This window comes from Vicia villosa, linkage group LG3 (assembly GCF_029867415.1).
Source record: "Vicia villosa cultivar HV-30 ecotype Madison, WI linkage group LG3, Vvil1.0, whole genome shotgun sequence".
Taxonomy (NCBI): domain Eukaryota; kingdom Viridiplantae; phylum Streptophyta; class Magnoliopsida; order Fabales; family Fabaceae; genus Vicia; species Vicia villosa.
In genome coordinates this window covers 195,795,720-195,867,808 of record NC_081182.1, presented here as the reverse complement: position 1 = coordinate 195,867,808, position 72,089 = coordinate 195,795,720, and the positions used below count along the sequence as shown (strand labels likewise).

General features: G+C 36.7%; 3 protein-coding genes and 1 pseudogene across 6 annotated transcripts; all 4 read left to right on the top strand.

The window, feature by feature from the left end:
* The first annotated feature begins 12,413 nt into the window (after positions 1–12,413).
* Positions 12,414–23,777, top strand: LOC131593210 (putative disease resistance RPP13-like protein 1). 3 transcript variants are annotated; one of them, XR_009280781.1, is made up of 3 exons: positions 12,414–16,607; positions 22,270–22,376; positions 22,813–23,777. XR_009280781.1 is itself a non-coding variant. In XM_058865485.1 (1 exon), exon 1 carries the CDS (start codon positions 12,678–12,680, stop codon positions 16,554–16,556), a length of 3,879 nt encoding a protein of 1,292 aa, XP_058721468.1. In that variant the 5' UTR covers positions 12,414–12,677; the 3' UTR covers positions 16,557–17,855. The 3 variants fall into 3 exon arrangements, 1 of the variants encoding a protein (XP_058721468.1); XR_009280780.1 differs by lacking the exons at positions 22,270–22,376; positions 22,813–23,777 and adding an exon at positions 16,713–17,855; XM_058865485.1 differs by lacking the exons at positions 22,270–22,376; positions 22,813–23,777 and having other exon boundaries at positions 12,414–17,855.
* A 4,802-nt stretch (positions 23,778–28,579) lies between these two features.
* On the top strand, positions 28,580–33,420 carry LOC131593209 (putative disease resistance RPP13-like protein 1). The gene is made up of 2 exons (XM_058865484.1): positions 28,580–32,635; positions 32,953–33,420. Exon 1 carries the CDS (start codon positions 28,700–28,702, stop codon positions 32,582–32,584), a length of 3,885 nt encoding a protein of 1,294 aa, XP_058721467.1. The 5' UTR covers positions 28,580–28,699; the 3' UTR covers positions 32,585–32,635; positions 32,953–33,420.
* Positions 33,421–35,553: 2,133 nt separating this feature from the next.
* Positions 35,554–49,927, top strand: LOC131593208 (putative disease resistance RPP13-like protein 1; annotated as a pseudogene).
* A 5,337-nt stretch (positions 49,928–55,264) lies between these two features.
* On the top strand, positions 55,265–60,635 carry LOC131593207 (putative disease resistance RPP13-like protein 1). 2 transcript variants are annotated; one of them, XM_058865483.1, is made up of 2 exons: positions 55,265–59,400; positions 59,615–60,635. In XM_058865483.1, the coding sequence occupies exon 1, from the start codon at positions 55,528–55,530 to the stop codon at positions 59,353–59,355; it is 3,828 nt and encodes a 1,275-aa protein (XP_058721466.1). In that variant the 5' UTR covers positions 55,265–55,527; the 3' UTR covers positions 59,356–59,400; positions 59,615–60,635. The 2 variants fall into 2 exon arrangements, with proteins under 2 accessions (XP_058721466.1, XP_058721465.1); XM_058865482.1 differs by having other exon boundaries at positions 55,267–59,400; positions 59,620–60,634.
* The last annotated feature ends 11,454 nt before the right edge of the window (positions 60,636–72,089 follow it).

The window sequence follows — 72,089 nt, the reverse complement described above, 5'->3', positions numbered from 1 at the left end:
GCTCTAAAATTTTAACTTAGAGAGTCGCCACCTATTCTGAAGGGCGAATAGGAAACCCTACGTAGATACGAGATTTAGGGTAAGATACTATATTCAGGTCGAGGGAAGGTGTTAGGCACCCTCGACCCTTTCCTAAAGGCTAATCTTCAAAGATAAAGGTTTATGGCTAACTGTCAAGGTTTTATAGCTAAAGATTTGAACAGGAGGAAAATTGAGATTTTGAGGAAGGGGACTCGCCTTGTTGCCAAGTGCCTACGTACCTCCTTATGGAGGATCAGAGTCTACGTAGTTCGGGCGCAAGGTTGTACGCCTTAGAATTGAATTTGATTGTGTTTGAAGTTGTTTTGAAATTGTTTTGAAATGCGAATGTTCGAAGGTATTTTGAATTACCTTATCGTAGTTGTGAACATCGCAGAATTGAAGAGATGAATTGCTGTAGTAACGTGGTTTAGTGTGTTTTAAATGTTTTAGGCGTACAACCTGATTTGGCACTATTAACCGCAATGATCAATAGGTTTGATCACCATAGTTAAAAGATTAGGAGATTTGCATCATTACCAATTCAAATCGATTGATTCGATTATCACTAATAATGAATTAATATGTTTTATTGTTTTTTATGAATTTTATTTTGTATTGTTACCCCTCATAATCGATTAATACGATTACAAATAATAACAAATTAAACTTAGAGAAAGGGAGGATTAATCACCACAATTAATAAGATAATTGCAACCGTTTAATCGAATACAATTTGATTTATATTTTAATTATTAACTTATTAATTTATTGTTACCCCTCGTAACCGATAGTTTCGATTACAAATAATAACGAGTTGATAAGGAAAATATGCTAATCATCATAACCAATAAGATGGTTAAAACCATTTAGCAAAATAAAGTGTATTTCAATTTATAGGATTTGATTAATTAAATTAATCGATTATTAACCATCGCGACCAATAGATTTAGTCGGAACGAATAATAAATTAAATCCTAAAACCTTAGCTCAGTGTTCAATGGGATTGGGCAAACCCTAATATGTGGGTAACTTTCATAGGATTTGTTGTGATTAAAAATAATGTTGGTTAAATTAATTAAATCGATTAATCAGAAAAAATAGTCGGGAGAATAATCCTAAATAAATATAGTCCTAATCCTAATTTTATTATATTAATTGATTTAACTTAGCAATCAAATTGTATTTTAGAAATACATTGATACTATTAAATAAATTAATAAAAGCAATTAAAACCTGGCCTTGATCCTGTAGGGTCTTCTGCTGAGGGTATACCATGGGCAATGTTCTTAGAGTCCTTGGATTTCAGGATCGCTGGTGATCTCATGGCTGATGTTGCGCGCATACCATACACATACATGGCTTCACCGCACAGGATTGGCAAGTATGCAAGTGTATTAATCTGGAAAAACAAAACTACACCTGCGGGTATCGAACCTAGGTGACTTGCCTCCGCAACACGCTCACTTTGCCAACCGTGCTATCGGCGCTTGTTGTTCCTGAAACGAAACCAAGATAATATATAAAATAAAAATTATATCTCCCTTTTTTAAAAACAAGAAGCGCGCCCTGTACGGTCTTCTTCTTCGTGAACCTTTGGAAAACAACACAGGCTTTTGGCAACGGTTTCTATCCGTTGCTATAGACCTGCAAGTGTCAATTTCATCACACGATGAAGATAAATCCCAATTAATCATCCGGTTTCACTAAATCCTACTCCCCGAACATGGAAACGACGTCGATTTAAACCAATTTCGTCTCTATCTACGCGACCCCAAATTATGAACCAGAAACCCTAATCATGGTAGCTCTTTCAAACAAACACCAAAATCGAATTAACTCTCCAGAAAGCTTACCAACATCAATATAAGCGCAATTATATGAGCAAATTCAATTTGCAAGATGCATATGGATAGAATCGACGATAAGAAGGATGATGCAAACCGAGGCCAATAATGGCGTGATTCTGAGCGTATTGGCTTAGGAGAACGAACAAGAATTCTTCTATTATGCACCAGAGATGTATTTGGATTGCTAAGGCTCCTTGAATCGACTCCAAATCTCCAATTCGATTTTCTTTTTTCCTTGAGTTTATGAACTCGGTTTTGATCCCCTTTTTGCTCAGATTTTCGGCCAAAAACCTCCTCCTCCATGGCCTGCAGTTGTTCTGTCCTTATATGTGATTCAATTAGGTCAAGAAACCTTGATCCAAATCCTTTGAAGAATCAAAAATTTCCTTTCATGGATTCCCCTTGCCATTTTCACGTTTCTTCTTAAAATTGACTTTTTTTAATTTTATTATTTATTTTTCTATTTTATAACTAGTAATTAGTAAAAGTAGTTAGTAATAATATTTAAATGGTAACTAATACTAATAGATAACAATAATGAAATTAATAATAATAATTCTAATATATACAATTACTAAAAAATAATAAACCTTAAAAAATGAAAATTAATAATGCTAAATACTTAATAGTTAGTCATGATAAATCAAAACAAATGTTATTAAAACCCAAAAAAAATACCCAAAAATGATAAAACCTTTGTAATAATTGGGCCCCAAATGCTCGGGTCCCAAAATACCTGTTATCCACACCCCTATTCCAATTTGATAAATTATTAGACCAGAAATGATCGGGCAAATTTTGGGGTATGACAGCTGCCCCTGTTCAATCTTCTTAAACCTGAAGAGTCGGATAGGCACGTCTGCCTATCGTGATCTCAAAGGTAGAAGATGATTGAACACTGAAAATGCCCTAAAATTTGCTTTTGCCGGGAAGAAGTTCTGTGGGAGATGGGCTTACAGATGCCACCCAAGGTGAATACCATTCTTTCTCTCTCTTCTCTTTTTCTTTTTTTTACTGTGAAGCAGACGCTCTTTTTTTTTGAAGGAGCTACATATTTAGATCGTAGCGTGGCCTAAAAAGGCAACCTTGACTTTATGCAATGTTTATGATGCATGCGATGCATGATGCAGTGCGCTTCTCAAAATAAATGAGAGCCATGTATGTATATGCGTAATGTATGAATAAAGTATGTTAGTTATATGATGCATGATTGTTAGTTATGTTAGTTGAAAAATGTTAGAAATTCTGAAAAGAAAGATAAAACCTATGTGTGTTATTGCTGATGTTTTGGAGAAGATCACTGCCGAGGGACTAACGTGATAAACCCAGTTGAGGAATCATTTGAAAAACCTTGTGTGCCTGAAAAAGCTCCTAGAAAGGATGGAATACGTCTTGAAGAAGACTGCCTGGAAAGGTTCCTGAAAAGGATTGCACCAATAGGGTTATTTGCGAGGGTGATCGCAAAATTTACCTGCACCAATAGGGTTATTTGCGAGGGTTATCGCAAAATTTACCTGCACCAACAGGGTTATTTGCGAGGGTTATCGCAAAATTTACCTGCACCAATAGGGTTATTTGCGAGGGTTATCGCAAAATTTACCTGCACCGTTTAGGCTAATTTGCTATGCTCATAGCAACTTCGCCTGCACCAAAGGAATTACCTGCCATGGTTCTGACAAGTGTACCTGTTTGGAGACTCACGATTCGAGGGTCGGAGAAAATACACCTTTTACAACACGAGGGTTGGAGACTCACGACACGTGGGTCGGAGAATACCTATCACAACACGAGGGTTGGAGACTAGGCTTTTGTAGTGTGATTTGAATTTTGATGTAACAGTCAGACGGGAACTGGACTTTGTAATGGTTTGAATTGCCAATAAAAATTGGGCTTTTTGTGATATGATTTGAATGCACTAGATGATATGCATATGCTAATGCGTATGTATGTATGCTGATGCAATCCCGAGATTTTATCTCCTTAAACCCATTGAACTTGTTTACTCCATGCATGCACCTATCCCATGACTATGCTTATGTTGGCTTTGTAATGTTTATGTATGCTTATGCATATACGTATGTTTGGTTGACGTAATGAGTGGAACGAAGTAATGTCTTCTGTAACATTACCTGAAAAGGTCTTTTGAATGGATGTGAATGTTTGTCTTAAAGAAAACTATCTGCAATGATTTTTTCGAAATGGTAGCAATTTGTCTTAGAGAAGACCACCTGTAAAGGCTCTTAGAGTAGATAGAAATTCGTCTTAAAGAAAATCACCTGAAAAGGTTCTTAGCAGGGAATGAAGAACGTCTTTGAAGACGCTACCTGAAAAGGTTGAAAGATGTCTTAAAGAAGACTACCTAAAGAGGTTCCTAAGAGGGATGACGAATTGTTTTTTTGAAAGAGACTACCTGAAAAGGTACTTAGGACAAGAATGTCTCGAAGAAGACTACCTGAAAAGGTGCTTAGAAGAAGAATGTCTTGAAGAAGACTACCTCAAAAGGTACTTAGCAAAAGAATGTCTTGAAGAAGACTACCTCAAAAGGTACTTAGAAAAAGAATGTCCTAAAGAGGACTACCTAAAAAGGTTTTTGGAAATGACGAAGATTGTCTTAAAGAAGACTACCTAGAAAGGTTTTTAGAAAAGAATGTCTTGAAAAAGACTACCTAAAGAGGTTCTTGGAAATGGTGATCATTCGTCTTGAATAAGACTGTTTGAGGATGCTCCTAGAAAGGACCGTGAGATTTGTCTTAAAGAAGACCACATAAAAAGTTACGGTGTAGTGTATCAACCAATGTATGTAATGCATGACTTGTATGTATTTGTGAGATGCTCCAATGGTAGGTTATTGATAACCAAAGCGTATATAGCTTGCTTGAGTTGTAGGTTTGCTTTGATAAGATGAGGTGTGATGCTAGCGCGATTCCCCGATACCTGTTTTTTGATGATCGTAGTTAGGAGAAATATTTGTTCAAGGTTGTAAAGTGCGAGAACGCCTTTTCCTTTTGTTGTGCGTCTTGCCCCAGTTTGATTTTTTTAGAAATACTCCACGCCTTTAACCTTTGCAGGTTCTCCACACCTTTAACCTTTTGAGGTTCTCCATGTCTTTCACCTTTTGCAATTCGCACCTTTAACCCTTTCGAGGTTCTTCACACCCTTGACCTTTGCGGTTCTCCACACCTTTAACCTTTGCGGTTCTCCACACCTTATGGATTTGACATCCCATGCCACAATGTTTAGTGGAAAAAAGGTGCTTATGGTCTACGAGCTATGAAGGAAGTGCCCCGGGAAATAACCTTGTCATATGCTTTGACGTTTATATTAAAGGGTGTGCCCTTGATTTCCAGGATATGGAGGACTATCCATAGTGTTCTATCCTTTTGATTTTATCCCATGTTTGGCATGCCCCTGATTGACATTGCTTCGAGATGTAACCCAAATCGGTTGAACCTTAGGAAGAATGCCCCTAGTGAATAAGATGTTTGATCGTATGCCCCTGTGATCTTTGAAATTTTTTGTCCCTGTTTAGGAGAACCCTCTAGATGTGGTTCCCCCGAGTCCAGGGTCTTTATTAGAAATGATCACCTTTGATTAAATCAATTTCGAGATCTCCTCGATGTTAAGTGTATGCTTGTGGATGACGTTGTACCCTTTAAGAAGTAGCTCCAATGGAATGCGTATGCAAGTTTTGAAATCGAAGTCCTTTATGAATTAGGACTGGACAGTTTTGAAAAGAATGCTTGAAGAAGCATAGTGATTAGAAGTAGTTTTAACAAACATAGGAGTCAGTATAACAAATCCTGCTTAATATGCTTTCATGGTTAACCTTGCCTCAATTAGGACTTCTGAATGTTGTAACTTGGCCTGGTTCATGTTTTAAGAAACAATGGATATAAGGCTCAAAAATTTATTTATCCCACCCCTTTCTCCTTGATATTCTCCAGATCCTAGAAATTCGCCTAATCCAATGGATGTGCTTTGTTTGCAAGAGAATCGTTTAAGTCGAGCAGTAGCTTTTAGTGAAGATTCAAGCATTGATGAAAGTGTCGTGAAGATCCAAGCGTTTATGAGAAGCTTTGATGATTCACCAGTCACAAAATTATCCTTTGTATTTCTCCTTTGTTTTTATCCCTTATTTTTGCATGAACCAACTCCTTTGAGTTTGGTCCATCGGGATGCCCTAATTTTTGCCTAGGTCATTTTTGTTTTCTTTCATGAAATTTTCCATTTTGACTTAGCGGGCGCTTTCCTCCTTTTTCTTTTGAATACTCCTTTTGAGATTGATCCTTGGATTTTGAATATTGTGACTGCTATGTTGATTTGCGAGCTTCGACTTTGATACTTCCTCGATCTTGAATGATGTAATGAGGAAGAAGATTGTTGTGAATGTTATCTCCATTACTTCCTCAATCTTTGGTGAATGCGAGGAAGGAAATATGCTTGAACTTTTGCTTTGCTTGATCCTTTGCTTCATTGATTGATTCTCTTGACAACCAAAATACACCATTGAATTATTTGAAATCTACCCTGCCCCTGGTTAAAATCAAGGTTTTTTTTGAAAAGTAGAAACAAAACTCCAACTCCTGGCTCGAGGGGGTAACGAGGGATTAACATCCTTATATCTCCACTGTTTGGGAAATGAAACAATGCCTGTACATCCTCGGCTCGGTCTTACTTTGAAAGCATTTATTTAGCTGGACTTAGTTTTTGTATTCGTCATTCTCCCTCAAGTTTGTTAATAACCCTAAAAATAGAAGTGTGTGACTGGAAAGTCGTGGTAGTGAGTGAATGAAGTGAATGAATTGATTCCAAAACCTGCATGATCATCCCATTGAATTGCTAATCCGAAGGTACAGCTTTTATCCTGAGTGACACTTAGCGATTGTAGAGTTGAAATTGTGAGCACGGTAAACACCTATTGATCCTAGGGATAATCTCCTTTGTAGATCCACTAATCTTGTTTTACTCCTTAGCTCTTTAGAATTGTAGAAGTAAAAGGGTAACCTCGAATTCTTCTTGGGCACGTCAAACCTGTCGGAAGTAATTGTAAGCGATGGGTTTTCGTCGTATCGGAACTTCATCAGTTTCCTTTGACTAAACCTCTTTTGCTTTTCCTACGGATAGTACCACACCGTTTGCAACCTCCAGAGTTTGTAGATTGATAGAGAGAACCTATGACCCTTTTTCCCCTTGGTGTGGAGTTAACACACGTCGCCTTCTCTCCATCGTATTTACGCATCTTTGTTCAGGATTTTTCCCCAGTTGGACGGACCCTTGCCCCAGGTTATCGTAGAGCGTCCTTGAAAGTTTGATATGTTCTAAGATGAACCCCTTTATGACTAGATACCTCTTGAGTGTATCTATAAGGGAACCCTTTGTTGAACTGGTCCTTGCTCGATGACAACCTTTATTGTATTTATAACTCTGTTATGACAAGGCGTGGACATGCGGCTGGCATGGTGAAAGACATCCTTTTTTTTCTTAGTAAGGCTAAGGTCATTCTCAATTTATCCTCCTTTCTCCATAGTCTACGATCCTTTGATTTTTTTTGGATTTTCGGGAAACCGGCTAGCATGATAAGTGTGGGTGCGGGCGAAGATGCAAATGTAAATGTATGAATGCGTGAAAATGCAAATGTACGCGTATGCGAGAGACTCCTTGTATTATAAATCTTTGTATGCAATGCAGACGTGTGACGTGTAATCCTAGGGATAGCCTTAAAGGCGACACTTATACCCTTCTGGAATCTTCGCAGGATAAATGTTATGAAACGCTAAGGGAAATCCCTTGGATTCGAGAGTATGCAGAAGATAGCGGCTAGTGACCGTTCAAGACAGTCACTAAATCTCATGGCCATCGAGAGGCCAATCAACGTGTACCAATGAATTTGTCCCTCGTAGGAAGGTTCTCTATGCGGAACACAACCTATCTAAGGACGATATGGATGAAGAGCAATCCCTACAGGCTAGGGATGTGATGTGTAAATGGAGATCCAAACCCTACAAGTTAGAGGGTGCGCGGGAATAAGCATGGAGTGACCGTTCAGGACAGTCACTAGATTTCATAGCCATCGAGAGGCCAATCGAACGCATGCTAGTGAAGTTGTCCTTCGGGGAAGGACGCGTCGTTGTGAAAACACACGGGTGTGAAAGAAAATCCCTATAGGCTAGGGAGTGCGTAGGTGTAGGCACGAGGTGACCGTTCGAGACAGTCACTAGATCACACGGCCATCGAGAGGCCAATTGACGTGCGTTAATAGAAATGTCCTTTGTGGGAAGGACGCGTAGTTACAAGAATACAAGGATATAAAAATAAAATCCCCACAGGCTAGGGGATGCATAGATGGTGATGTCCTTCATGGGAAAGACGTGGTCTTAGAAATCACAGTCCCTACACGCTAGGGACTACGTAGGAATACCTGCAAAATTGAAACGCATAGATATTTGCAAACATATAATGAGCACAGAGGCACAAAAGTCCTAAGTTCATAGGTCCGACGTAGCGGCTCTTGGGAGCCAACCTTTTTATAGGGGTGTTCTAGAAGGTCTCATGGGGTCGTTCGTAGCCTCCGAGACTTTTTGTCTCTTCAGATTTTAGAACAACTCATTTTATCCATGAGGTTCGAATTTTTGGGGTAGGTTCCCGGAGAGATCAGCTAAGTATCCAGTCCAGCCCTCCACAAAGTCAAGCTTCGTTTCGGACCTTTCCAAATACCTAACCCACTCCGAGTGGAGTTATCAGTGAGACTCGTAAGGCGATTCATGTCCCCTTTTGGTCTCAAAGTTAACTCCCACACTTAGGTTTAACAACAATTTTATATATCCCAAAAGATGCAATAGAAATAAAAATATTCATTTAAATAAATATTTAATTAAATTGCAGTAGTGAAATTGCAGAGGAAAATAAATAAATAAAATTTAAATATTTACTAACCTCGGAATCCGGCTGCTTATGATACAAAAGAATGCAATACACATCAAATATTTAAATAAACAGATAAATATTTTAAATGATATAAATAGTTGAAATTACAGATAAATAAATAAATAAAAATTAAATTTTATTTATTTATATTTTTTTTATAAAAAAGATAAACCTTCCTTCAAACCTTAAAAAATGGCAGATTTGCCAAACCCTAAAATGCACCAAACCTAGACCCTGCCAAAACCTAAAACCTATAGGAGCATAATATTCACCGTTATGGTTGTCCCCAGCAGAGTCGCCAGCTGTAGCAACCTGCTCTAAAATTTTAACTTAGAGAGTCGCCACCTATTCTGAAGGGCGAATAGGAAACCCTACGTAGATACGAGATTTAGGGTAAGATACTATATTCAGGTCGAGGGAAGGTGTTAGGCACCCTCGACCCTTTCCTAAAGGCTAATCTTCAAAAATAAAGGTTTATGGCTAACTGTCAAGGTTTTATAGCTAAAGATTTGAACAGGAGGAAAATTGAGATTTTGAGGAAGGGGACTCGCCTTGTTGCCAAGTGCCTACGTACCTCCTTATGGAGGATCAGAGTCTACGTAGTTCGGGCGCAAGGTTGTACGCCTTAGAATTGAATTTGATTGTGTTTGAAGTTGTTTTGAAATTGTTTTGAAATGCGAATGTTCGAAGGTATTTTGAATTACCTTATCGTAGTTGTGAACATCGCAGAATTGAAGAGATGAATTGCTGTAGTAACGTGGTTTAGTGTGTTTTAAATGTTTTAGGCGTACAACCTGATTTGGCACTATTAACCGCAATGATCAATAGGTTTGATCACCATAGTTAAAAGATTAGGAGATTTGCATCATTACCAATTCAAATCGATTGATTCGATTATCACTAATAATGAATTAATATGTTTTATTGTTTTTTATGAATTTTATTTTGTATTGTTACCCCTCATAATCGATTAATACGATTACAAATAATAACAAATTAAACTTAGAGAAAGGGAGGATTAATCACCACAATTAATAAGATAATTGCAACCGTTTAATCGAATACAATTTGATTTATATTTTAATTATTAACTTATTAATTTATTGTTACCCCTCGTAACCGATAGTTTCGATTACAAATAATAACGAGTTGATAAGGAAAATATGCTAATCATCATAACCAATAAGATGGTTAAAACCATTTAGCAAAATAAAGTGTATTTCAATTTATAGGATTTGATTAATTAAATTAATCGATTATTAACCATCGCGACCAATAGATTTAGTCGGAACGAATAATAAATTAAATCCTAAAACCTTAGCTCAGTGTTCAATGGGATTGGGCAAACCCTAATATGTGGGTAACTTTCATAGGATTTGTTGTGATTTAATCAGAAAAAATAGTCGGGAGAATAATCCTAAATAAATATAGTCCTAATCCTAATTTTATTATATTAATTGATTTAACTTAGCAATCAAATTGTATTTTAGAAATACATTGATACTATTAAATAAATTAATAAAAGCAATTAAAACCTGGCCTTGATCCTGTAGGGTCTTCTGCTGAGGGTATACCATGGGCAATGTTCTTAGAGTCCTTGGATTTCAGGATCGCTGGTGATCTCATGGCTGATGTTGCGCGCATACCATACACATACATGGCTTCACCGCACAGGATTGGCAAGTATGCAAGTGTATTAATCTGGAAAAACAAAACTACACCTGCGGGTATCGAACCTAGGTGACTTGCCTCCGCAACACGCTCACTTTGCCAACCGTGCTATCGGCGCTTGTTGTTCCTGAAACGAAACCAAGATAATATATAAAATAAAAATTATATCTCCCTTTTTTAAAAACAAGAAGCGCGCCCTGTACGGTCTTCTTCTTCGTGAACCTTTGGAAAACAACACAGGCTTTTGGCAACGGTTTCTATCCGTTGCTATAGACCTGCAAGTGTCAATTTCATCACACGATGAAGATAAATCCCAATTAATCATCCGGTTTCACTAAATCCTACTCCCCGAACATGGAAACGACGTCGATTTAAACCAATTTCGTCTCTATCTACACGACCCCAAATTATGAACCAGAAACCCTAATCATGGTAGCTCTTTCAAACAAACACCAAAATCAAATTAACTCTCCAGAAAGCTTACCAACATCAATATAAGCGCAATTATATGAGCAAATTCAATTTGCAAGATGCATATGGATAGAATCGACGATAAGAAGGATGATGCAAACCGAGGCCAATAATGGCGTGATTCTGAGCGTATTGGCTTAGGAGAACGAACAAGAATTCTTCTATTATGCACCAGAGATGTATTTGGATTGCTAAGGCTCCTTGAATCGACTCCAAATCTCCAATTTGATTTTCTTTTTTCCTTGAGTTTATGAACTCGGTTTTGATCCCCTTTTTGCTCAGATTTTCGGCCAAAAACCTCCTCCTCCATGGCCTGCAGTTGTTCTGTCCTTATATGTGATTCAATTAGGTCAAGAAACCTTGATCCAAATCCTTTGAAGAATCAAAAATTTCCTTTCATGGATTCCCCTTGCCATTTTCACGTTTCTTCTTAAAATTGACTTTTTTTAATTTTATTATTTATTTTTCTATTTTATAACTAGTAATTAGTAAAAATAGTTAGTAATAATATTTAAATGGTAACTAATACTAATAGATAACAATAATGAAATTAATAATAATAATTCTAATATATACAATTACTAAAAAATAATAAACCTTAAAAAATGAAAATTAATAATGCTAAATACTTAATAGTTAGTCATGATAAATCAAAACAAATGTTATTAAAACCCAAAAAAAATACCCAAAAATGATAAAACCTTTGTAATAATTGGGCCCCAAATGCTCGGGTCCCAAAATACCTGTTATCCACACCCCTATTCCAATTTGATAAATTATTAGACCAGAAATGATCGGGCAAATTTTGGGGTATTACAGGATGCATTGATTGTTTTGTTCTTGAACATGCTTATGAGCTGATATGCACTACTGAACATGTATGCCGTTATGGATTTGCCATATGGTGCATGAAGTCATTGCATGAGATTTTGGATGTATGGCCTTAAAACCATTAAACATGATGAATTGATGAAGATCGTGGCGAAGTGCAATGCTTGAAGGCATGAGGGGAAATAGGTTTTAAAAAAAAATGAAATATATCTTTTATCAATATCAATTATTTATATTTCACACATATATATATATATATATATATATATATATATATATATATATATATATATATATATATATATATAATTATTTTATGAGTAAATAAATTAAGACATTAACTTTTCCATTTCTTTTAGAGAAAAGCTATCTTTACACTTTATTTAACACCTACACCGTATAAAGCATATATCAAATGTACAAATTTTATTTTTTAAATAATTTAATCAATTTTGGTATATGTCCCGTAGATTTTTACTTTGTTTTTATGCATGGTGTACAATGGGGTGTAAGAAAGTGGTGTACAAATAGCACCCCTCTTTCTTTTATTATACACTACAAAAAAGAAATGATTGGACCTATATAATTTGTACATTCTACACTGTCCCTACACGTTTTTTCATTATATAAACTAAAGTAGAACCATATGCTTAAGAAAGAAGCATTCTAATATTTAAAACAACATAATTATTTCATTACAGCTAGTAGTAGTCTTTGCTTTCATGCTCACTTTTCACAATCACGTCCCACCATATTGTTATATGGACCATACATTGCACTAATATCAATTATTGGATCAATATTCCATATATACATTGCTTTACTATTATTACCACTGCGAACCATTCACACATCAGTCTTTACTATCTATTCACATAGATCTTCATTTCCTTCAAACTTTTGTTAATCAACATGGCTGCAACTATGATTGGAAGTGCTTTCCTCTCAGCAACTGTTCAAACCTTAGTTGAGAAACTTGCTTCAAAAGAGTTTCTTGATTACTTTAAAAACACCAAACTCGATGACTCACTCTTGGAACAGTTAAGAGCACCACTACTCACTCTTAATGTTGTGCTAGATGCTGCAGAGGAGAAGCAGATCAACACTCCTTCTGTCAAAGACTGGCTTGACGGCTTGAAAGATGCTGTCTACGACGCTGAAGATCTGCTCAACCAAATCAGCTATGACTCCCTTCGATGCAAGATGGAGAACACGCAACCTGCAAGCAAAACTAAACAGGTCTGGAACTTCTTTTTTTCTCCTGTAAATAACTATGAAGAGATCAATTCCCAAATGAAAAAAATATGCTTAAACCTGAAACATTTTGCTGAAAATAAAGATATCATTAGTTTGCAAACTAAAAGTGTCAGAGTTTCACATAGAACACCTTCCAGTCCTATGTTCGATGAATCTGTCATGGTTGGTAGGAAAGATGACCAAGAGAAAGTAACAAACATGTTGCTATCAGAAAGCAATACTAATATAGGCATAGTTGCAATTCTAGGCATGGGAGGTGTCGGAAAAACAACACTTGCACAACTTGCTTACAATGATGAAAATGTTCAAAAGCACTTTGATCTCACAGCATGGGCTTGTGTATCTGAAGATTTTGATATCCTTAGAGTAACCAAAACTCTCCTTGAATCTGTCACTAAAACACCATGGGAAACTAATAATCTTGATTTACTTCGAGTTGAGTTAAAGAAAAATTTAAGGGATAGGAGATTTTTCATTGTGTTGGATGACTTATGGAATGACAGTTGTTCTGATTGGGAAGATCTTGTATCTCCGTTGATTTATGGAAAAAATGGAAGCAGAGTGATCATCACCACACGCCACCAAAAAGTGGCAGATGCGGCACGCACATTTCCTATTTTCGAATTAGATCCTCTTTCAGTTGAAGACAGTTGGTCTTTACTCTCCAAACGTGCATTTGGAAGTGGAGACTTTTCTGAAACTCAAAAGCGAAATGTAGAAGCAATAGGAAGGAAGATTGCAAGAAAGTGTGGTGGATTGCCAATTGCTGCGAAATCACTTGGAGGACTATTGCGTTCGAAAGTAGATCCTGAAGAGTGGATTGAAGTTCTGAACAACGACATATGGAACTTAAAGGATGATAATATTCTGCCTGCATTGGGCTTGAGTTATCAATATCTTTCCTCTCAATTGAAAAGATGTTTTTCCTATTGCTCTATTTTTCCAAAGGACTATCCACTTGATAGGAAGCAATTGGTTTTGTTGTGGATGGCAGAAGGCTTCCTTGATCATTCTCAAGACAAAAAAACCATGGAAGAAGTAGGTGACGAATGTTTTACTGAATTGTTATCCAGATCATTGATTCAACAATTGCATAATGATTCTAGTGGACAGAAATTTGTCCTGCATGACCTTGTTAATGATTTAGCTACGGTCGTATCTGAAAAATGTTGTTACAGACTTGAATTTGGTGCTAAGAGCTCTGAAAATGTTCGCCACTTGTCATATAATAAAAAAACATATGACATTTTCAAGAAGTTTAAGACTTTTGACAAATTCAAATGCTTGAGAAGCTTCCTTGGCATTGACCATCGATGGGCATCAAATAATTTATCAAGAAAGGTGGTCGAAGATTTGCTACCCACATTTGGAAGGTTGCGTGTGTTATCGTTATCAAAATATAGAAACATCACCATGCTACCCATTACAATTGGCAATTTAGTGCAGTTGCGCTATCTAGATCTCTCTTACACGAATATCGCAAGCTTGCCTGGCACCATATGCAATCTCTATTACTTGCAAACCTTGATTTTATCTTGCTGCTCAAAACTCACAGAATTGCCTGAACATGTTGGAAAATTAAGTAATTTGCGTCATCTTTATATTGATAGGACAAGCATAACAGAGATGCCGAAGCAAATTGCTGAACTAGAAAACCTTCAAACTCTAACTGTTTTTGTAGTAGGCAAGAAAAATATTGGTTTAAGTGTTAGAGAGCTTGGGAAGTTTCCTAAGCTACGGGGAAAGTTACTCATCAAGAACCTGCAAAATGTCAATGATGTCATGGAGGTAAGTGGTACCAACTTGAAGAGCAAAGAACATATTGAGGAATTAACGCTAGAGTGGGGCAAGGAAACTGATGACACACTTAATGAAAAAAATGTGCTTGATATGTTAGAACCATCTTCAAACCTAGAGAAACTGAGCATTGTATCATATGGTGGGACAAGTTTTCCAAGTTGGTTTGGAGATCCTTCGTTTTCTAACATGGTGTCCCTCCGCATTAGTAATTGTGAGAATTGCATGACACTTCCATCACTAGGGCAGCTACCTTCTCTCAAGGACTTGCAAATTGATAGAATGACAATTTTGGAGACAATTGGGCAGCAGTTCTATGGCATGGCAGCGAGAGGTTCCCATTCTTTGTTCCAACCATTTCAATCCCTTGAGAATTTGGAATTTTTGAACATGGAAAATTGGAAGGAATGGTGTCCTTTTCTAGACAACATATTTCCTTTTCCTCATCTGAAAACTCTGAAGTTATTCAAGTGTCCCAAATTGAAAGGACATTTACCTAGTCATCTTCCTTCCTTAGAAGAGATTGAAATAAATGATTGTGATCATCTCTTGGCAACACCACCTACTCCACATTGGCTCTCCTCAATAAAAAAGATTCGTATTATGGTAGATTTACATTCAATAAGCAATACTGAAAGGAACCAATACTCATTGCTCGAGAGTGATTCTCCATGTCTGCTGCAAACAATATACATATGGAGCCGTCATATGCTAAAATCTGTACCTAAAATGATTATAAACAGCACCTGTCTTCGAGAATTGGATCTCAATCATATTAGTTCTCTCACTACGATTCCAACAAATGGTTTACCCACTTCTTTGCAATCACTTTGTATTCGAAATTGTGAGAACTTAACATTCCTTCCTCCTGAAATGTGGAGCAATTACACATCCCTTGTGACTCTTAAATTAGAAAACTGCAAAGCACTTACCTCCGTCCCATTGAATTGTTTTCCTGTGCTCCAAAAACTTTCCATCTCTAATTGCAACAGTTTGGAATCTATTTTTATTTCAGAAACTTTGCCTTGTAGCTCGTCAGCCCTCCAATATTTTGATGTCAGTTGTTGCAAGAAACTTAGATCACTACCTCAACGGATGGGCATCCTCACTGCTCTTGAAAGTATACATCTTTCCCATCTTCCAAATTTGAATTTATCATTATGTAAAGGAGTTTTCCTACCTCCCAATTTACAATCAATTCAGGTAGATTTTGTGAGAGTAACAAAGCCGGTAACAGAGTGGGGTCTCCAATGTCTCACTGCTCTTTCATCATTGCATATCAGAGGTGATGATATTGTGAACATATTGCTCAAAGAGCCGTTGTTGCCCATTTCCCTTGTGTCTCTATATATCCGTAATCTCTTTGAAATGAAATCCTTAGAAGGAAATGGACTTCGACACCTCTCCTCTCTAGAAATCCTTAATTTTTATGATTGTCCGGGGCTTGTGTCATTGCCAGAAAAAGCCTTTCCCTCCTCGCTGAAAAAACTTTCTTTCATCGATTGTTCAAGACTAGAGTCATTGCCAGAAAAAGCCTTTCCCTCCTCGCTAAAAACACTTTATTTCGAAGATTGTCCAAAACTAGAGTCATTGCCAGAAGACAGCCTCCCTTCCTCTTTACAGCATATGTTTATTTACAATTGTCCATTGTTAGAAGAAAGGTATAAAAGGAAGGAACATTGGTCCAAAATTGCTCACATCCCAGTCATAAGAATAAATGACCAAGTCACAATATGAGCCATGGACATTGAGAAATCAAGGAAATGAAGAATTCCAATCCTGTTTCAGGTATGAATGTTACTTTTTGTTTGTTTTATGTCACTGGACAAAAAGTTATTATTATTTAGTTATAAGGTGTATACTTGGGTTCATTAATATTGTCAAGTTTCACAGCAATCTGTTGATGGTGACGCCATGAATCCATGGTGAAAGCAATGAAGGTAGTGAAGTGCAACAGCAACAACAAGTTGGGGAAGAAACGCATAACAGAATTCTGTTATGGATAATATTCATATTCTTCTTCTTAGATTTTCCATATGTTACAATTGGTTTATATATCTTATCTACAAAAGATGACGTGGCAAATATGTACATAAGCTACTCTACAATACAACTAATATGTACAAATACAAGGAGTGAGGTATACTATACTAACAGCCCCCCTCAAGTTGGACTTTGGAGAGTGCAAAGGCCTAACTTGAGCAAAGAGTGTCTTAGAGCTGGAGAATGCAGAGGCTTGGTTAACATGTCTGCAAGTTGGTCACGAGTGGAAATAGGTAGCAAACGAATAAGTTTGGATTGAAGACGCTCTCGAACAACATGACAGTCCAACTCAATATGTTTGCTTCTTTCGTGAAATGTTGGATTATGAGCCAGATAGACGGCTGACTTGCTATCACAAAAGACATTAGCTGGCTGATGAAATTCGACAGTTAGGTCCTTAAAGAGATACTGCAGCCATTGGATTTCACAAGTAAGGGATGCCAAAGCCCTATATTCAGCCTCAGTGGATGATCTAGAAGCTGTATGCTGTTTCTTTGATTTCCAGCATAGAAGTGAAGAACCTAAGAGCACACAATAGCCAGTAATTGACTTTCTAGTGTCAGGGCATCTTGCCCAGTCAGAGTCAGAAAATCCAAGCAACTTCAGTTCACTTGAAACAGAGAAAAGAATCCCAGTGGTGGGAACAGACTTCAAGTACCTGAGAACACGAATGGCAGCTTGAAAATGTGGTTGTCTCGGCTGTGACATGAACTGACTAAGATGTTGTACTGCATAAGAAATGTCAGGCCTAGAATTTGTCAAGTAGATAAGTCTACCAATCAGTCTCCTAAAAGAAGAAGGATCTTCCAGCAAATCACCTTCATGAACTGACAATTTCAGAGTGGGATCAAATGGAACTGCTGAAGGTTTAGCTGCCAATACTCCAGCATCTTGTAACAATTCAAGAGTGTATTTTCTTTGGTTTAAGAAAATGCCTTCAGTAGACCTGGCAATTTCCAAACCCAAAAAATACCTGAGCTGGCCAAGATCCTTTATTTGGAACTGATTGTGTAATAAAGACTTAACTTGTTTGATCTCAGTCAATGAGTTACCTGCCAGCACAACATCATCAACATATACAAGGAGTGCAGTAAAATGAGCGGAATCAGTTTTAACATATAGTGAATAGTCTGCCTGGGATTGTCTATAGCCAAGAGAGATCAAGAAATGAGATAACTTTGAATACCACTGTCTGCTGGCCTGTTTTAGGCCATATAATGACTTTTGCAATTTGCAGACTTTGGAGGAGTCATAACCAGATAATCCAGGAGGAAGATGCATATAAACTTCTTCATTTAAATCCCCATGTAGGAAAGCATTGTTGACATCTAACTGTTCTAAATACCAACCTTTGATGGCTGCAATGGATAATAACACTCTAACAGTAGTGAGCTTAGCCACAGGGGAAAATGTATCAAAGTAATCAATGCCTTCTAGCTGAGTGTAGCCTTTGGCTACTAGTCTGGCCTTATATCTCTCAATAGACCCATCAGCTTTATGTTTGACTTTGTAAACCCAACGACAGCCAATAGGTATCTTACCAGGTGGCAAATCCACAACAGTCCATGTCTGATTTTCTGCAAGAGCCTTAAGTTCCATATCCATAGCTTTAATCCAACAGTTATGTTGTATGGCTTGTTTATATGTGGTTGGTTCAGTTGTGGAAGATATAGCACAACAAAAGGTTTTATAGGGCAAGGAACATTTATCATATGAGAGAAAAGATGATAAAGGATATGGGACATTAGGGGAAGATAAATGAGATGGAGGATTGGAATGTTTGGCAAGATAACAATGATATTCTGATAAGTAACTTGGAGGGTTTGAAACTCTAGTGGAATGTCTAATGGTAGGAATAAGGCTATTTTCTTGAGATGTAATATGAGGATTAACTGGACTATTATGAATAGAATAAGGAGAGTTGATGGGACTAGTGTTATCAGAAGAGCTAGGTTCAGAGGTCTGAAAATGACCCGAGGGCACAAGAGAAGTTAAAGGACTGACTGGATGTGCAGGGGTGACTGGCTGGGAAGGCAGAATAGATGCTCTCTCTGTCACTGAGTTGTCACTATCAGAGGGAGCAGGATTATTAAAAGAAAGCTGTGGAGCTGAGTTGTCATTTTCACTAGAGTTGTCATTTTCACTAATGCTAGGACTATGGCTAGTAGGCTGTGGTTGGTGTAGGCTATGGGAGGAAGTGGTGTCATCAAAAAACTGAGACATGTCAGTAGAATTAGGATTTTGATGTGGTAAAATATGATCTTCATATGTAGGAAATCGATTGAAATTAGGGGGGGAGGGAGGTTTGGCAGAAAAAGATGTAGATGTGACAGAATTAAAGGGATAAACATTTTCATAAAATATCACATGTCTTGAAACAAATATATTGTTGGATTGTAGATCATATAAGATATAGCCTTTAGTACCATCCTTAAAGCCTAAAAACACAGTTTTTCTAGCTTTTTGATCAAATTTTGTTTTGTGAGTGAGGTTAGACACAGCATAGCTCAAGCAACCAAAGACTTTAAGATGAATAAGAGTGGGAGGTTGTTGGTGTAACATCTCATAAGGGCTTTTGAGGTTGAGTAAAGGAGAGGGAAGTCTATTTATGAGGTGGACAGCATGTTGTATGCAGAAGTTCCACATGTTAAGAGGAATTTTTGAATGGAAATACAAGGATCTAGCAACATTTAGTATGTGCTGGTGCTTCCTTTCAACCACCCCATTCTGTTGGGGTGTATATGGACAAGACTTTTGATGTACTATGCCTTTGGATAAAAAAAATGTAGATAATGAAAGAAATTCTGTTCCATTATCAGACCTAAAACATTTTAAGGTTGTGTTGAACTGATTTTCAAGGTAGGCTATGAATTGAATTATACTTTGCTTTGTTTGGTCCTTGGTTTTTAAGAAAATGACCCAAGTAAACCTACTATGGTCATCCACAAGAGTTAGAAAGTATCTATGACCTAACATTGAAATGGTGGAGAAGGGCCCCCATAAATCAGCATGTAACAACTCAAAAGGAGAATTACTTATGGTATTACTATGAGGAAATGAAAGTTTTCTTTGTCTACTAAAATGACATGGATCACATGGAAATTTATTGCTATACTTTGAAGGAATAAAAGGAAACATTTTTGATACATTTTGTAATCCTATAGAAGAAAGATGTCCTAATCTTAAATGCCAAAGTAAAGAAGGGTCTTGTATGGAAGCATTACAAGCATGGCTAAGAGGAGAAGATTCAAGCACATATAGACCTCTGTGTAGTTTAGCTGAACCAATCGTTTCCTTGGAATGGTTCTGCAGAATTGTACATGAGTTATTAGTGAAATGTACAATACAGTCATTAGTTTGAACAAGTTTGGCAATAGAGATTAGATTGACATGGAAACTAGGAATGTATAAGACATTATGTAAAACTAGGGCAGAGGATATGTGAACAGTTCCAGAGATAGATGCAATAACATGTGATCCATTAGGTAGGTTAACATGAATAGGAACAATGGTTTTGTGTGAAGTGAAATTAGCAAGATCAAAGGATATGTGATCAGTGGCACCAGTATCAAAAATCCACAGAGATTTGTTCTTACCAGTTTCATGAGTGGAATGAGTGTTTAAGGCAAAGGGTGAAGTAGATACTGAATTGGCTTTGACACTAGGATTTGACTGTTGAATTAACTCCAGGATACTTTGATACTGCTCTTGAGTAAAACCAAAGTTGGATTGAGTGGATTGCTGCCCAGAAGATGCCTGACCTGTTTCAACAGATGCTACAGACTGAGAGGAAACATGAGAATTGGGAAATTTTCCCTTACCTTTGAAGCCAGTTGGATAGCCATGTTTGAGAAAACATGTCTCAACTGTGTGGTTGGTTCTCCCACAGTGAGTGCAGACTCTATTGTGACCTTTATTTCCTCCATAACCATTGCTTTTGCCTTTGTAGGAATTGCTGCCAGCCTTGGGATGATTACTACCTGATGCTGCATTCAAGTGGAGAGCTACTGACTCATCAGTTCCAGTACTGGCAGAAATGGTGGATTGAGAGCTATTGAGTTCTCGTTCCTGTTGAATTATCAGGGCAAAGGCTTGATCAATACTAGGTAAAGGTTGCATCATCATGATCTGAGTCTTGGCCTGTGAGAATTTCTCACTCAAACCTTTCAGAAATCTGATCACATAGTCTTGATCCCTATACATTCTAACAGAACCAAGGGCACCACATGAACAAGGAATAGCACATGAACATGTAGTGATTGGTCGATATGCTTCAAGTTCGTCCCACATGACCTTCATTTGAGTGAAATAGTTGGAAACATCAAGGTTTCCTTGGCGGAATTTGTACAAGTCTTCTTGTATATCAGAAATACGAAATATGTCACCTTGTGAAAATCTAGTTTGTAGATTTCTCCACACATCAACGGCTGTCTCAATCCAAAGAACAGATTTGACTATGGACTCAGAGATAGAGCGGTGAATCCATGCCAATACCATTGTGTTGCAACGGACCCAAGGAGCATAGAGAACATCCGATACAGGGGGCTTTGGGAGTGTACCATCAATAAATCTTTCCTTGTTCTTTGAGATCAATGCAATGTGCATTGATCGAGCCCATGTATGATAGTTCTTATCATCCAGAAGAGGAGTGACCAGAACAAGAGACGGATTCTCGTTGGGATGCAAGTAGTAAGGATTGGAGGAATTGGTGGAAAAATCCGTGAAACTCTGGTATGCCATCAAAAGAAAGAAAACACAACAATGGTGGAAACAAGATATCCGATTCACAAAAGAAAGAAGATTGCAGAGAAACGCAGAGAGCGTAGACGATCGAGAAAGATCCGATTTACAAAGTAAGGAAGATTGCAGAGGAACGCAGAGAGCGTAATTGATCGAGAAGAGAATGGAATAACGATTCGATCGAAAACAGTAAAATCCAAGAATCGATTGCAAAGAAAGAAAATTAAGAATCGAAGCAAGCGAAAAGGATTAAAAGCAATCAAGAAGGAAATCGGAAGAAACCTGAGAAAACGATGGCTACCAGAGCTTGTTAGGCTCTGATACCATGTTGATGGTGACGCCATGAATCCATGGTGAAAGCAATGAAGGTAGTGAAGTGCAACAGCAACAACAAGTTGGGGAAGAAACGCATAACAGAATTCTGTTATGGATAATATTCATATTCTTCTTCTTAGATTTTCCATATGTTACAATTGGTTTATATATCTTATCTACAAAAGATGACGTGGCAAATATGTACATAAGCTACTCTACAATACAACTAATATGTACAAATACAAGGAGTGAGGTATACTATACTAACACAATCAAATGAGATTTTTAATCAAACAGATTCTTAGTCTTTAACTAAAGCAAATTGTTCACTAGATTTGTCTGCCATTTCCAGAGTCCAGGTAGTTCGGTAATTCAATCGGGCGTGTTTGTTCTTGTGGCTGACATAGATTGCTAGAAGACTAAGATGAAAAGGAGAGTTGAATTTTGCTGCTTGAGAAGGTTATTGTCTGTTCTCTTCTCCAACACTGCTACCTATTGTGTATCTCTCAGTGTTTTTTTATTCTGTTGCACTTACATTTTCTGATGAATGCAGTGCTTAGTTTTATCTTAATGTATCACATAAATATTTAAGTGTTCTCTTTCTATATTAATCATGTGCAATATTAACCATGTGAACACATTAATGTGTTAGTATTATTGAATGTATGTTTTGAACTATTACTACAGAGTGTAGCTTTTAACATGACTACAGAATTATATACAAGTACAATACTCCTTGCTTGCTGTTACAAACTAATGATATTTTGTTTCTATTTCTGGAAATTCTCTGATTCATTACATCATTAAAGGAATTATCAACTTCCTTGCTTGTATCGTCAAAATCACTTTTTTTTAACTCACACAGTTTTTTTCTGCAATTCTTTGGATGCATTAGGTCTTACTTCATCCTCGGCAATAAGGCTTCCTTGAATTGCTTTCAAATGCTTTCTAGCCAAACTCAAACTCAAACCATGAGCTAGAGAAAGTATAGCTTGGCCAAAATGAGAAAGAGAAGAAGAAATGGTATTCAGGAGCTCCAACAAACTCATGGTATTGTTGGTATTGTTGACTCATTGGAATTGGATAATCACTGTCCACTAAAAGTTTTGTTGATGAAGGGCAAGAGACCAAAACAGCTTTGAGACCCATGACAAAGACAAAGATTCAGACTCTGACTCAGGTTTCTATTCCAGTGCTAATTGATCAATGAATGACTATAGAAATATGAGAGTGAAAAGCATGAAGTGATGTTGATTTGGTTGAGACTGACACTTGCGGTGATTCTTCTTCTTGATCAAGAGTTTTGTAAATTTTTGTTCACTACCATTGATAATTTTATGTTAGAACAGAAAGATGTTAAAAAGGTTTGTTTATTGAAGGATGTGTGTATGAGTTGGTTGTAGATTAAGGTTGTTTATACTAAGAACACGGTTACTTGATATAACATCATTTTCAAAATTTCACGTTCATTAATGATTCATTGGTTAAAAAGTTCTTACTAAGACTAGTATATTGGTCGCCTCGAAGAACAAACATCTACATCTCAATAGGCGCAGACATTTGATACATAAGTGAACATCGACATTCAGCGTGGAGCAACACTGTAAATTTCCAATAACCTAACTCCATTTTCAAACAACTCACTACTACGGTATCATGAAGACCAACCTAAACCTCTTTTGGTTCTACACTTCATAAAAATTTCAACTCACAATTAGCTCAACTTCTAGAGGTAGCACGTGAGTTCCAATAGCAAAATGTGAAACAACAACAACAACAACAAAATGTCCATAATCCAGAATGGTATGACATTTTCAAAAAGTTTAAGACTTTCTACAAATTTAAATGTTTGAGAACCATTTAACACCATTATTCATTTCTTTGATCTCGCCGAAGCTCGGTTTTTTTCTTCACTAACTTGTTACTGATTTTGAAATCAAGTGTGCCAACTAGATAACTTTCAAACCCACCAGCAGTTTTTATTAGTTCCATGTATGTCTTACTATGCAGTATGTGGCCACTCTACATTTAAATATTATAATCTGTGAATGATCTATTTGCGCAAAATGAAAGAAGCTCAAACCTATTGTTCTTATCCTAAGATAGGAAAAATGAAAGAAGCTCAGACCCATTGTTCTTATCCTAAGATAGGAAAGTTGATGTTACCGAACACCATAAATATTATCATCACAGTTCCTTTCATATTTGCACCAGCTGGAAATCGAACCCGGGTCTGTACCGTGGCAGGGTACTATTCTACCACTAGACCACTGGTGCTTGATGTTCTTGTCATTTACAAAAACTGGTTACCTCCTCATTCAATAAATTGTTTGTCATTTGAGGTTTTCTTTGGGGATTCCCATTTGTTCTATTTTTGGATCATGTTTACAGTTTTCAAATTATAAGGTGTGTGGTTCGTTGTATATAAACATAAACTCATTACCTTCTTCATTTAAAACATTAAAATTTGAGTCACTTGTATATAAACATAAACTCATTACAGTGTCACAGACTACAAATATGTACTATTAGCATCTAACAATTTAGGACAAAAATTCATGACTTTTACACAAAAAAGATACTGATATCAAACATAAAAAATTCACCGATTACATACTCTTCACTCTTGAGTCGGTTGTTGATGATGTTGAAGTGAAGTAGTTTTTCAATCCCAAAGTGAAACAATCTCTGCTGCTGAAAATTTGCTAATCTGAGAAATTGGAATTGCAGATGGTTTATCAAAGGCTTCAACATGTTGTTCAACTTATACACATTCTTGGTTTGAAAACTGTAAGTTGAGTTCAATTTGGAACTAGTGGCCCAAACCTAGAAAGCAATTGGGAGGAATATTGCAAAAAATTGTCCCACATTTCCAATAGGCCTTTTTAGTTCAAATATTTACTATTTGCAAACATTGATTTTGTGCGACTGCGGGAATATCGTTGAATTACTGATACATATTGGAAAGCTAATTAATTAACATCACCTTGATAATGGAGATGCCAATGCATATTGTTGGACTATAAAACTTTCAAATTCTACCTCTTTCTGCATTAGCTTCTATGCTGGGAAAAGCTTTCCAAGTTGGTTGGGACATTGTTTGTTTTCTAACATTACTTTCTCTCGAAGACATGCATATAAATGTTAAATAACAATTTCGCTCGTCTTAGAGTTCTATGGCATAACAGGTGCAGATACTATTTGGCTCATCCTTGAGAATCTATGATTCGGGAGTATAACGAATCGGAAGGAATGGCTTTCCTTTGGTGTATTGGCGTTGCTAGGAAGTGATTCTCCATGTCATGTGCAGTAAGTGGCCACTCTACATTTAAATATTATATTCGTACTTCCATTTTTTCTGTGTTTTCAAACCTAGAAGCATGGATTTGGAACTAGTGGCCCAAACCTAGAAGCATTTATCTGTTAATGATCTAATAAATTTAATGGACAAGAACAATAAATCTTGTGTTACCAGATTTTTCATATACAGTTAGTTACCTTGTTTTGCAGAAGCATATTACGGAGATACTTAATCAAATCTGTGCATATCAATCAGCAAAAGTAGACAATGTGAGAACTATCCTTCAATGAAACATTAATAAAAAGTTACTCTTCACCATTTGTGAATAATAAATACGGTGTAGGTGTAATTTTTTGGGTGTCAAAATAATAACGTTTCTTAGGCATGTGAATGAAATTCATAAAAATATTATTACTAATTCTATCCCTTCATATTCCATTCAAGGGAATGGTAAACATTGACAACTTTGATTCACCGATCACATGAGATGCATCAAGTTAAATGTTGTAGACAACTACTCATTCTTGACTCGATTCTGAGTCAAGCATTGGCTAGATTAATTGTACAATGCTTCAACGTTTTGTTCAACAGATAGACATTCTTGGTTTGCAAACTCTAAGTAGTAGAATGCATTCAAGTTCGATAATAAATCAATCTGTTATGGAGAGATTGAGTTCATAGCATGCATTTGGAACTAGAAGCTCATATTGAATTACTATACGTATTGGAAAGCTAATTAATTAACATCACCTTGATAGCAGCTATGAAGATAATGGATGTGCCGATGCAAATTGTTCTATAAAACTTTCACCATGGTAAAAAACTTTCAAACATTACTTTCAATAGCTTGATAGCAGCTATTGAAATGTAGTATTTAATTTGCGGTTGAAATTATCGATGTAATACCGATTTTAATCTATGAATGTTGTTTTTATCGTTGCAAATGTTGTTTTTCTGGTTTTCTGAATCTGACATATTCCGTAGATAGACATACGGAAGTGTTCCGTATATGCATCTACGGAAAGTTTTCACGCAAATGTAAAAAAAAGTGCTTCTGGAGGTACATCTACGGAAGCATAGGGGCACTATTGAAAGCACACATGGTGCCTAGAACCCCAAGGGGTGTAGTAAGAGATTCTCAAAAATTAAGGAGAACATATTGAAACTAAAAAAGTTTTTGAAACAAATAAAAATGAACAAAAGTGTTGATTCACCGATTACATAACAAGAGTATTGAAGATACGCTTCACTCTTCAGCTTCATTCTTCAGTCGATTGTTCATGATCTTGAAGTGAAGTAGTTTTTCAATGCCAAAGTGAAACAATCTCTGCTGCTGAAAATTTGCTAATCTGTTACAGTTCTGAGAAATGCAAGGTGGAATTGGAATTGCAAATGGTTTATCAAAGGCTTCAACATGTTGATCAACTTATACACATTCTTGGTTTGAAAACAGTAAGTGTCGTAGGGTTTATAGTAGAATGTGTTCAAGTTCAGTAATAAATCAATTTGTTATGAAGAGATTGAGTTCAATTTGGAACTAGTGGCCCAAACCTAGAGGCAATTGGGAGGAATATTGCAAAAAAGTGTGCCACATTTCCAATAGGCCTTTTGAGAAGCTACGATTTGGAAGGAATGTCTTAAAATTCTGATGCTGGATGGATGTCCTGATCATCTGCTCACAACAAAACCTACTCTGTAAATGCATTGCTAGAAAGTCATTCTCCATGTCTTCTTCTGCAGTATGTGGCCACTCTACATTTAAATATTATATTTTTACTTCCATTTTTTGTGTTTTAATAATGGACTTCTGAGCTGGTATAATCAGTCACTACGTGAAGAATCTTTCCCAACTCCAAAATTACAATCAATTTGTTTTAGATCGGTGTAAATAACAATGCACCCTATAACTGAATCTCGAATGTCGAAACACTTTGTTTTTACCATTGTCAAGTGCTCGAGTCCTTGGACGAGGCGACATTACCTTCTTCATAAACTCACAGCAGTGGGACAGACTACAAATATGTACTATTAGCATCTAACAATTTAGGACAGAAATTCACGACTTTTACACAAAAAAGATACTGATATCAAACATCAAAGGTAGATCTCTAGTTACTAATATCAATAGGTATGTCAAGGATAAGGCTCTCATGTAGCATGCACATATTTCATATCTATGACTGCAACAATTAGAAGCTGGAAGGTGCCTTTCACTACTAGTTAGTTTACAGTGCTGTTTTATCAAACAACAAATTATTATCTCTCTCACTCTGCCTTCGCATTCACTCGTCGTCATCGCACTGAAATAACTCAACAGTGCTGTCTCTCGACCTTTGTACAAATCATCTTCGCTCACCATTCCACCGTCCAGATCATGATTTTCTTTGTCATGTGCAATTTTGTGACTTTCTATTTAAGCATCCCTAAGCTTATTGAGGTATGTTTGCTTCTAATTTTAAATATTGACTAGATTATGTTCACGTGTCTAACTGTGTATTATAATTTCTCAAGCAGGTGTTTTAGGTGTATGTTGCGTCTGTCATAGATCCCTGAATCCTTTCATGATGATTATCTCATGGTTTGTAGTAATCATATTTCGATTTTTACAGGATTATGAATTTTCACTTTTACTTGTGACATTTACCAAATGTGGTGGTTGCAGTTTTTCTTACAGCGGCGGCAGCAACGTACCAGTGATTGATTTCGGGCAGGACGACTCGTCCCTTGGATCATTTCCGAATTATACAGTATGGTCATTTCACTTGAACTCTGGCTCATGATTAGCACTTGTTTCTGACTTATATGGTATTCAATGAATCAATATCCTCTCTTACTTAATCTTATCAATTTTGTTTATTATCTGTCATTCTCAAAATTAGTATTTAACACGTTTTGAGCAAAGACATAAATAAGAAAGTAATAAGTTTGTCTTGTTTTTAATCAGAGATGAAACTTGCTGTGAGGTATCCAATGCTTATTATAAGGCTCTTACTGATTGGTTATTAATTGCATTAAGTCAATGTTATCTTTTATATTGCTAACCTAACTCCACATTAAAAAAATATGTATTCCCTGGAATCAACATGGCTTGCATTTGGTCTTCTTGAGTCATCCAAGTAGTTTAATCAACATAATTCATTTGTCCATATTATAATCTGAATTATTACTGCAACTTGTTTTCATGCTATTCCAACTGTCTCATTAGAAATGTTTTTTTATTTGTCCTGCTCATTTACCATATTATTTTTATAATCACACTAATATCAATTTTCCATCAATACCTCTTACAATCTTATCGTGAGCTTTGCTTGCCAGCTTTATAATTTTGTTTTTTATTATTAATTTTCATTCCCATCTTAATCTCTCTTTACTATATACATTGCCAACAACTTAAAAAAAGGTGCTATCCATTCACACACGAAACTTTGCTCTCTTCTTGTAGCTAACAGATCTTCACTTCCTTCAAACTTTTGCATCCAACATGGTTGCAACTATGATTGGAAGTGCTTTCCTCTCTGCAACAGTTCAGACTTTAGTTGAGAAACTTGCTTCCAAAGAGTTTCGTGATTACATCACAAACACCAAGCTCAATGTCTCATTCTTAAAACAGTTAAGGCTAACACTACTCACTCTTCAACCTCTCCTAGATGCTGCGGAGGAGAAGCAGATCAACACTCCTTCTGTCAAAGACTGGCTTGATGGCTTGAAAGATGCTGTCTACGATGCTGAAGATCTGCTCAACCAAATCAGCTATGATTCCCTTCGATGCCAGATGGAGAACACGCAACCTGCAATCAAAACTAAGCAGGTCTGGAACTTCCTTTCTTCTCCTTTTAAAAATATCTATGGAGAGATCAATTCCCAAATGAAAGATATGTGTGAAATCCTCAAACTTTTTGCTGAAAATAAAGATATACTTAGTTTGCAAACTAAAAGTGTCAGAGTTTCTCATAGAACACCTTCAAATCCTATGTTCGATGAATCTGTCATGGTTGGTAGGAAAGATGACCAAGAGAAAGTAATGAACATGTTGCTATCAGAAAGCAATACTAATATGGGGGTAGTTGCAATTGTAGGCATGGGAGGTATTGGAAAAACAACACTTGCACAACGTGCTTACAATGATGAAGAAGTTCAAAAGCACTTTGATGTCACAGCATGGGCTTGTGTATCAGAAGATTTTGATGTTTTTAGAGTAACCAAAACTCTCCTTGAATCTGTCACTAAAATACCATGCGAAACCGACAATCTTGACTTACTTCGAGTTGAGTTAAAAAAAATTTTAAGTGACAAGAGGTTTTTCATTGTGTTAGATGACTTATGGAATGATAGCTATTCTGATTGGGGTGAACTTGTATCTCCGTTGATTTATGGAAAAAATGGAAGCAGAGTGATCATCACAACACGTCACAGAAAAGTGGCAGATGTTGCACGCACGTTTCCTATTTTTGAATTAAATCCTTTTTCAGATGAAGACAGTTGGTCTTTACTCTCCAAACATGCATTTGGAAGTGGAGACTTTTCTGAAACTAAACGCCGAGACCTAGAAGCAATTGGAAGGAAGATTGCAAGAAAGTGTGGTGGATTGCCAATTGCTGTGAAATCACTTGGGGGACTATTGCGTTCGAAAGTACATGCTGAAGAGTGGATTGAAGTTCTGAACAATGACATATGGAACTTACAGAATGATAATATTCTGCCTGCCTTGCGCCTGAGTTATCAATATCTTTCTTCTCAATTGAAAAGATGTTTTTCTTATTGCTCTATTTTTCCAAAGGACTATCCACTTGATAGGAAGAAATTGGTTTTGTTGTGGCTGGCAGAAGGCTTCCTTGATAATTCCCAAGTCGACAAAACCATGGAAGAAGTAGGTGATTGGTGTTTTACTGAATTGTTATCCAGATCATTGATTCAACAATTGCATGATGATTCTCGTCGGCAAACTTTTGTCTTGCATGACCTTGTTAATGATTTAGCTACTGCTGTATCTGGTAAAACTTGTTATAGATTTGAATATGGCACTAAGAGCTATGAAAATGTGCGCCACTTGTCATATAATCCAGAATTTTATGACATTTTCAAGAAGTTTAAGACTTTCTACAAATTCAAATGCTTAAGAAGCTTCCTAGCCATTGGCTCTGCTGGATGGCCAGGGAATTGTTTATCTAGGAAGGTGGTCGAAGATTTGCTACCCACATTTGGAAGTTTGCGTGTGTTATCATTATCAAAATATAGCAACATCACCACGCTTCCCGATACAATTGGGAATTTAGTGCAGTTGCGCTATCTAGATCTCTCTCAGTCTAAATTCACAAGCCTGCCTGACACCATTTGCAGCCTCTACTACTTGCAAACTTTGATTTTATCTATGTGCTCAAATCTCACAGAATTGCCAGAGCATGTTGGAAAATTAATTCATTTGCGTCATCTATATCTTGATGGGACAAGCATAATAGAGATGCCAAAGCAACTCGCGGAACTAGAAAACCTTCAAACTCTAACTGTTTTTATAGTAGGAAAGAAAAATATTGGTTTAAGTGTTAGAGAGCTTGGGAAGTTTCCTAAACTAAGGGGAAAATTGTTCATCCGAAACCTGCAAAATGTCAATGATGTCATGGAGGTAAGTGATACCAACTTGAAGAACAAAGAACATATTGAGGAATTGAAGCTACAGTGGGGCATGGAAACTAATGACACATTTAATGAAAAAAATGTGCTTGATATGTTAGAACCATCTACAAACCTAGAGAAACTAAGCATTGTATCATATGGCGGGACAAGTTTTCCAAGTTGGTTTGGAGATCCTTCGTTTTCTAACATGGTGTCCCTCCACATTATTAATTGTGAGAATTGCGTGACACTTCCACCACTAGGGCAGCTACCTTCTCTCAAGGACTTGAAGATTTTTGGAATGACAATTTTGGAGACAATTGGGCAGCAGTTCTATGGCATGGCAGCAGGAGGTTCCAATTCTTCGTTCCAACCATTTCAATCCCTTGAGAAGTTAGACTTTACGTGCATGAGAAGTTGGAAGGAGTGGTGTCCTTTTCCAGACAACATGTTTCCTTTTCCTCGTCTGAAAACTTTGAGGTTAGCATTGTGTCCCAAATTGAAAGGATATTTACCTAGTCATCTTCCTTCCTTAGAAGAGATTGAAATATATGGTTGTGATCATCTCTTGGCAACACCACCTACTCAACATTGGCTCTCCTCAATAAAAAAGATTCGTATTATTGTATATTCAGATTCAATAAGCAATACGGAAGGGACCCAATACTTGTTGCTCGAGAGTGATTCTCCATGTCTACTGCAAACAATAGACATATCGTGCCGTCATATGCTAAAATCTGTACCTAAAATGATTATAAACAGCACCTCTCTTCGAAACATGACTCTCAATGGTATTAGTTCTCTCACTACGATTCCAACAAATGGTTTACCCACTTCGTTGCAATCACTTCGTATTAATAAATGTGAGAATTTAACATTCTTTCCTCCTGAAATGTGGAGCAATTACACATCCCTTGTGACTCTTGATTTAGACGACTGCAATGCACTTACCTCCGTCCCATTGAATTGTTTTCCAATGCTCCAAAAGTTTTCCATCTCTGATTGCAAGAGTTTGGAATCTATTTTTATTTCAGAAACTTTGCCTAGTAGCTCGTCAGCCCTCAAATCTTTTGATGTCGGTTCTTGCGAGGAACTTAGAACACTACCTCAACGGATGGGCACCCTCACCGCTCTTGAAAGTATAAATCTTTTGGATCTTCCAAATTTGAATTTATCATTATGTGAAGGAGTTTTCCTACCTCCCAATTTACAATCAATTGTTGTTAAATCTGTGAGAGTAACAAAGCCAGTAGCAGAGTGGGGTCTCCAAGGCCTTACTTCTGTTTCATCATTGCATATCGGAGGTGATGATATTGTGAACATGATGCTCAAAGAGCCGTTGTTGCCCATTTCTCTTGTGTCTCTACAAATCAGTAATCTCTCTGAAATGAAATCCTTAGAAGGAAATGGACTTCGACACCTCTCTTCTCTAGAAACCCTTTATTTTGATGGCTGTCCAGGGCTTGTGTCATTGCCAGAAAAAACCTTTCCCTCCTCGCTGAACACACTTTATTTCTGCAATTGTCCAAAACTAGAGTCATTGCCAGAAAAAGCCTTTCCCTCCTTGCTGAAAACACTTCATTTCAGGAATTGTCCACGACTAGAGTCATTGCCAGAAGACAGCCTCCCTACGTCTTTTGAGCGGCTGATCATTGAAGATTGCCCATTGTTAGAAGAAAGATATAAAAGGAAGGAACATTGGTCCAAAATTGCTCACATCCCAGTCATAAAAATAAATGACCAACTCACAATATGAGTCATGACCATTGAGAAGCCAAGAGAATGAAGAATTCCCATCATGTTTCAGGTATGAGTGTTACTATATTTTTGATTGTTTTATGTCACTGGACAAAAAATATTATTATTTTTATTATTATTATTATTAATATTATTATTATTATTATTATTATTATTATTATTATTATTATTATTATTATTATTATTATTATTATTATTATTATTATTATTATTATTATTATTATTATTTAGTTATAAGGTATATACTTGTGTTCATTAATATTTTCAAGTTCCCCAACAATCAAATGAGATTCTTAATTTTTCATGCAATGGGTTTTAATCGAACAGATCCGCAAATTATTAACTAGATTTGTCTGCCATTTCCAGAGTCCAAGTAATTCGGCAATTCAATTGGGTGTGTTTGTTCTTGTGGCTGACATAGATTGCTAGAAGACTGATATGAAAAGGGGAGCTGAATTCGTCTCATTGATTTGGAAATCATTGGTCTGCTCGACGAAGAACAAACGTCTACATCGTAATAGGCTCAGTGTTTGTTAGATTGTGAACGGAGATGGAAGACCAGAAAGCTCATAATATTTCAACTTAACTAAGTAGATCCTACTTGAATACTAGTTTGATTGTTCAAATCACGCTTACTTATAAACAACGAGATCAAGTGCTTCATAGTGGTTTGGATGTATGTTTTTTCCAAGTGTATTTGGTGGATAGTTGTTATCCAATGTGAAATAAGATGGCAACAATCAAATTTATATTATAGCACATGTCATTGATAATGGGAAGAGGTTGTTTGTAACACTTACATAAAGACTGTGACTATATCCAATATGACTGAAATTTTATTAGCGATGTGAAAAAGGTATTTTTTTTTTAATCATTACACGACCATTTTGATATAAATTTAATTTGTAAATTGTTAATTTTACTTTTTTATATTAAAATTGATATCTGCCATACAAAAGGTTATGCCAGGAGGGACAATAATATAGCTACTATGTCATGCATTTTTCCTGTGAATTTTACCAATTTTGTTATGCTACTTTTTTACGTCAAAATATACATTAAACAAAGTATAAATCATATTAACCAAATTTTTATATACTATACCAAAGTTGTTTTAAAAAAATTATAAAAAAGTTAAAATAAAAAAATTACTCTTCACAGTTTGTTAACAATAAATACGGTGTAGGTGTAATTTTGGATGTCAAAATAACATTAACTTTCATTCACCGATCACATGAGATTTGCTCCACATAATCGGTTACAGTTGTGAGAAATGCAAATTGGAATTGAAGATGGTTTATTATAGGCTTCGACGTTTTGTTCGACAAATAGACATTCTTGGTTTGAAAACTGTAAGTGGTAGGGTTATAGTAGAATGCATTCCAGTTCAGTAACTGAAACAGCATATATGGAACATACCACATTGGAAAGATAACTAATTAACATCACCTTGGTGGCCTAAACCTAGAACCATTTATCAGTTAATGATCTAATAAATTTACTGGACAAGAACAATAAATCTTGTGTTACCAGATTTTTCATACGCAGTTACCTTGTTTTGCAGAAACTTAAAGCTGAGGCACTTAACGAGATCAGTTCAGATCAATCAACAAAAGTAGCCAATGTGAGAATTATCCTTCAATGAAACACTATAAGTTGAGGTACTTAAACTTTTCATTTGCTTCAATTACGGTTGCTTTTCAAGAAAAATTATCCTTCAACGAAACATTATCAGTATCCCATATACATTTCTATTTTGTGTAGCATGCCTCTTTATGAGATTTCATGTTCCCTAGCAATCTGATTTTTGTATGCTCTTAACCTTGCCTTTTCAATAACTGTTAAGGTAAGTTGCATGTACTGTTCATTTTTATTCTTTTGTTGTTAAGAGAGACTAACTGTTAAGGCCTGCATTGCTTATCATATCTCTTATAGAAGCAGCAGGAGCTGTTTGACTGAAGCCAGAAACATCCACGATGAAAATAAATTAAAGTGATTGTGTACAGAATCTCAATTTTGCAGCTGCTAGAAAAATGTAAGGTCTGTTTATGTTTGGTGGTCTTTCACGAAACCAGTAGTGGATTGATCCAGCAGTGAGGCTGAATACTGGAGCTTGGCTGAGATCTCTGCTGACTTACTCGGGATTCAAACCTTTCTCACTGAGCTGTGTTCCCTCTACTGTTCCTGTGATATTTTGTGACAACTAATTTTTCATTCTGTTGGCACATAATCCTGTCTGGTACACTAGGATGAAACACATGGAGATTGACTTTTTTTTTGTTTGGGAAAAGGTGTTGGCTAAGAAATTCTCTCTTGAACATTCCAGGTGGTGTAGACCAGTGGGTTGATATTGATATGCTTACAAAGCCTGTCTCCTCCTCCAAGTATCTGTTGTTCCGTTGCGCTTCAAGCTCAGTGTCTCTGCTCCTGTTTCTTCAGACTGTGACACTTTGTAACTGACTAGGGATTCAGAATATTCAATACAGAAACAGTTAAGAATGTCTATTGCTTGCAATGTTCGTTTCTTTCAATAACACTATTTACATTAGTTCTAGCAATTAGTATTAAATTAATGCAAGCCCCGTACTTTTGGAGATTGTGATTTTTTTCCTTTGGATAAAGTATGAAGTAGGCCAAGGATAGTATACACGGTTATTCGAAGGGAACATGCTTATCTTTCAACTGCATTAAAATTATTTATGTTTTCTGTTGTAGAATTCTACTCGGTTTTATTGCAGTGATATTATCTATGTATTTGAAATTTTCTTTGACAAAACTTCACCTACTGGGACGATTGGTTGAGATTATAAGAGAATCACAAAGGACGACAATTTATGAAGAACATATAATTTTGGAGAACATGTAAGTTTTTTATTGTACTTTTGTATTACATGGTTATTTGTGTAGGAACTTTGCATGCTTTTAAATGTAGCCACGAGAACAATGATCTTATCGAAGAAAGGAATAAAAGTGTAACAAGAGTATGAAGCTTGTGTAAAGAAATCAAATCAAATTTAGTTTGAATAAAAGTCCCTCATTAACTCTTCAAAAAAACATTAATAACTGGTGTTGACAGTAACATCCATTATTGAAAATTCCTCCTGGAAAAGAATCAATTATTGAATCACTTTTCACTAATTAAATCACTTTTTCTTATACTTTCCTCACTCTTCCATCACCTTTTTCTAGATGATATCCTGTGGTGATCTTATCCACTCTTTTGCTTTATTGCTATTGGCATATATTCCTTGGAGCTTTTATTATTCATTTTCTTCCAAATTCATTCATTATACTTCAATCTTTAGAGCTTTTATTTTCCTGCAAATTTCCATTACAACTTTCTTGCTTCCTGCATTTCTTTAACTTTTGAAAATGGCTGCAACTTTGGTGGGAGGGGCTTTTCTCTCTGCTACTGTTCAGACCTTAGTTGAGAAACTTGCTTCAAAAGAGTTTCTTGATTACGTCACAAGCACCAAGCTGGGAGGGGGTAAGTGCATTGCACTGCTCACTCTTCAAGCTGTTCACTCTTGAGACAGTTGAAAACAACACTGCTCACTCTTCAAGCTGTTCTAGATGATGCGGAGGAGAAGAAGATCAACAATCCTTCTGTCAAACAGTGGCTCGATGACTTGAAAGATGCTGTCTTCGATGCTGAAGATCTGCTCAACCAAATTAGCTATGATACCCTTCGGTGCAAGATGGAGCACACACAAGCTGCAAACAAAACTAATCAGGTGTGGAACTTTCTTTCTTCTCCTTTTAAAAACATCTACGGAGAGATCAATTCTCAAATGAAGAACATGTGTGAAAGCTTGCAACTTTTTGCACAGCATAAAGATATCCTTGGTTTGCAAACTAAAAGTGCTAGAGTTTCTCATAGAACACCTTCCAGTTCTATGGTCAATGAATCTGTCATGGTTGGCAGAAAAGATGACAAAGAGATAGTAATGAACATGTTGTAATGGTTGAGGCCACTCATGAGGACAAAAGAGTAAAAATAACAAGTGGAGGAAAATAAAAATCAAGGACAGATGTCAATGGATCCGAATTTGGTGCAAGTGCGTAGAAGCACTCGGGAGAGAAAACGTAACCGAAAATATTCTCATGGATTGGCATAAAAGAAAGTGGGAGTACTCTTCAATAGGCAGGAAAATTGTTGTGGAAAAACTCTCTTCTCTCTCTGTGTAATTGTTGTAGGATGGAGTAGTATTCATCCTTACATTTTATTTGCACATTTCTTTGAATTCCTCCAAACAGTATTTGATACTGTACTTGTTAAAATTCTATTCATAGTTTGCAATTGATTTGATACTGCTTACATCTTCTGATAAATTCTTAAACCCTAAGATTTGGTGCTTTCATTGACCACTGCAACGATGGCGGATAACACTCGTATGAAGACAATGGAGGCTGCTATAACTAATCTCAACGCAACACTCCTCACAATCAGAGAAGAAGCAGCTCTTGCTCGAACTGAGGATAGAGCTCGTATGGAACGCATCGAAGCTCAATTCAGCTCGTTGAAAACCCCTTCCGCCTCTTCCGGTGGCCGGAACTCTTCGTCAACGCTCGTGACGAACACTCCTTTTCAGGTCAGAAACGTGAAACTCGATTTTCCGCGATTTGATGGTTCAGATGTGTTGAACTGGATTTTCAAATCGGAGCAATTCTTTGATTATTATGCGACCCCGGATGCACAACGACTCACAATTGCTGCAATACACATGGAGAAGGATGTTGTGCCATGGTTCCAGATGATGTCTCGCAACAACCCTTTCCAGTCGTGGCTTGCTTTTACTCGAGCGCTGGAACTTGAATTTGGTCCCTCCCCATATGAATCTCCCGGCCAAGCCCTTTTCAAGTTAACTCAAACAACCACCGTTACAACTTATTACACCGCTTTCACCGCCTTGGCTAATCGTGTCCAAGGGCTCAGTCCTGATGCCACTTTGGATTGTTTTTTAAGTGGGCTGAAACCTGATATCAGGAGGGATGTGTTGGCCCAATCTCCTCGATCCATCTCAAAAGCGTTAGCCCTAGCAAAATTGTTTGAGGAAAAATACACAACCCAATCAAAAAACTCCTACCCGACCCATATCACCAAACCGTACCCTTCTTCCACTTCGAGAAACACGACTCTTCCAGCCTTACTCCCAACACCAGCGACCAAACTACAACACAAACCACCCACCACAAACCATAATGTCAAAAACATAACTCCCGCTGAAATCCAACTTCGTCGTGAGAAGGGATTATGTTATTACTGTGATGAAAAATTCTCCATGTCTCACAAATGCCCCAATAAACATATTTACCTGTTACAAGTTGATGAGGAAGACACTATAGACCAACAAACTGATCCACCCGACCCAACGTTAGCCATCAACGACCATTGTTCACTTCTGGAGCATCATTTATCTTTCAATGCTTTAAATGGATCACTTGGGGCAGGCACCATGCGCTTCAAAGGTCACATACAAGGAGTTGAGATTCAAATCCTCCTTGATAGTGGAAGTTCTGACAATTTCCTTCAACCCAGGATTGCCCATTGCCTCAAAGTTCCAGTTCATTCCGCTGGTAAATTCCAAGTTCTGGTTGGTAATGGAAGTAAATTGCAATCTGAAGGTTATATTCCAGACCTATCGGTATCGGTACAAGGCCATATGTTACATGTTCCTGTGTATTTACTTTCTTTCACTGGTGCTGATTTGGTATTGGGAGCTCCATGGTTGAAAACTTTGGGTCCTCACATTGCTGATTACGATGCGTTGTCCATTAAGTTCTATTTGCATAACTCTTTTATCACTCTTCATGGGGATAAAAGATCCTCCTTGAATCAAGCCGAGTTCCACCACATTCGTCGTTTGCAGAACACACACTCAATTGACTCCTCATTCACGCTACAGCTCCAACAGGTTGACTACAATACTCATCCTATCAATTCTCTACCTAGAGACTTGCCCCCAGACTTGCACTCTTTACTCGCATCATTTCTTGATGTTTTCGGTGAACCTGTGGGTCTACCACCAGTCCGTGGCCAGGACCATGCAATTCCTCTGTTGGAAGGTAGTAATCCGGTGAAAGTAAGGCCCTATCGATACCCTCATTGTCAGAAGGAACAAATTGAGCTTATGGTCAAAGACATGTTGGAACAGGGTTTAATACAACCCAGCTCGAGCCCTTTCTCCTCCCCGGTGCTGCTTGTTAAGAAAAAGGATGGAACGTGGCGTTTCTGTACAGATTATCGTGCCTTGAATTCCATCACTGTAAAGGACAGTTTTCCCATTCCTACTGTGGATGAATTAATTGATGAATTATTTGGGGCAACATATTTTTCTAAATTGGATTTACGTTCTGGTTACCATCAGATTTTGGTTAAATCAGAGGACCGATTTAAAACTGCTTTTCGCACTCATCAGGGGTTGTACGAATGGTTGGTGATGCCATTCGGATTATCTAATGCACCAGCGTCGTTTCAAAGTCTCATGAATCACGTGTTCAAGAATCAACTTCGAAAATCAGTATTGGTTTTCTTTGATGACATACTAGTTTATAGTCCTTCTTGGGAAACTCATCTGGAACACTTAGAGGTGGTTTTGAGCCTGTTACGAAACCATACTCTGTTTGCTAAATTGACTAAATGTTGTTTCGGTATGACTAAGGTTGATTACTTAGGACATACAATTTCTAGTCAAGGAGTGGAGATGGATAGCTCTAAGATACATGCAGTTTTGGATTGGCCGGTGCCTACAAATATCAAACAATTACGTGGTTTTCTAGGTTTATCCGGCTACTATCGTCGCTTTATTAAAGGTTATGCAACCATTGCAGCACCGTTGACATCATTATTAAAAAAAGATGCCTTCCTGTGGAATCACCAAGCCACTGTTGCCTTTCAAAATCTCAAGGAAGCCATCACCAGAGCTCCTGTCCTCGCCTTACCAAACTTTCAGCAGCCATTCACATTAGAAACTGACGCGTCTGGCTCCGGCATTGGTGCTATTCTCAGCCAATCCAAGCATCCAATTGCCTATTTCTCTAAGAAGCTCTCTCCACGAATGCAAAAACAGTCCGCTTATGTCCGTGAACTTTATGCTATCACGGAAGCTTTGGCTAAATTTCGTCACTACCTTATTGGCCATAAGTTCATCATCAAAACTGATCAGCAGAGTTTAAAAGCTTTGACAGACCAAACCATTCAAACCCCAGAGCAGCAAAAATGGCTACACAAATTTCTTGGGTATGATTTTACAATTGAGTATAAACCTGGTTGTGAGAACATTGCAGCAGACGCCTTATCCCGTTCATTCTTCATGGCGTTATCGGCCCCACATGCATCTGTCATTACTTTGATACACGATGCTGTCAATCAAGACCCTCGACTAGCTGCCATTCGTAATCAATGCATATCAGGGGTATGTCCGGATCCACATTATCAAGTTCGCAATGACATGTTGTTTTGGAAGTCACGCTTGGTTGTTCCATCAGATAAGGGTATTATTGATTCCTTGTTACAAGAGTTTCATGCTTCCCCACTTGGCGGTCATGCCGGCATCAGCCGTACTAAAGCAAGATTAGCCACACAATTTTATTGGCCGACAATGAACCGCGACATTCGCGATTTTGTGACCAACTGCTTGATTTGTCAACAAGCTAAGGCTTCGACTGCACTTCCAGCAGGCCTACTGCAGCCGCTTCCTATTCCGACTAAAATTTGGGAGGATATTGCTATGGACTTTATAACAGGTTTGCCAAATTCCCAATCATACTCCGTTGTTCTTGTTGTAGTGGATCGCCTCTCCAAGTATAGTCATTTTACTGCTCTTAAGAGTGATTATACTGCTGTCAAAGTTGCAGAAATTTTCATGAGTTCCATTGTCAAACTACATGGTTTCCCTAAGTCTATTGCGTCGGATAGGGATAAAGTTTTCACTAGTCAATTTTGGCAACAATTATTCAAATTGAGTGGCACGACATTGGCCATGAGTACGGCATACCATCCTCAAACAGACGGGCAATCCGAAGCGGTCAACAAATGCTTAGAAATGTACCTACGCTGTTTTACGAGTCAAAATCCAAAGGCGTGGTCCAAACTACTTCCGTGGGCAGAATTATGGTATAATACTTCATTTCACACTAGTATTGGTATGTGCCCCTTCAAAGCGGTCTATGGTCGAGACCCACCTATGCTCATCAAGTATGATATTAGCCCTCTAGATCCCCCTTCACTCCAAAATCTGCTGCAAGAACGTGATGCAGTCCTGGATTTCCTCAAAGCTAACTTGTTAAAAGCTCAGCAAACTATGAAGAAATTTGCAGATGCCAAGAGAAGGTTCTTGGAATTTCAGGTTGGTGACTTGGTTCTCGTCAAACTTCAACCATACCGCCAACACTCAGTTGCTTTACGAAAGAACCAAAAATTGGGTCTTCGATATTTTGGTCCATTTAAGGTCTTGGACAAGGTGGGTTCTGTTGCGTATCGGTTACAGCTGCCTGAAACAGCTAAGATTCATCCGGTGTTTCATGTGTCGGCCTTGAAACCGTGCAAAGGGGAACATACAAATCCTTACATGCCGCTGCCTCTGACTACTACCGAGTTTGGACCAATTCTGCTCCCTCAATCCATAGTTCAAACTCGCGTCATTCTGCAACAACAACAACAGGTTCCACAGGTTTTGGTTCAATGGGAAAGTCTGCCAATTTCAGCTGCAACTTGGGAAAATTGGTCTGATTTTAAGGACAACTATCCTAACTTTAACCTTGAGGACAAGGTTAGTTTCAATGGGGGAAGTAATGTAATGGTTGAGGCCACTCATGAGGACAAAAGAGTAAAAATAACACAAGTGGAGGAAAATAAAAATCAAGGACAGATGTCAATGGATCCGAATTTGGTGCAAGTGCGTAGAAGCACTCGGGAGAGAAAACGTAACCGAAAATATTCTCATGGATTGGCATAAAAGAAAGTGGGAGTACTCTTCAATAGGCAGGAAAATTGTTGTGGAAAAACTCTCTTCTCTCTCTGTGTAATTGTTGTAGGATGGAGTAGTATTCATCCTTACATTTTATTTGCACATTTCTTTGAATTCCTCCAAACAGTATTTGATACTGTACTTGTTAAAATTCTATTCATAGTTTGCAATTGATTTGATACTGCTTACATCTTCTGATAAATTCTTAAACCCTAAGACATGTTGCTATCAGAAAGGAGTACTGGCCAGAACAATATGGGCGTAGTTGCAATTGTAGGCATGGGAGGTGTCGGAAAAACAACACTTGCACAACTTGCTTACAATGATCAAAATGTTCAAAAGCACTTTGATCTCACAGCATGGGCTTGTGTATCAGAAGATTTTGATGTTTTTAGAGTAACCAAAACTCTCCTTGAATCTGTCACTAAAACACCATGGGAAACCAATAATCTTGATTTACTTCGAGCTGAGTTAAAGAAAAATTTAAGGGATAGGAGATTTTTGATTGTGTTGGATGACTTATGGAATGATAGTTGTTCTGATTGGGATGAACTTGTATATCTCCGTTGATTTATGGAAAAAATGGAAGCAGAGTGATCATCACAACACGCCACAAAAAAGTGGCAGATGCTGCACACACATTTCCTATTTTAGAATTAGTTCCTCTATCAGATGAAGACATTTGGTCTTTACTCTCCAAACATGCATTTGGAAGTGGAAACTTTTCTGAAACTCGAAAGCGAAATGTATAAGCAATTGGAAGGAAGATTGCAAGAAAGTGTGGTGGACTGCCAATAGCTGCGAAATCACTTGGAGGACTGTTGCGTTCAAAAGTAGATACTGAAGAGTGGATTGAAGTTTTGAACAATGACATATGGAACTTACAGAATGATAATATTCTGCCTGCATTGCGTCTGAGTTATCAATATCTTTCCTCTCAATTGAAAAGATGTTTTTCCTATTGCTCTATTTTTCCAAAGGACTATCCACTTGATAGGAAAAAATTGGTTTTGTTGTGGATGGCAGAAGGCTTCCTTGATCATTCTCAAGACAAAAAAACCATGGAAGAAGTAGGTGATGAGTGTTTTACTGAATTGTTATCCAGATCATTGATACAACAATTGCATGATGATTCTCGTGGGCAAACTTTTGTCTTGCATGACCTTGTTAATGATTTAGCTACTGTTGTATCTGGAAAAAGCTGTTACAGACTTGAATCAGGCGCTGAGAGCTATGAAAATGTTCGACACTTTTCATATAATCAAGAACTTTATGACATTTTCAAGAAGTTTAAGAATTTCTACAAATTCAAATGCTTGAGAAGCTTCCTACCCATTGACTCTACAAAGCGAGAACATAACTTATCAATAAAGGTTGTCGAAGATTTGGTACCCACATTTGGAAGGCTGCGTGTGTTATCGTTATCAAGATATAACAATATCACCGTGCTACCTGTTACAATTGGCAATTTAGTGCAGTTGCGCTATCTAGATCTCTCTTACACGAATATCGCAAGCTTGCCTGACACCGTATGCAACCTCTACTACCTGCAAACCTTGATTTTATCTTGCTGCTCAAAACTCACAGAATTGCCTGAACATGTTGGAAAATTAAGTAATTTGCGTCACCTGTATATTGATGAGACAATCATAATAGAGATGCCAAAGCAAATTGTTGAACTAGAAAACCTTCAAACTCTAACTGTTTTTGTAGTAGGCAAGAAAATATCGGTGTAAGTGTCAGAGAGCTTGGAAAGTTTCCTAAGCTACGAGGAAAATTATTCATCAAGAACCTACAAAATATCGTCGATGTCATGGAGGCAAGTGATACAAACTTGAAGAGCAGAGAACATATTGAGGAGTTAACGCTACAGTGGCGTGAGGAAGTCGATGACTCACTTAAAGGAAAAGATGTGCTTAATAAGTTACAACCATCACCATGTCAAGAATTCTTGGCTTGATCCTTTTCTCATTATTATTTCTCATATATATAAAGGTTACAGGGCTATATCGGTAATTACACTAAATAATTACATTTAAACTAATTCCTATTCACACCCCCCCTCAAATTGATGCTGCTTGTCAATGAGCATCAATTTGCTAACAAGAAATTGATGACGTGGACGCGGAACAGCCTTGGTAAGAATATCTGCAATCTGCAACTGAGTACTGACATGAGGAAGTGATATTATTCTGTCATCATAAGCGTCACGGATTGAGTGACAATCAACTTCAATATGTTTGGTGCGTTCATGAAAAACAGGATTCGCAACAATTTGGATGGCACTTGTATTGTCAGCATAAAGTGAAGTTGGCTCTATTTGAGGAAATCCAAGTTCAGCCCAAAGACCACGAAGCCAAATTATTTCAGAACAAGCAGCAGACATGGCACGATACTCAGATTCAGTAGAAGATTTAGAGACTCTCGCTTGTTTCTTACTTTTCCATGAGATCAATGAAGAGCCAAGAAACATGCACCAACCAGTGACAGATCGTCGAGTATCAGGGCACCCTGCCCAATCGGCATCACTATAAGCACTCAATTTAGGAGGAACTCCGGTAGGAAAGAATAAACCACGATGAGAGCTTCCCTTCAAGTAACGAATTATACGACGAACTGCTGCCAAGTGAAGGTGGCGAGGAGAGTGCATGAATTGACTTACTTGTTGAACAGCAAATGATATGTCAGGGCGAGTAATAGTCAAGTAATTAAGGCTACCCACGAGTTGACGATACAATAAGGGATCATGCAACAGATCACCATCATCACGATGATATTTAACATTAATCTCAAGAGGAGTATCCACTGGATTAGCCGATTGCAGACCAGCCATAGAAATTAAATCTGTGGCATACTTGTGTTGATGGAGGAATATGCCCTTGGATGTAGAATGAACCTCAAGACCAAGAAAATAATGCAAATTACCAAGATCTTTCATATGAAACGCTGCTTGTAACTGCTGTTTAAGGCTTTGAATAAAAGCATGATCAGAACCAGTAATAATCATATCATCAACATACAGAAGAAGTAGGACAATTCCAGTAGATGTTCTATGAATAAATAGAGAAGAATCGAACTGACTCTGAGTAAAGGAAAATCCAAGTAGAGTGGAGCGAAATTTATCATACCATGCTCTAGGCGCTTGTTTCAAACCGTATAAGGAGCGTTTGAGCTTGCACACACCCTTAGATGACGGAAATAAACCTTGAGGAGGAGTCATATAAATATCTTCCGCCAGGTCATCATGAAGAAAAACATTTTTCACATCTAATTGATGAAGAGCCCACCCGTTAGAAGCAGGTATAGAGAGTACCGTACGAACAGATGTCATTTTGGCAACCGGTGCAAATGTCTCATCATAATCAATTCCATATTCCTGCTTGTTTCCTAAGGCAACCAAGCGAGCCTTGAAACGGTTGAGGGACCCATCAGAATTCAATTTCACAGAATACACCCATTTGCAGCCAATGGGTTTAACATCAGGAGGACAAGAGACAATATCCCATGTGAAATTCTCTTGAAGAGCTTGAAGTTCCTCATTCATTGCTTTTATCCAACGTACATCTTTAACAGCCTGTGAATAGCAAGTAGGAATAGATATGCTAGAGAGTGTGACAGTCAGAGAAGTATGTGAGGAATCATACCTGTCTGGTGAATATCTATCTGGTGCTCGAGATATTCGACCAGAACGTCGTGGTTCAACCGTTACAGGATCAGGTGGCGGTTCAGCGTCGGGAAGGGGTGTGGGAACCTGCTGTTTGTGTTTTCTGACATATACATGACCTGGTTTATAGCGTTCTATAGATTGAGGCATAATAGAAAACTTAGGAAGAGTAACAATATCATTCATTACATGAGAAACACATGAAAACATAAACTGATTATCAAAAAATGTCACATTCCTAGAAATGCGAAAACGATGGTTAGTGACATCATAACACACAAATCCCTTATGAGAGTGACTATACCCCATAAACGCACATTGAACAGACTGCGCTCCAAGCTTATGCCTTTCAAATGGAGGTAAGTGAACAAAACAAACACATCCAAAAGTATGTAAATCATTATAATTAGGCTGAATTTTAAAAAGACGAAAAAAAGGAGTATCGAGATCAATAACCGTAGAAGGAAGACGATTGATCAAGAAGACAGCTGTGGAAAGAGCCTCCACCCAAAATCGGGGTGGTACAGAAGCTTGAAGAAGTAAAGTGCGGGTCACATCAAGCAAATGACGATTCTTGCGTTCTGCCATCCCATTTTGTTGGGGGGTATTGGGACAAGATCGTTGAGACAAAATGCCTTTTTGTTGAAGAAATTCTTGAAACTCACGAGACATGTACTCACCACCAAAATCAGAGCGAAAATTTTTAACATTATCATGAAATTGAGTTTCAACATATGTCAGAAATTTCTTAAACATAGAAAACTCTTCAGATTTAGACCGAAGAAAATATATCCAAGTAAAACGACTATAATCATCAATAAATGTGACAAAATATTTATAGCGAGCATGAGAAACTACAGGAGACATACCCCATACATCACTATGAATCATTTCAAAACAAGAGGAAGCCCGATAAGCACCAGACGGAAAAGGAAGTGTTTTACTTTTAGCTAATTTGCAAACAGAACATGAAAGAGAGGCATTAGAAACAACATTTTTATTTCCCAATAAACCATTTTTAAATAAATGAGATAAAACAGAAGAGTTAGGATGACCCAATTTTCTATGTCAATCCTCATAAGAATTCAAGACATTATTACAAACAAGAGATAAATGACTAGAAATAAACTGAAGTGGAAACAGTCTTCCCACTTTAGGCCCCTTCGCAACCACCTTCCCCGACACCTGTTCCTGCACAAGGCAACCATCACGAGAAAAATTTACATTACAATTATTATCAACCAATTGACCAACAGATAATAAATTGGAAGTAAGTCCAGGTGCTACAAACACATCCCGAAAATCAGAGTTGAGGTCACCAACATTCGTGATAGAGAGAGCATTACCATCCGCAATTTGAATTTTCTGATTACCATGGTAAGAATGTAAATTGTGCAAATATTCAGAAGAGGATGTCATGTGATTGGATGCACCAGAATCAAGAAACCACGGGCAGGAAACATTCGAAGACTTACCCTGAATTCCCAAGGTTGAAAGAGCGGAAAGTACCATCTGTTGGATTATTTCAGGTTGGAGAGCACCACCATTAGATGGATTGGTGATGGAAGGACCAACTGCAGAGCTTGTACTAGCAGGAAATGCTTGCACCGAACGTTGTGCTGATCGTGGAGGACGGGTGGGACAATCAGAGATAATATGGCCCCGCTGCTTGCAATAATTACAAAACTTCTTACTGCAACTCTGAGCAAAATGTCCAAACTGTTTGCAAGATAAACATTGGACATTTCGAATATAACGACCTTTACCTCTACTCTGAGGAGCATATGCAAACATAGCAGACTCAGAAATGACAACATCGTGAGACATGGATCCTTGAGTAGCAAGACGTTGTTCCTCTCTGAGAAGTTCACCAACACATGTATCTAAAGAAGGAACAGGATTCCTATTCAGCAAAGCGCCTCTGACAACCTCAAATTCTGCACGAAGCTTCATGAGAAATTGATCTCGCCTACTAGTATTGTAGACCTCTTGGACATCCGCGAGAGAACTCTTAGGAACATCAACATGTATAATCGCAGAGTGTTCTGTCCACAAATTCAAAAAACCAGAATAATATTCTTGAACAGACAGATTGCCTTGTTTGTAATTGGCAATGTCTAGCTCCAACTGAAAACGTTTGGCCGCATTGTCTAGGTTATAGATACGCTTCAAGTAGATCCACATTTCTTGGGCAGTGGAAAAAGATCGCAAATTATTAATCATGTGAGGATCAATAGTACCGAGAATCCAAGTGATAATCTGAGCATCTTCTATTTCCCATGCATCTAAGTCAGTTGTCTCTAACGGTGCCAAAGAGACATCGTCCAAGTGACTCCATAATCCTTTCCCTTTGACATACATCCGAAACTGAAATTCCCAAACAAGATAATTCTTTCCGGTAAAACGAACACAAATATGATCTATTTCTTCTTCGGAAGCCATAATGTCAGAGATGACTTAAGAACAATTTTGTTAACGTAAAACAAGAAACACCAACGGAACACTGAAGAAAATACTTGTCGACACCAAATCAACACCCCAATTCAGGATACTCGCCGACACCAAGTCAAAACCCTAATTCAGAATACTTGCCGACACCGAGTCAAAACCCTAATTCAGAATACTTGCCGACACCGATACGATAACACGATCAAAGCAAACACGATTTGTAAGCACCCGAGATTAGAATCGCAATCTTGGAAGAGATTACCGAGAACCGAGATGATTTCAATTACCGAGAAACGAGATCTACCGAGATGATTTCAAGAGCGACCCAGTGGGGTGTCGCTGAATAAAGCCAAGATTAACCTAAAACTCACAGGTTTGATCGAAAACCTACTGATACCATGTCAAGAATTCTTGGCTTGATCCTTTTCTCATTATTATTTCTCGTATATATAAAGGTTACAGGGCTATATCGGTAATTACACTAAATAATTACATTTAAACTAATTCCTATTCACACACCAAACCTAAAGAAGCTGAGCATTGACTTGTATGGTGGGACAAGTTTTCCAAGTTGGTTGGGAGATCCTTCATTTTCTAACATGGTGTCTCTGTGCATTGATAATTGTGTGAATTGCACGACACTTCCGCCACTGGGGCAGCTACCTTCTCTCAAGGAGTTGAAGATTTCTAGAATGACAATTTTGAAAACAATTGGGCAGGAGTTCTATGGCATGGTAGCAGGAGGTTCCAACTCTTCGTTCCAACCATTTTCTTCCCTTGAGAAGCTTGTAATTGAGGAAATGTCAAATTGGGAGGAATGGCATCCTTTTCAAGGTGACATATATCCTTTTCTCCGTCTTAAAACTCTCGAGTTATCTAAGTGTCCTGAACTGAGGGGACATCTTCTGCCTAGTCAACTTCCTTCCATAGAGGAAATTAAAATATCTGGTTGTGATCATCTCTTGGCGACACCACCTTCTCAGCATTGGCTTTCCTCGATAAAAAAGATTTATATTGAAGGGGATTTGAATTCAGAAAGCAATACTGAAAGGACCCAATGCTCATTGCTTGAGAGGGACGGTCCATGTCTACTGCAAGAAATAGCGATAACGAGCTGTCATACGATAAAATCGGTACCTAAAATGATTATTAACAGTACCTGTCTTCGACACTTGGCTCTCCATGGTGTTAGTTATCCCACTGCGTTTCCAAAAAACGGTTTACCCACTTCTTTGCAATCACTTCGTATTAAAGAATGTGAGAATTTAACATTCCTACCTCCTGAAACATGGAGCAATTACACATCACTTGTGACTCTTGAATTACAGAGTAGCTGCAGTGCACTTACCTCCTTTTCATTGAACTGTTTTCCTATGCTCGAAATTCTTTCCATTTGGAAATGTAGGAGTTTGGAATCTATTTTTATTTCAGACACTTCTTCTTGTAGCTCGTTCGCCCTCAAATCTTTACATGTGAGTTGTTGCAAGGAACATAGATCACTACCTGTACGGATGGGCACCCTCACCGCTCTTGAAAGTATACATCTTTTCGATCTTCCAAATTTGAATTTATCATTATGTGAAGGAGTTTTCCTACCTCCCAATTTACAATCAATTGTTGTTAAATCTGTGAGAGTAACAAAGCCGGTAACAGAATGGGGTCTCCAATGTCTCACTGCTCTTTCATCATTGCTTATCGGAGGTGATGATATTGTGAACATGATGCTCAAAGAGCCATTGTTGCCCATTTCTCTTGTGTCTATGTCAATCAATGGTCTCTCTAAAATAAAATCCTTAGAAGGAAATGGACTTCGACACCTCTCCTCTCTTGAAAGGCTTTTCCTTTTTTTTTGTTCAGAGCTTGTGTCATTGCCAGAAGACAGCCTCCCTTCCTCTTTACAGCATATGTTTATTTACAATTGTCCATTGTTAGAAGAAAGGTATAAAAGGAAGGAACATTGGTCCAAAATTGCTCACATCCCAGTCATAAGAATAAATGACCAAGTCACAATATGAGCCATGGACATTGAGAAATCAAGGAAATGAAGAATTCCAAAGTCAGATAGAGAAACATGAGAGTGAAATGCATCAAGTTATGAAGATGATGTTATGTATGTAATGATTTGGTTATATATTAAGATTGTGTTTGTGTTTTTGACAGCATGTTGATAAATAGAAAAACAAACAACATAATAGCTACGATTACTTATGGTGTATTTTTAATTCTCTAACCTGATGATTTTGTTTGAGAGACTATTTTAGAGAGGCCACTATTAAAATTTAATAATGAAATATCTCTACAGATATTTGTTAAAGAATTACATTTTTTTTCAAAAGCATTAACTGATTTTGGAAGTTTTTATTCGTTTTCTGTAGGTTTAAAAAGAAAATCATAGTTTGAATTAATTTCAAATAAAAAGTATTTTCAAGTAGCTTTGTTAAATAATTATCTTTTAAAGCTAACTTTTTTATTAAAAAAAATTAAATGCAAGTTTCTCTATTTTAATTAAAATAATGTTTAGTTCTCTCATTTTAAAATTAAGGTTTTAAGTTCTCATAATTAGATCCTCTGACTTCAATTTCTCTCTATTTGTTAAGAAGTGTGGTTGGGCCTAACTCAACCCTACAAAATCGGCTTGTAGGGTGAGGATTGCCCCCACTTATAAAGACATGTTCAGACTATATATTGTTCGATGTGGGACTCTTAACACACCCCTCACGCCCAGGAATAGAAAATTGGAGCGTGGAAATAAATGGTGGGTGGCCCGATAACGGAAACCATAGAAGGTGGCCCGTCGGATCTTAAACGAGGCTCTGATACCATGTTAAGAAGTGTGGTTGGGCCTAACTCAACCCTACAAAACCGGCTTGTAGGGTGAGGATTGCTCCCCACTTATAAGCACTTATAAGGACATGTTCAGGCCATATATTGTCCGATGTGAGACTCTTAACACTATTATCTATTAATTTATTTTCTATTACACATTTTTCCTTCAAAATCAACACTACCATCGCTTAATTTAATCGAAACTTTGCTTAAAGTTATTTAGAGAATCTTTGCCTCCTATTTAGCAAGTCTCTCCACATTTTCGATTATCTTTTAAATAACAAATTTTGGACCTCCATCACCGTAGGTTTCCTACCATATTCGAAGGATATATTAATATGAGTTGGATATCGAGTGTTGGAGATCATAAATTTACAACTAAGTGGATATTTACACCAGTTGGGGGTGAAATTTCTTTGAAGAGTAAGAAACAAACATGTATCAACTCGCCTGACCATGAAGTCAGGGTGTGTGGATTTCGCTTTCACTGGTCAAAGAAGTTAAATGATTGAGAGACCTATTAATGGATGTTCCATTGGCTAAAGACAATGTTTCAAGGGTGTTGATACATTGTGGTAGTCAAGCAACTTTAGCTAGAGCATACAAAAAAAAGGTGTATAACATAAAGTCTAGGCGAGTAGGACTCAGACATTCTTTCATGTGAAATTGATTAAGGATGAAATCATTTCATTCACAAATAACGATTGAGATACAATTTGCTCGATCCATTTACTAAACTACTGTCCGAAGATTTAGTAAAGACTACCTCGAAAAGTATGAGATTGAAACTCCTTGAATAAGAGTTCCGACAATGATAGCAACCCAATCTGAAGTTAACAAATCTTAGCCTAAGATTTAATGGGTAACAACAAGTCGTTGATTTAGATGCTTGTGCAACATTTTGTGACAATGTTGATTATTACATATTGAGGGTTGAGTTTTACAAACTCTTAATAAAGTTATATATCGAGGATACATATCTCAAGAAATAGATAAAAATTGGACTTCACCTATATGAATTTCGAGATGGTGTCGTCTAAAATTGAGAATTGGAGTTTCTCTCATGAAAAATTCATGAAAAACAGGAAAAACACATGGCCATAAATAGTGCTAGGCGACAGATGTAGGCGAAGAACCATTAAAGAGTGTGTGTATAGTAACGTCGGTCTAATCACATGGGATAATGGTTCAAAGCATAGCTACCTTACGTTTCGATTAGGCTTTACGTTGTCTTTACTAAGGTTAAGTTTAAATCGAAAGATACTTAACTTTATTAACATTCTTTTGTTTTCTATATTTTGGAATTGGACTTGTCATTATTAGAACAAGTGAGAGATTGTTGTAAATTATTAACGATAATTAATAATCATGGTGTATTCCAAAAAAAAACAAGAAAAATATGCTAGTGAAGTTGTTTTTTGAATTCAGGAAAAGTCAACACTTTGTGACGTGTTGCTGTAGATGAAACAATGTACCAGTTGGTAAAAGTGTTGTTGTAGGCTAAACAGTGCAACCTTAGGTAAAAATGTTGCTGAAAGTGTGTATTTCATCGAGGGTCGCAACCTTTTTAAAACAACACCAGTTTGACTTATAAATTGAGCATTTCGAATTCATAAAAAGTATCACAAAATGTAACCCTCTTCATCGAAAATTTCAAACACTCTTCGCTACATTCAAATTTTCGTCAGTCTTACGCAAACTCGACAATTGAAAAGTTTTAAACATATAAGCATACATATTGTCACATAATATGCAGTTATACAATGATTAATATTGTAACTGATGTGTGAAAATTCTGCAATGTATGTGCAAAAATTCTACAATGTATGTGTAAACAGTGTAAGAATTCTGCATTGTATGCATAAAAATTCTGCAATGTGTGTGTAAAACAGTGTAAAAATCCAATGCAGCTATTCTAAATAGTAGACATCATTAGGTTTGGTCTACTTTTACTATCTTGACAAGTAAGAATCTAATCATTACAATAAGGACAACAAGTAAAGCAAAGTAGCAACAACAAGCAAAGTGATAGCAACAAGTAAAATAACTATTATGTTAGAAAAATATCAATTTCTAAATAAAATACTTTCCAATTGTTTTGCACCACAAATATTATCATCACAACTCCTTCATATTTGCACCAGCCGGGAATCGAACTCGGGTCTGTACCATGGCAGGGTACTATTCTACAACTAGACCACTAGTGCTTCATGTTTACCATTTTCAAATTATAAGGTGTCTGGTTCGTTGTATGCACAATCTAAGAGATCCTTAATATGATCAAGTTTCACAATGATTTTTTTATTTTCATGCAATGATTATCATACTGAGAAAACCATGACTCAAACTTGCATCTGTACTCTTTATCAATGATACATGTTAACTCTCAGAAGTTATGTCAACAATTCTTTCTTGTCGTGTGATTGTTGGAAGAAAACACATTCAAGATACAATGTGTTCCTTGATTCTGCAGTTGCTGTTGTGATGGAATACAAAACCCAAGTGCTAATTTCTTCTATTATGTTCATTCTGGTTTCACTTTTTTATTCATATCATATGTTGAATATTTTCAATACATGTTCCTAAATTAAAAATATATTTGGATATCAACTCTCTTTTATCTTAAGTCATAAGAAGAATAAAGTTAACGGTTTCTTATCAAAACAACTTGTCAGCCCTTTAGACCTTTAAGATTTGATTTTTCAGGAGAAAATACTCATGGAGAACTGGAACAAGCAGCCTAGATTACAAGTATATTTGAATTTGGCTCTATTAGCATATTGGCAAGATGCAAAATGACCATTGTCACCATATTTTGATCTATAAAATTATGAACCTTGTTTTTCTTCTAATGACCATTGTTACCATAGTTAGTTAATCTTGTGGTTGGATTGGTGTAATTCCCAATCCTTATTTATAAATCAGCAACATTTGTATCATTTCACAATCACAAGTATACTTACAGGATAGCAACCAAAAGTAATCCAAAGCAATTCATCAGAGATTAAGAAGGATTGGGTATTGCACCTTAAGAAGGATTGGGTATTGCACATTACTACTGTCTCTATTTTGATTCTTAATTCACCGCTCTGAGATTGATATTAAAAGCATATAATCATATAATAACCTACCTGCAAGGAATGTACTGTTCATGAAATGTTGTGTCAATCTTTAAAAAATTGATACTTTTGTCTCTATATTTATTCATGTTCTTACCAAACCAAAAATTCATCTTCTTAAATAACAAATAATGTAGAGATTAAGGAAATGGGTAGAACAGATGAGAATTGTCTGCTCCAACATTCTAATTTACTTATTTAATTTTACTCTCAACTTGTATCATTTTGCTATAGTCTATATAGTCTATATCAGGTTTTAAAATAAAGGAATGCGACTGCAATCTCGACTGCAACAAATGGGCTTTTGTATGAGTATAATTACAATCATAACTATCCTCAAATTTAGTAATATCAAGGATTGTTATATAAACTTACTACTTCAAAAATTTAATCATTGTAAAACAAGTGACAACAAAAATGTGATAGCTAATTTAATAGTTTATTTCCAGAAGAAAGACTCTTGGTCCTCTCTTAAGCTACTGAGCATTAAGGACTGCCCTATGATAGACGCACGAGAAAAGAACATTGGTCCAACATTGCTCACATCCCTATGATAATAATAAATGGAAACATGATTTGAAGGATCTTACTCCTTTTGAGTCACTGGTATGAAAACATAAACTCACAGCAGTGGTACAGGCTACAAATATGTACTATCAACATCTAGCAATTTAGGACAAAAACTCATGACTTTCAGAAAAAGATACCGATTCTTGAACCTTATATGTACGTATCAAACATCAAAGGTAGATCTCTACTTATTAACATCTAGTTGTTTTTTTTGTGTGTAAGATTTCTTTTGGTTATGTCAATGATAAGGCCCTCATTGAGCATGCACAAATTTCATTTCTCTTAAACATGTATCAGAGAGAGTGTTATCTCTGACTGAAAAAATTTGAAGCTAGAAGGTGCCTTTCACTATTAATTAGTTTGCAGTGTTGTTTTATCAAACAAAGAAAAAAACAGCATTATCACTTTATGTCTTGAAGTTCAACTTCAATTGCCATCGACATCGTAGATAGTCTATTGGATAGTTTGGTTGTTATTAGATTCTAATGCCAAATATTATATTTCTGTTCACCAAATTCTTATCTCTCTCGCTCACCCTTCGCAGTCACTCATCGTCATTGCACTACAATAACTCAATAGTGTACTGTCTCTCGACCTTTGTTCAAATCATGATTTTCTGTCATGTGCAATAACTCAATAGTGTACTGAGAAATTGAGGTATATTTGTCTATAATAGTATCACTGCAGTATGAGAAAACACCAGGGTAACTGGGTAAGTGTGTTAATTATGAACTTTGTTTATTGTCTGTCGTTCTCAAAATTAGCATTTAATATGTTTGAGTAAAGACTTAAATAAGAAAGTAATAAATAATTTTTAAGCACAGTATGTACTATTGAGGAAGTTGCTGTGAGGTATCCAATGCTTATTATAATATGAGATAGTTGGTGATTAATTACATGAAATCAATGTTGTCTTTTATATTGCTAGCCTAACTCCACTTTAAAAATATGAATTTCCTGGAATCAACATGTATGATTTATAACTATTAAATTTGCTTGCATTTGGTTTTATTGAGTCATCCAAGGTGTTTTAGTGAGTGAACATAATTCATTTGTCCATATTTGAATTATTATAATAATCTGAATTATTGCAGCAACTTGTTTTCATGCTATTCCAACTATCTCATTAGAAATGTTTTTTCATTTGTCCATCTCTTTTACCATAATATTTTTATAATCACACTAATATCAATTAGATCAGTATTTCATCAATACCTCTTAAAATCTTGTCGTGAGCTTTGCTTCAAGCTTTAGAATTTTGTTATTTATTATTACTATTCATTCACATCTTAATCTCTCTTTTGCTAATAGATCTTCATTTCCTTCCAACTTTTGCTAATACAACATGGCTGCAACTATGATAGGAAGTGCTTTCCTCTCTGCAACTGTTCAGACCTTAGTTCAGAAACTTGCTTCCAAAGAGTTTCTTGATTACATCACAAACACCAAGCTAGATCTCTCACTCTTGAAACAGATAAGGCTAACACTTCTCACTCTTCAACCTCTCTTAGATGCTGCAGAGGAGAAGCAAATCAACATTCCTTCTGTCAAAGACTGGCTTGATGGCTTGAAAGATGCTGTTTACGATGCTGAAGATCTGCTCAACCAAATCAGCTATGATTCCCTTCGATGCCAGATGGAGAACACGCAACCTGCAATCAAAACTAAACAGGTGTGGAACTTCCTTTCTTCTCCTTTTAAAAATATCTATGGAGAGATCAATTCCCAAATGAAAGATATGTGTGAAACCCTGAAACTTTTTGCACAACATAAAGATATTGTTAGTTTGCAAATTAAAAGTGTCAGAGTTTCTCATAGGCGACCTTCAAGTTCTATGGTCAATGAATCTGTCATGGTTGGTAGAAAAGATGACAAAGAGATAATAATGAACATGTTGGTATCAGAAAATGGCACTAGAAAGAAAAATATAGAGGTTGTTGCAATTTTAGGTATGGGAGGTGTCGGAAAAACAACACTTGCACAACTTGCTTACAATGATGAAAAAGTTGAAGATCACTTTGATCTTAAAGCATGGGCTTGTGTATCGGAGGATTTTGATGTTTTTAGAGTAACCAAAACCCTCCTTGAATCTGTTACTTCAAAAACATGGGAAACCAATAATCTTGATTTTCTTCGAGTTGAGTTAAAGAGAAATTTGAGGGATAGGAGATTTTTCGTTGTGTTGGATGACTTATGGAATGACAGTTATATTGATTGGGATGAACTTGTATCTCCGTTGATTAGTGGAAAAACTGGAAGCAGAGTGATCATCACAACACGCCAAGAAAAAGTGGCAATTAATGCACACACATTTCCTATTCATAAATTAGATCCTCTATCGGATGAAGAAAGTTGGTCTTTACTCTCCAAACATGCATTTGGAGGCACAGAGTTTTGTGAAACTAAATGTCGAAACCTAGAAGCAATTGGCAGGAAGATTGCAAGAAGGTGTGGTGGATTGCCAATAGCTGCAAAAACACTTGGAGGTCTACTCCGTTCAAAATTAGATACTAAAGAATGGATTGAAGTTCTGAACAACGACATATGGAAGTTACAAAATGATAACATTGTGCCTGCATTGCTCCTGAGTTATCAATATCTTTCCTCTCAATTGAAAAGTTGTTTTTCTTATTGTTCTATTTTTCCAAAGGACTACCCACTTGATAGGAAGCAATTGGTTTTGTTATGGATGGCAGAAGGCTTCCTTGATCATTCCCAAGACGACAAAACCATGGAAGAAGTAGGTGATGAGTGTTTTACTGAGTTAATATCCAGATCATTGATTCAACAATTGCACAATGACTCTAGTGGGCAAACTTTTGTTTTGCATGACCTTGTTAATGATTTAGCTACGGCCGTATCTGGAAAAAGTTGTTATAGACTTGAATTTGGTGCTAAGAGCTATGAAAATGTGCGCTACTTGTCATATAATCAAGAAAGATGCGACACTTTCAAGAAGTTTAAGAATTTTTACCAATTCAAATGCTTGAGAAGCTTCATAGCCATTGACTTTAGGGGGTGGAAAGAATACTATTTATCAAGAAAGGTGGTTGATGATTTGCTACCCACATTTGCAAGGTTGCGCGTGTTATCGTTATCAAGATATGTAAACATTACCATGCTGCCGGATACAATTGACAACCTAGTGCAATTGCGCTATCTAGATCTCTCTCTCACTAATATCACAAGCTTGCCTGACACCATATGCAACCTCTACTACTTGCAAACCTTGATTTTATCTTGGTGCTCAAAACTCAAAGAATTGCCAGAACATATTGGAAAATTAATTAATTTGCGTCATCTTTATATTGATATGACAAGCATAATAGAGATGCCGAAGCAAATTGCTAAACTAGAAAACCTTCAAACTCTAACGGTTTTTGTTGTAGGCAAAAAAAATATTGGTTTAAGTGTCAAAGAGCTTGGGATGTTTCCTATGCTACGAGGAAAATTATTCATCAAAAACCTACAAAATGTCATTGATGTAATGGAGGCAAGTGATACCAATTTGAAGAGAAAAGAGCATATTGAGGAATTGACACTACAGTGGGGCGAGGAAGTTGATGACTCACTTAAAGTAAAAGAGGTGCTTAGTAAGTTACAACCATCACCAACTCTGAAGAAGCTTAGCATTGACTTATATGGTGGGACAAGTTTTCCAAGTTGGTTGGGAGATCCTTCATTTTCTAATATGGTGTCCCTTTGCATTGATAATTGTGTGAATTGCACGACACTTCCACCACTAGGGCAGCTACCTTCTCTTAAGGACTTGAAGATTGCTAGAATGACAATTTTGAAGACAATCGGGCAGGAGTTTTATGGCATGGTAGCAGGAGGTTCCAATTCTCCGTTCCAACCATTTTCTTCCCTTGAGAAGCTGGTAATTGAGGAAATGTCAAATTTGGAGGAATGGTATCCTTTTCAAGGCAGCATATTTCCTTTTCTCCGTCTTAAAAATCTGGAGTTATTTTACTGCCCTAAACTGAGGGGTCACCTGCCTAGTCAACTTCCTTCCATAGAAAAGATTGAAATGGATGGTTGTGATCATCTCTTGGCAACACCACCTACTCAACATTGGCTCTCCTCAATAAAAAAGATATATATTGTGGGAGATTCGAATTCAGAAAGCAATACTGAATGGACCGAATGCTCATTGCTTGGGAGTGATTGTCCATGTCTATTGCAAGAAATAGATATAACGAGCTGTCATATGATAAAATCTGTACCTAAAATGGTTATTAACAGCACCTGTCTTCAACAGTTGACTCTCCATGGTATTAGTTCTCTCACTGCGTTTCCAACAAATGGTTTACCCAGTTCTTTGCAATCACTTGATATTGGCGAGTGTGAGAATTTAACATTCCTACCTCCCGAAACATGGAGCAACTACACATCACTTGTATCTCTTCATTTAGACAATAGCTGCAATTCACTTACCTCATTCCCATTGAACTGTTTTCCTATGCTCCAAAATCTTTCCATCAGTAAATGTAGGAGTTTGGAATCTATTTTTATTTCAAAAACATCCTCTTGTAGCTTGTCAACCCTCAAATCATTTTATGTCAATGATTGTGAAACACTTAGATCGCTGCCTCAACGGATGGACACCCTTACCGCTCTTGAAAATATATTTCTCTGCAATCTTCCAAATTTGAATTTATCATTATGTGAAGGAGCTTTCCTACCTCCTAGTTTACAATCCATTGCTGTTGATTCTGTGAGAGTAACAAAGCCGGTAACAGAGTGGGGTCTCCATGGTCTTACTGCTCTTTCATTATTGTATATCAAAGGTGATGATATTGTTAACATGTTGCTCAAGGAGTCGTTGTTGCCTATTTCTCTTGTGAATCTAGAGATCACTAATCTCTCTGAAATGAAATTCTTAGAAGGAAATGGACTTCGACACCTCTCCTCTCTAGAAGGGCTTTACCTTTATCATTGTTCAGAGCTTGTGTCAGTATCAGAAAAAATCTTTCCCTCCTCGCTGAAAATACTCTATTTCGAGGATTGTCCAAAACTAGAGTCATTGCCAGAAGACAGCCTCCCTCCCTCTTTAGAGCATTTGTTCATTAGAGATTGTCCATTGTTAGAAGAAAGATATAAAAGGAAGGAACATTGGTCCAAAATTGCTCACATCCCAGTCATAAGAATAAATGACCAAGTCACAATATGAGCCATGGGGATTGAGAAATCAAGGAAATGAATAAACCAATTTCAGGTATGAATATTACTTTTTTTTGTTTTTGTTTTATGTCACTGGCCAATAAAATTATTATTATTTAATTATAAGGTGTAAAGTTATGTTCATTAATATAGAGTGCAATATTTTATAATCAAATAGATCCTTAATTTTTCTGATGGGTGTAAGACTTACTTTCACATTTCTCAAAGTAAGGCGACTTATTAACTAGATTTTTCTGCCATTTCCAAAGTCCAGGTAATTCAATTGGGTGTGTTTGTTCTTGTGGTTGGCTGACATAGATTGCTAGATGAAAAGGAGAGCAGAATTTGGTTGCTCAAGAACGTGACTTATTCAGTTTTCTGATTCTGTTGCACTTACATGTTCTGATGAATGCAGTGCTTAACTTTACCATATAAATGTTATGTGTTTTCTTTCTATCTTAATCATGTGAAGACCTTAATGTATTGTATTATCGAATGTATCTTTTGAACTATACTACAGTGAGTATTACTTGTAACATAACCAGATACAATTATCACGTTCTTGTGCTTTTAGTCAATGATACAGGTTGTTATTTTTGATGTTTGGTCAAACATATATTCTCATATTATTGATGGTGTAATGATTGTTGCAGTTTTATGATTTCTTATAATATAAGTAGAGTAGCTTTATATTGGAATAGGCTCTTTTAGGATACTGGCAACATGCATTTCTTTGATAACTGGAAGGGTCAATGGTTTGGTCTGATTGTTGGACCAGGTATGCTATTGAATCGGCGAGAACTGGAAAAAATCGATGAATCAGCGATTTTAGAAAACCGACGGTTCAAATGCATTTTTTTTCCCATACAAAACAACGCCATTTTCATGATTTTTAAAAAAATATATAATTAAAATATAATTAGATTTTATTCAAACCTTATTTTGAACAACTTTTTTCTGTTTGCTATTAGATCTGGTTTAAAATTTATTTAAATTTATATTTTGTGTTATTTTGTTGTGAGTGATGATTATATTTAGAATTTGAATGTAAAGAATAAACATGTGAAATTATGATATTTTGATATTTTGAAATTTTGTAGGTGTTGCGATATTAGAGATTGAGTCATCAGGTTCGACCGATTTAATAAATATATAGTATTGCAATAGAGACTGATTTATTCTATTGAGTTATCAGGTTTAATTCAATTTAGTCATGTGGTTCGACCAGTGATCCAGTGGTTCAACCAATGAACCACTGACCCAGTGTTGACTGGTAATTTCGACATAATCTGGATCGAAGTGAATAAAGTATTTTGTGTGCTTTGGGCCTCGATTGGATAAGGTTGGATAAATCTCAAATTGTTTTAAGGCCAGAAGAATCGAATAAAGTTATATTCGTTGGTGAATTTAAAATTCGAAGTTGTTTAGTTAAGACACATCGAAGACTTGGCGCATGCGAATAAAGAAGAATTTGAATTCGAAATAGATGATCTTATCTATAAAGACGCGTGGAAGTCTGATATTCGAAGGAGTCATGATTATTTTGAACGTGGCATGTTCTTGAAGAAAGATCATTAGGGTCGAATTAGTATAAATCGGAGTTTTAGTGTTAAGATTCAAGGTGTTCATTTTGTACAAATTACTCATAATACTCAAAGTATCAGTGTTAGAGAAAAAAGTTGCAGAGAATGTACGTATAGAAACACCATTGTTTTTATTTCAAAGTCATTTACTTTATTAATATAAAGTCATTTACATATCCCTTATGTTTCTTTAATTTCCAGTCGAAGCCTTTGATATTTCAGTCATTTACGTTCCTTAGTCAAATTACTTACTTTAAATCCCTGTTAGTTATTGTCTTCAAGAAACCTTTAATATCTTTGTCAACGAAGTGTTCTTGTTGAAACATGAGTTTCAATGTAAACATAATCATAAAAACTTAGACACATGTCCTAGGATCAATCTAGTCGATCTTGTAAGTTACCAAAGTATTTGATTTGAAAGACTAACGGCTTTTTACCAGGTTTCAGGGTAATCACCCAGTACCCTCACCGATTTAATGACCGGTTTAATTTTTAAAACCCTGATTTTTATTGTTTACCTTGAGTTTTAACATAGATAAGTTTGAATAAGTAAATTAAAGTTGAAGATGAAGAAGGTAACAAGCTTCCTACTTTTTTTTTAGATTAATCATAATTTATATTTTCATAAAATAAATTTGAAAAAATTAAAGAGAGTCAAATTAGTGTCAAATGACTTATAACAAATGACATGATCAATTTTTAAGATAATTATGTGGAGCAAATTTTTAAGATAAATATATTTCTTTACAAAATCAATCAAATCTAAATTTTATTGTAATAGTTAAATATAATATAATTATTTATGAATGTGACCCGCGCGATGCGCGGATATATATATATATATATATATATATATATATATATATATATATATATATATATATATATATATATATATATATATATATATATATATATATATATATATATATATATATATATATATATATATTCAAGTTCAGATGAATTGTCATATTATTATTTTTAAACTTTCCTATTTTATTAACTTTCCAATAATTTTAGTATTTATCAATGTTTAAAATTATTCAATCGGTCTTGTAAGCATTCACTACGCCGTACAAGGGCTACGACATCACTTATTTTGGTTTTTTAGAGCGCTTAAAAGCGCTGCCAAAGCCAGCGCTGCCGTAGGTAACGACAGCGCTTATTTTGGTCTTTTAGAGCGTTTAAAAGCGCTGCCGTAGGTAACGACAGCGCTTTTGAAACGCTAAAAGCGCTCTCGTAGCCTCCCCTATAGCAGCACTTTTTCCAGAAAAGCGCTCTCGTAGCCTCCCCTATAGCAGCGCTTTTATCCACAAAAGCGCTCTCGTAGCATCCCCTATAGCAGCGCTTTTTCCAGAAAGCGCTTTTGTAGGTTGCGTTTTTTTTATCTTTTATGTTTTTTTTATCTTATGCAGCGCTTTTAGTTATAAAGTGCTTTTGTAGGTAGGCCTTTAAAAGCGCTTTTGAAAGCGCTATCGTTGCTAAATGCAGTATTTTAAAGTGCAACCTGTAATTCAAGCCTCCCAGTTCGACCTGTAATTTATATTTATTTTCAACCTGTAATATTTTCGACCTGTAATATATTTTCAACCTGGAATATTTTCAACCTATATTTATTTTCGACCTGTAATATATTTTCAACCTGTAATATTTTCAACCATAGGTAGGACATTATATACCAATATAATACTTATAATCCTAAATAATATATATACACCATTATAGTTCAATTCACATGTAACTAACGCATCGCAAACAAACTAAATCTGATACATATAACTAACTCATCTCTAACAATAACTAAATCAGAATATAAGCCCGAAATGTAAAAAATCCGGCGAGTGCACGGTCCTGGTCCTGCAAAGTATGAACAAAACAACACGGTCAATTAAACTAACTTTTCTCAAACACAATTAAAGGCTCCAACATCTATACTTCAAATTTTCCAAGAAAACAAATTGTCATTCAGTAACATCAACAATATTATTAGCAACAATTTCATGTGATTTGCAACTCAATCCACCAATGTAATGTGTTATCAATCCAGTCTCAAATCAAACTATCAGCACCACTTAACAACAACAAAAAAAAACTTGATTCATATAACAACGTCATCATCGTCAACTAATATTAAGCAAAATGGACCAACATCCACCAAAGAAACTCAAACACAAAGTCATTATCAGATATGTTCGTCTTCCTTTCGTCACGGGTCCCAATTCATTTCTCATTCCCATGTTTACCATGTCCTTCCTTATGTTAAGGCCATCCTTAGACTTTCCTTGTATATTGAGTAACGTACCTATAACGCTGTCAAATACATTTTTTTCAATGTGCATAACATCGAGGAAATGTCTTACGTGCAGCAACTTCCAATATGGAAGTTCAAAAAAATTGACCTCTTCTTCCACCCACCCTTGACAAGTAAATGTGCAAAAAGCTTGCCAAACTGAGTGCTCACATCTTTCACCTTTTCAAAAATTTGATCACCTGTCAAAAAAGGCGGGGCTGTACGTTGTTCGGCCTTTCCATTGAATGCTTTTCTCCATCCACGGTAGTGATGATTAGAATTTAAGAATCTACGATGACCGAGAAAGACATTCTTCTGACAAAGATCCAATCGTGTCGTATCGGTTTCATCTTCACAAACAGGACACGCTTTTTTACCTTTATTGCTGTACCCTGATAGATTTCCGTATGCTGGAAAATAATTAATTATTCCAAACAACATCGCCCTCAAGTTGAAACTTTATTTCCTATACCCATCGTAAACCTCCACACCGTTCTCCCACAAAAACTTTAAATCTTTGATTAAGGGTGCCAAGTATACGTCTATGTCATTCCCTGGTTGTTTAGGCCCAGAAATTAACATAGATAACATCATGTACTTACGCTTCATACATAGCCACGGAGGTAGGTTATAGATCATAAGAATCACAGGCTAGGTGCTATGCGAGATACTTTGAATACCATGCGGGTTCATTTCATTAGTAGACAATGACAAGCGAAGGTTTCTTGCTTCTTTTCCAAATTCAGGATAATAACTTTCATCCACTGTGGTGAGTCTGCCGGATGTCGCAACTTTCCATCAATAATTCTTTCATCTGCATGTCAAGTCAAGTGTCTTGAATCAGTTTCACTATGATACATGCGTCTAAATCTCGGAATTATAGGAAAATACCATAAGACTTTTGTCGGAGACAACTTTTTCTTATATCGAGGGGCACCGCATTTAGGACACTCATTCAACGCTGCATACTCGTTTCGAAACAAAACGCAATCGTTTGGACAGGCATGTATCTTATCATAGCTCATGCCAATAGAGGACAACATCTTTTTGGCCTCATACGTTCGATTGGGAAGAACATTATCCTCTGGTAGCATATCTTTCATAAGGGCTAATAACTCTGTGAAACTTTTATCCGACCATCCATTGTCCGCCTTTAAGTTGTACAACTTTAACACCGCAGACAATCTTGTGAATTTTGTACAACCATCATACAACGGTTTCTTTGTATCGCTTACCAACCTCTCGAACATTTTGGGACAATCCTCAAGATCTTCTTCAAGCGCTTCTGCAATCTCTTCGACTCGATCATAATCGTATGTGTCTATGCAATCGTCGTTTGAAGCATACGTCGTATTACACCTCGACTCAACATTCCCTTTACTTTTCTCACCATGCAAATTCCAACATGTATAACTTCTATCAATTCCAAACCGTAGTAAATGCGATGCCAACTGATCTCCGTCAACCTGACCCCCATAACAGCAACCAAAGCAAGGACACGTCATTCGAATCGGGTCTTCGGCGTGCACAAGCGCAAACTTAACGAATTCCCATACCCCTTTCTCGTACTCTTTCGACAATCGGTTTGAATTCATCCATGTCTTATCCATGTCTTAATTAAGCTAAACAAAAACAACTAATTATTAAGGCACAAAACGGTATAATTCGTTTATGTCAAAACGCAAAGTATACACGGAATGAATCTGAAGCAATAAAACACAACATATTACTTTGGCGAGAGAGAACAATTAATTACCTGTATAGGAGTAAGCAACTTCTAGACCCACACAATGTAAGATTCTTGAAAACGATCAAACTTTCACTCTTCACAAGTAACCCCTATCTAGCAAAGATATTCCTGAAAAAATATAAAATAAAAAAGTTAATTGAAGAGTATAAAATGACATGGATAGACAAATTTTACATGTGAAAATAAGCATCATTCCATAATTAAAGTGTATGCTTCAATTTAATTTCCAAATAATAAGCAGAGTTTGTGATACTAATTAGTGTACATGTGAAATATGTCAAAAATTACTAGTTGTGTTGTGTTGTGTTGAACTTAATTAGTGTATATGTTTGTGGAACTTTGTGTTGCAGATACAAGTAATTTGAGAAAGAAATTTACCTCGGTAAATTTCATTTTGGTAAGATATTAGAGGTCAACCTCCTGATATAATTACTTACAATTCATTATTGAATGCTTTATGCAAAAAGCATCATGTTGAAGAGGCAATTGCATTGTTACACTACGCCAAATTTAAGTTTTAACAGCACCCCTACTAAAGCGCTTCTAGTAAAAAGCGCTGGTATAGGTTGCACTAAAAACAAAATAAAAAAACACGCTAAAAAAGCGCTCTTAAAGGGGGGGGGGGGGTATGAGAGCGCTTTTGAAAAGCGCTCTGGTAAGGGGGGTGTATGAGAGCGCTTTTAAAAAGCGCTTTGGTAAGGGGGGGGGGGGGGGTATGAGAGCGCTTTTAAAAAGCGCTTTGGTAAGGGGGGCTATGAGAGCGCTTTTCAAAGCGCTGCTATAGGGGGGTTTAATGAGAGCGCTTTTTAGTCAAAAGCGCTGGTATAGACCAGGCTATGAGAGCGCTTTTCAGAAGCGCTTTAGTAGCCTTTATTACTAAAAATTAAAACCAAAAACACGCGTTACTGTTTCTCACTTTCTCTCTTTCGTTTTCTGTTCTAGAACCCTGTCCACCACTGTTCTTCATCCAGTACTGCACGCGAACCCTTCCGTCCACCACCATCGGCCACCACCGTCGGCGTCCCTCCGTCGGCTTCTCCTCCATCACTCGTTTTCTCCACCGCCGGTGAGTTTTAGGCGTCACTTATTTTAATTTTCAGTGAAAATTTTATTTGGTATCAAAGATTGAACTTCTGCCTGCAACTTGTTTGATGAAATTCCTGAAAGAAATGATTTGAGTTGATAATTGTTGAAATGATTTGAGTTGTATAGCTACTGTTTTCAAGGTTGTTTATTTTCATTTTATTATTAGTTACAATTGTGAGAGCCATTTGATTCTTCTTCAGCCAAAGTGTTGCTGTGGGAGATAACACTCGGAACTGCGTATTTCTTGGGGCTCAAACGAACTTACAAGCTCGCTCTCAAGATTCAACGGAAACTCGTTAGCCCTAAGTACCCGAAAACCCGTCGATTTCTTCACAGGTTCGTTTCTTCTCGTTTTTCATCAACTTTTCGGTTATGGGTTATGTGATATTGTTGTCGAGATTCTTGATTCTCTTGCGAAATGATTGTTTCGTTGTGATTTTTGCTGAATAGAACTTCTTGAGGTTAAATATTATTAATTTTAGATTATTAGTTTTTGATTCTCTTGCTGAATAGACAAGTCTGTATACAAATTTATTGTCATATTTCTTCATAGCTAAATACTATACAGCAATGTACCAGCTCCTTTGAATTATTTTGTACTCAAACTTAAAAAACAGACAAACTAACATATGTAATGCCAATTTTGCTTCTGAATTAAGGACTTGTTGATTCATGAATCTTTGAATCTTTGAATTGGTCATCTTAGCAAGATTCATATATTATTCAATTGTATTAAGTATCTAAGGTAGTAGTAATGTATTCTATTATACGATGACTTATGATTGTCTCTTTGTATCTGCAGAATCTGAATCTCTAAAAGAAAATTGCTTAACCTTGTTCCCAATATATCACCACTCTTCTTTCTCCTTAGTTCAGGTTTGTGCTCTTAACTATACTTAAGTATACTTAAGTTAGGTTGTTATGCTTCAGGTTTTGTTGACTTATTGGAACAATGTTTCGTGAGGTTTTATATAAAAGTATAAGTTTTGAAGTTCTACTGTTATTTTGATTACATGAAAACTTTGGCATACTATTTCGTGAGGTATATTTATATATTTACTTATTTGTGGGATTGAGAATGAAAATGCTATCTTTATTCTAAAACATGATCGTTGTGCACTATGAGCATGTTTGAATGTAATACAAACATTTCAACTCTTCCTCTTGCTATTTTGTAAATTGAAAAAGGTGTCTTAGTTTGGTCTTGGATTTAATGTATGAGTTCATATTGATGTCTCTACTTTATTGCAACTTGGTTTATGGAATTCTACAAGTTTTGAAATGGATTGAACTATATTAAAACATGCTCATATATTAAATTGACTTTAAGAGATAAGAAGGAAATATCTATATTTATTTCTGAAATGAAATGAGATGGGAAACATTCACATTATTCTCTTTCAAATTTTACATTATTCTCTTTCAAATTTTTACTAGTGATTTCATTTTCAACCAGTTTTTTGGTTTGTGGACTTATATTACCTTGAAATAAGGTAATGTCTGCTTTAAGAAATCGGGTATTCTGATTAGGTATTCTATTATGATGATAGCTATTTATTATCTTGACAGAATTCCTTAGTACCTGATAGAGAAACCAAGAAGCATTTGTTTAGCTTAATTAAGACATGGATAAGACATGGATGAATTCAAACCGATTGTCGAAACAGTACGAGAAAGGGGTATGGGAATTCGTTGACTTTGCGGTTAAGCACTCCGAAGACCCGCTTCGAATGCCGTGTCCTTGCTTGGGTTGTTGTTATGGGGGTAAGGTTGACGGGGAACAGTTGGGATCCCATTTACTACAGTTTGGAATTGATAGAAGTTATACATGTTGGACAATGCATGGTGAGAAAAGTAACGGGAATGCTGAGTCGAGGTGTAATAGGAAGTATGCTTCAAACGACGATTGCACAGACACATACGATTGCGATCGAGTCGAAGAGATTGCAGAAGCGCTTGAAGAAGATCTTGCGGATTGTCCCAAAATGTTTGAGAGGTTGGTAAGCGATGCAGAGAAACCGTTGTATGATGGTTGTTCAAAATTCACAAGATTGTCTGCGGTGTTAAAGTTGTACAACTTAAAGGCGGACAATGGATGGTCGGATAAAAGTTTCACAGAGTTATTAGCCCTTATGAAAGATATGCTACCAGAGGATAATGTTCTTCCCAATCGAACGTATGAAGCCAAAAAGATGTTGTCCTCTATTGGCATGAGCTATGATAAGATACATGCATGTCCAAACGATTGCGTTTTGTTTCGAAACGAGTATGCAGCGTTGAATGAGTGTCCTAAATGTGGTGCCCCTCGATATAAGAAAAAGTTGTCTCCTGCTAATGTATTATGGTATTTTCCTATAATTCCGAGATTTAGATGCATGTATCGTAGTGAGACCGATTCAAGACACTTGACTTGGCATGCAGATGAAAGAATTATTGATGGAAAGTTGCGACATCCGGCAGACTCACCACAATGGATGAAAGTTGATACTGATTATCCTGAATTTGGAAAAGAAGCAAGAAACCTTCGGTTGTCATTGTCTACTGATGGAATGAACCCGCATGGTATTCAAAGTATCTCGCATAGCACATGGCCTGTGATTCTTATGATCTATAACCTACCTCCGTGGCTATGTATGAAGCGTAAGTACATGATGTTATCTATGCTAATTTCTGGGCCTAAACAACCAGGGAATGACATAGACGTATACTTGGCACCGTTAATCGAAGATTTAAAGTTTTTGTGGGACAACGGTGTGGAGGTTTACGATGGGTATAGGAAGGAAAGTTTCAACTTGAGGGCGATGTTGTTTGGAACAATTAATGATTTTCCAGCATACGGAAATCTATCCGGGTACAGCAATAAAGGTCAAAAGGCGTGTCCCGTTCGTGAAGATGAAACCGATACGACACGATTGGAGCTTTGTCAGAAGAATGTCTTTCTCGGCCATCGTAGATTCTTAAATTCTAATCATCACTACCGTGGGTGGAGAAAAGCATTCAACGGAAAGGCCGAACATGGTACAGCCCCGCCTTTTTTGTCAGGTGATCAAATTTTTGAAAAGGTGAAAGATGTGAGCACTCAGTTTGGCAAGCCTTTTGCACATTCACTTGTCAAGGGTGGGTGGAAGAAGAAGTCCATTTTTTTTGAACTTCCATATTGGAAGTCGTTGTACGTAAGACATTTCCTGGATGTTATGCATATTGAAAAAAATGTATTTGACAATGTCATAGGTACGTTACTCAATATACAAGGAAAGTCTAAGGATGACCTTAACATAAGGAAGGACATGGTAAACATGGGGATGAGAACTGAATTGGGACCCGTGACGAAAGGAAGACGAACATATCTGCCACCTGCTGTTTACACTCTATCTAGAAAGGAGAAGAAAACATTGTGTAAGTTCCTCAGTGAAGTTAAAGTTCCAGAAGGCTACTCTTCAGATATTAGAAGACTTGTGTCCATGAAAGACCTCAAGTTAAAGAGTTTGAAGACGCATGATTGTCATGTTATAATGGAACATTTTTTACCAATAGGTATACGTTCTATTCTGCCAGAAAAAGTAAGAAGCGCAATAACTAAGCTGTGTTTCTTCTTCAGGTCAATTTGCAGTAAGGTGGTCGATCCCGCGATCTTACCAACATTGCAAAAAGAGATAGTTGTTACTTTATGTGATCTTGAAATGTATTTTCCTCCCTCGTTTTTTGACATAATGGTTCATCTAGTCGTTCATCTTGTGAAAGAGACACAATTGTGCGGACCAGCTTATATGAGATGGATGTACCCTGCTGAACGTTATATGAAAATATTAAAAGGGTATGTGAAAAACAGAAGTCGACCGGAGGGTTGTATTGCCGAACGATACGTTGTTGTAGAAGCGGTTGAGTTTTGTACTGAATATCTGTCAAATGTTCAATCAATTGGACTCCCCAAATCTCATATTGTCGAAAAAAAAGAAGGAAAAAGGCTAATTGGAAATAAAGTTGTGACAGTATCAATGGTCGAACGGGATCAAGCGCACTTGTATTTTCTGCACAATGAGATTGAGGTTGAGCCGTATGTTGAAATGCACAAGGTTGTTCTCCGAGATTTAAATCCGAATAGAAATGAGAACTGGATAGTACGAGAGCACAATCGAAGTTTCATACCGTGGTTTAGGGATCATATTTATTCAAAGTATCGTTCAGATCCTGCTTCAGTAACAGAAAGGTTGAGATGTTTAGCCTATGGTCCAACTGTAATTGTGCTTTCTTATAGCGCATACGCTATTAATGGACACACATTTTATACCAAAGAACAGGATGATAAAAGTACTATGCAAAATAGTGGTGTTACCTTGGTAGCTGAAGCAATGCACATATCAAGTGCGGATGACTTAAATCCGAAATTTGCAAATTTGTCATATTTTGGGGTTATCGAGCGCATTTTGGTGTTTGATTACGCGAAGTTTCAGATTCCTGTATTTGGTTGCAAGTGGGTTGAAAATAATAGTGGCATACAAATGGATAACTCAGGATTTTGGCAAGTGGATCTCAATAGGGTAGGGTACAAAGATGAGCCTTTCATTCTAGCCTCTCAAGCTAAACAAGTGTTCTATGTCAATGATCCGACAAGTACGAAATGGTCTATAATGCTTTTATCTAACAAAATAGTTGATGAAAACATTGAAGATCAAGGTGATATTGGTGTTGGCATTGAATCTTGTACAAGAAACGATCAAAATGAGAATGAATCTTGTACTAGAAATGATCATAATGAGGGTATTTGGATCAATCCAACCGTCCGCGTTGTTAAGAGACGCGTAGAACACAATCCTACCAAGAAAAGAAAGAGACGTTAGTGATAAAGGTAATAGTATACATATTCCGACTAATTTGTTTTATTCAATTTGTACCGATTGTTTTAATCAATAGTATAGTACTTATTCAATTTTGGTGCATATTCTCGTTTTGTACATAACTTTTGAACCATGTATCCGTTTGTCGACTTCTTTACATGTAACTATACTATTTTGACGATTCCGGAGGTGCTCATGCACTTATCTTTACATTTCGGGACTGTTTTTTTATCGGTTTTGCTTCTGCCCATAATAAAAAGTCGGGCTTAGGGTCTGAATTTCGGAAAACCGACTTTATTTTTGAGTCCGTGGGGACGTTTTACCATAGCCATGTAAATTTCGTTCAATTCCGACAACTTTCTTTTTTGACGCTTATTTTGATTTGTACCGATTTCGTTTCCGATACACTTGTACATGCATGGTTTGACTTCCATTTTACTTGTATAGATTGTTAGCTTATTAATAGTGTACTAATGTGCTTTAGTTTGTTTGATACAGGTTAAATGGCTCCGGATAGAGATGCTCCACCTGAAAACTCACAAGAAAACTCACAAGAAAGAGATGCTTAAGAAAGAGATGCCACGGATACAAATGCTCCACCTGATACTGAAGCAAAACAAGTTGCACGAGGCATCACTATTATGAAGGGAATCGTTCGACATAGAGACCAAGGATTAGTATACCGTTTGGATTGGAATTCTGATAAACAAGCAATTGGTCCTAATTCTGCAAAGTTGACCAGCTGTATTGGTACACTTGTTCGTATGCATATTCCGGTCTCCACAGCTAAATGGAATCTGAAAAGCGAAGAGTTGGATGCGAAAAAAAAAGCGATTTGGGACGAGCTTCAGGTATATATCATATATGGTTAATTGTTGTTATTATCTTGACGATAAATTGTTTAAATTACTTATACTAACACACTATGCGTATGTTTTTTTGCAGAGGACTTTTGAGATACCAGATGATCGTAAACTCTACATACTTAGTTTGGCCGGCAAAAGATATAGAGGGTGGAAAGCCTTTTTGACAAACACCTATCTTAAGGATAAAGATGGAAACTTTCTTGAAGAGGCACCGGGACGGCCAAAAAAGTATGAGATCTTCATTGGTGAAAAAGATTGGGCTGAGTTTGTAAATCAAAGAGATGAAGATTTTCGGAAAAGGAGTGCCACGAATAGTGCGAGAGCATCCAAA

Coding starts and splice junctions, on each gene's coding strand:
- LOC131593210 (XM_058865485.1), top strand. CDS start 12,678: ATGGCTGCAACTATGATTGGAAGTGCTTTCCTCTCAGCAACTGTTCAA.
- LOC131593209 (XM_058865484.1), top strand. CDS start 28,700: ATGGTTGCAACTATGATTGGAAGTGCTTTCCTCTCTGCAACAGTTCAG.
- LOC131593207 (XM_058865483.1), top strand. CDS start 55,528: ATGGCTGCAACTATGATAGGAAGTGCTTTCCTCTCTGCAACTGTTCAG.